This window comes from Phoca vitulina, unplaced genomic scaffold (assembly GCF_004348235.1).
Source record: "Phoca vitulina isolate PV1807 unplaced genomic scaffold, GSC_HSeal_1.0 scaffold10, whole genome shotgun sequence".
In the NCBI taxonomy this organism is placed as follows: Eukaryota; Metazoa; Chordata; class Mammalia; order Carnivora; family Phocidae; genus Phoca; species Phoca vitulina.
This window is the reverse complement of record NW_022589713.1, coordinates 31,078,060-31,150,148: the sequence shown is the minus strand read 5'-3', so window position 1 is coordinate 31,150,148 and position 72,089 is coordinate 31,078,060.

Sequence of the window (72,089 nt, the reverse complement as noted above, 5' to 3'; positions counted from 1 at the left end):
CAATTCCGCCTCCGGCAAAGACATTTGGGAACCACGGCAACAGGCCCCTCCCCCAGAAGATCAGCGAGAACAGCCAGACAAAACCAAGTTTACCCATCAATGAGAACGGCAGAACTCCAGCACTAGGGGAATACTGCACATAGAATTCATGGCTTTTATACCATAATTCTTTAGTCTTTCAAAGTTAATTATTTTTTTTAGCTGTCTTTTTTTTTTTTTGGATTTTTCTTTTTCCCTTTTTCAACCAACATCTTACCAATCCCTTTTTTAAAAAACATTTTTGTTTTTCATTTTTAGAGTCATATTCTATCCCTTCATAGTAGTTACCTATATTTTTGGCATATATATATAAGTTGTTCACTCTTTAAAATTTTGAGATAGTTTCTTCTAACAGATCAAAATATACTCTAAATCTCTAGTGTATGGTTGTTTTCTACTCCCCTGCCTGATCACATTCTCTCCCTTTTTTTTTTTCTTTTTTCTTTTTTTTTAAATCCTCTTTTCTTTTTTCAAACTTATCAATTCCTTTTATAAAATTTTTTATAATTTCCATCTTTACAGTCATATTCCATCCCTTCATCATATCAACCCTTATTTTTGTACATATATAAGTTTTTCTTTCTTTAAAATTTTGGGAGGCACTTTCTTTTAACAGACCAAAATACACCCAAAATCTAGTGTGTGGCACTGATCTATAAACCAGCCTGATCATATTTGATCACGTTCTGTTTTTGTTTTGTTTTGTTTTGTTCTGTTTTTGTTTGTTTTTATCTTTATCTTTTTCTTTTTCTTTTTTCTTTTTTTTTCTTTTTCTTTTTTCTCTCTTTCCCTTTCTTTTCCCACTGCTTCACTCTTTTCTGATTTGTTTAGAGTATATTTTCTGGGGACGTTGTTACCCTGCTAGCATTTTGTTCTCTCATTCATCTATTCTCCTCTGCACAAAATGACAAGATGGAAAAAATCACATCAACAAAAAGAACAAGAGGTAGTACCGACTGCCAGGGACCTACTCAATACGGACATTAGTACGATGTCAGATCTAGAGTTCAGAATCATCACTTTAAAGATACTAGCTGGGCTTGAAAAAAGCATGGAAGTTATTAGAGAAACCCTTTCTGGAGAAGTAAAAGAACTAAAATCTAACCAAGTAGAAATCAAAAAGGCTATTAATGAGGTGCAATCAAATATGGGGGTGCTAACTGCTAGGATAAATGAGGCAGAAGAGACAATCAGTGAGATAGAAGACCAAATGATGGAAAATAAAGAAGCTGAGAAGAAGAGAGATTAACAACTACTGGATCATGAGGGCAGAATTCGAGAGATAAGTGATACCATAAGACAAAACAATATTAGAATAATTGGGATCCCAGAAGAAGAAGAAAGAGAGAGAGGGGCAGAAGGTGTATTGGAACAAATTATAGCAGAGAACGTCCCTAATTTGGGGAAGGAAACAGGCATCAAAATTCAGGAGGCACAGAGAAACCCCTCAAAATCAATAAAAATAGGTCAACACCCCAACATCTAATAATAAAACCTATGAGTCTCAGAGATAAAGAGAAAATCCTGAAAGCAGCTCGGGACAAGAAATATGTAACCTACAATGGTAGAAACATTAGATTAGCAACAGAACTATCCACAGACACCTGGCAGGCCAGAAAGGACTGGCATGATATATTCAGAGCACTAAATGAGAAAAATATGCAGCCAAGAATACTATATCCAGCTAGGCTGTCATTGAAAATAGAAGGAGAGATAAAAAACTTCCAGGATAAACAAAAACTAAAGGAGTTTGCAAACATGAAACCAGCCCTACAAGAAATCTTGAAAGGGGTCCTCTAAGCAAAGAGAGAGCCTAAAAGCAACATAGACCAGAAAGGAACACAGACAATATACAGTAACAGTCACCTTACAGGCAATACAATGGCACTAAATTCATATCTTTCAATAGTTACCCTGAATGTAAATGGGCTAAATGCCCCAATCAAAAGACACAGGCTATCAGATTGGATTAAAAAACAAGACCCATCGATATGCTGTCTGCAAGAGACTCATTTTAGACCCAAAGACACCTCCAGATTAAAGTGAGGGGGTGGAAAACGATTTACCATGCTAATGGACACCAAAAAAAAGCTGGGGTGGCAATCCTTATGTCAGACAAATTAGATTTTAAACCAAAGACTGTAATAACAGATGAGGAAGGACACCTTATAGTGTCCTACTTAAAGGGTCTATCCAACAAGAAGATCTAACAATTGTAAATATCTATGCCCCTAACATGGGAGCAGCCAATTAGATAAGCCAATTAATAACAAAAGCAAAGAAACACATCGACAACAATACAATAATAGTGGGGGACTTTAACACCCCCCTCACTGAAATGGACAGATCATCTAAGCAAAAGATCAACAAGGAAATAAAGACTTTAAATGACACACTGGACCAAATGGACTTCACAGACATATTCAGAACATTCCATCCCAAAGCAACGGAATACACATTCTTCTCTAGTGCCCATGGAACATTCTCCAGAATAGATCACATCCTAGGTCATAAATCAGGTCTCAACCGCTCCAAAAGATTGGGATCATTCCCTGCCTATTTTCAGACCACAATGCTTTGAAACTAGAATTCAATCACAAGAGGAAAGTTGGAAAGAACTCAAATACATGGAGGCTAAAGAGCATCCTACTGAAGAATGAATGGGTCAACCAGGAAATTAAAGAAGAATTAAAAAAATTCATGGAAACCAATGAAAATGAAAACACAACTATTCAAAATCTTTGGGATGCAGCAAAGGCCATCCTAAGAGGAAAGTATATAGCAATACAAGCCTTTCTCAAGAAACAAGAAAGGTCTCAAGTACACAACCTAACCCTACACCTAAAGGAGCTGGAGAAAGAACAGCAAATAAAGCCTAAGCCCAGCAAGAGAAGAGAAATAATAAAGATCAGAACAGAAATCAATGAAATAGAAACTAAAAGAACAGTAGAACAGATCAACGAAACAAGGAGCTGGTTCTTTGAAAGAAATAACAAGATTGATAAACCCCTGGCCAGACTTATCAAAAAGAAAAGAGAAATGACCCAAATCAACAAAATCACGAATGAAAGAGGAGAGATCACAACCAACACCAAAGAAATACAAACAATTATAAGAACATATTATGAGCAACTTTATGCCAGCAAATTAGATAACCTGGAAGAAATGGATGCATTCCTAGAGATGTATCAACTACCAAAACTGATCCAGGAAGAAATAGAAAACCTGAACAGACCTATAACCACTAAGGAAATTGAAGCAGTCATCAAAAATCCCAACAAACAAGAGCCCAGGGCCAGATGGCTTCCCAGGGGAATTCTACCAAACATTTAAAGAAGAATTAATACCTGTTCTTCTGAAACTGTTCCAAAAAATAGAAATGGAAGGAAAACTTCCAAACTCATTTTATGAGGCCAGCATTACCTTGATCCCAAAACCAGACAAAGACCCCATCAAAAAGGAGAATTATAGACCAATATCCCTGATGAACATGGATGCAAAAATTCTCACCAAAATACTAGCCAACAGGATCCAACAGTACATTAAAAGGATTATCCACCATGACCAAGTGGGATTTATCCCTGGGCTGCAAGGTTGGTTCAACATCCGCAAATCAATCAACGTGATACTATACATTAACAAAAGAAAGAACAAGAATCATATGATCGTCTCAATAGATGCAGAAAAAGCTTTTGACAAAGTACAGCATCCTTTCTTGATCAAAACTCTTCAGAGTATAGGCATAGACGGTACATACCTCAATATCATAAAAGCCATCTATGAAAAACCTACAGCAAATATCATTCTCAATGGGGAAAAACTGAGAGCTTTCCCCCTAAGGTCAGGAACGTGGCAGGGATGTCCACTATCACCACTGCTATTCAACATAGTATTGGAAGTCCTAGCCACAGCAATCAGACAACGAAAAGAAATAAAAGGCATCCAAATCGGCAAAGAAGAAGTCAAACTCTCACTCTTTGCAGATGATATGATACTTTATGTGGAAAACCCAAAAGACTCCACCCCAAAACTGCTAGAACTCATACAGGAATTCAGTAAAGTGGCAGGATATAAAAATCAATGCACAGAAGTCAGTGGCATTCCTATATACCAACAACAAGACAGAAGAAAGAGAAATTAAGGAGTCGATCCCATTTACAATTGCACCCAAAACCATAAGATACCTAGGAATAAATCTAACCAAAGAGGCAAAGGATCTGTACTCAGAAAACTATAAAATACTCATGAAAGAGATTGAGGAAGACACAAAGAAACGGAAAAACGTTCCATGCTCATGGATTGGAAGAACAAATATTGTGAAGATGTCAATGCTACCTAGAGCAATCTACACATTCAATGCAATCCCCATCAAAATACCATCCACTTTTTTCGAAGAAATGGAACAAATAATCCTGAAATTTGTATGGAACCAGAAAAGACCCCGCATAGCCAGAGGAATGTTGAAAAAGAAAAGCAAAGCTGGCGGCATCACAATTCCGGACTTCCAGCTCTACTACAAAGCTGTCATCATCAAGACAGTATGGTACTGGCACAAAAACAGGCACATAGATCAATGGAACAGAATAGAGAGCCCAGAAATGGACCCTCAACTATATGGTCAACTAATCTTCAACAAAGCAGGAAAGAATGTCCAATGGAAAAAAGACAGTCTCTTCAACAAATGGTGTTGGGAAAATTGGACAGCCACATGCAGAAGAATGAAACTGGACCATTTCCTTACACCACACACAAAAATAGACTCCAAATGGTTGAAAGACCTCAATGTGAGACAGGAGTCCATCAAAATCCTAAAGGAGAACACAGGCAGCAACCTCTTCGACCTCAGCCGCAGCAACTTCTTCCTAGAAACATCGCCAAAGGCAAGGGAAGCAAGGGCAAAAATGAACTATTGGGTCTTCATCAAGATAAAAAGCTTTTGCAAAGCAAAGGAAACAGTCTACAAAACCAAAAGACAACTGACAGAATGGGAGAAGATATTTGCAAATGACATATCAGATAAAGGGCTAGTATCCAAAATCTATAAAGAACTCATCAAACTCAACTCCAAAAGAACAAAGAATCCAATCAAGAAATGGGCAGAAGACATGAACAGTCATTTTTCCAAAGAAGACATCCAAATGGCCAACAGACACATGAAAAAGTGCTCAATATCGCTCGGCATCAGGGAAATCCAAATCAAAACCTCAATGAGATACCACCTCACACCAGTCAGAATGGCTAAAATTAACAAGTCAGGAAATGACAGATGTTGGCGGGGATGCGGAGAAAGGGGAACCCTCCTACACTGTTGGTGGGAATGCAAGCTGGTGCAGCCACTCTGGAAAACAGTATGGAGGTTCCTCAAAAAGTTGAAAATAGAGCTACCATATGATCTAGCAATTGCACTACTGGGTATTTACACCAGATACAAAAGTAGGGATCCGAAAGGGTACGTGCACCCCGATGTTTATAGCAGCAATGTCCACAATAGCCAAACTGTGGAAAGAGCCAAGATGTCCATCAACAGATGAATGGATAAAGAAGAAGTGGTATATATATACAATGGAATATTATGCAGCCATCAAAAGGAATGACATCTTGCCATTTGCAACAACGTGGATGGAACTGGAGGGTATTACGCTGAGTGAAATAAGTCAAACAGAGAAAGACATGTATCATATGACCTCATTGATATGAGGAATTCCTAATCTCAGGAAACAAACTGAGGGTTGCTGGAGTGGGGGGTGCGGTGGGAGGGATGGGGTGACTGGCTGATGGACACTGGGGAGGGTATGTGCTCTGGTAAGCGCTGTGAATTGTGCAAGACTGTTGAATCTCAGATCTGTACCTCTGAAACAAATAATGCAATATATGTTAAGAAAAAAAAAAAGAAGATAGCAGGAGGGGAAGAATGAAGGGGGGGAATTCAGAGGGGTAGAAGAACCATGAGAGACGATGGACTCTGAAAAACAAACTGAGGGTTCTAGAGGGGAGGGGGGTGGGAGGATGGGTTAGCCTGGTGACGGGTATTGAGGAGGGCACGTTCTGCATGGAGCACTGGGTGTTATGCACAAACAATGAATCATGGAACACTATATCTAAAACTAATGATGTAATGTATGGGGATTAACATAACAATAAAAAAATTAAAAAAAAAATAAAAATAAAAATGGACAGAGGAACTAAAGATACATTTTTCCAAAAAGACTTCCAAATGGTCAATAGGTACATGAAAAGATGCTCAGTATGGTTAATCTTCAGGGAAATGAAAATCAAAACAGCAATGAGATATCATCTCACACCTATTTGAATGATTATCATCAAGAAAATAAGAGATAAGTGTCATTGAGGTGTGGATATAATGGAACCCTTGTACATTGTTGGTGGGAATGTAAATTGATTCAGCCACTAGGAAAACAGTATGGAGGTTCCTCAAAAATTTAAAAGTAGAACTACCATATTTCTAATAATCACACTTCTTGGTATCTATCAATTGGAAAAGAAAACAAGATATTGAAGAGGTATCTGCACCCCAATGTTTATTGCACTATTATTCACAATAGCCAAGATATGGAATAACCTAAGTGTCCATCAAACAATGACATACACACACACACACACACACACACACACACACAAACACACACCACAGTGGAATATTACGCAGCCATGACAAGAAGGAAATCTTGCCATTAGAGACAACATGGTGGACCATAAGGGCATTCTTCTAAGTGAGATAAGTCAGACAGAGTAGGACAAATGCTGTATGATATGTTATATGTGAATCTAAAAAAGCTGAACTTGTTAAAAACTGAGAGTAGGATGGTATTTACCAGAGGGTGAGGAGTGGGGAAATTAGATGTTTAAGGGTACAAACTTGGAAATAGTAGATAAATAAGTCTTGGTAACCTAATGCACAGCATAATGATTATAAACAACAATAGCATATTATAGGCTTCAAAGTTGCTAAAAGACTAGACCTTAAGTGTCCCCACCATAAAAGAAATGATAATTATGTAACATGATAGAGGTGTTAGTTAATGCTATGGTGGTAATCATACTGTAATATATAAATGTATCAAATCAACATGCTGTGCACCTTAAACTTACACAATTTTATATGTCAACTATATCTCAATAAAAATAAAATGTAAAAAATAATGATTTAATTGCCATTAGCTGAGATGAACAGGACTATCAATAGAAGTGAATTTTTAGTGGGAAAGATTCATTTGGGCCATGGTGAGCTTGAAATGTGCATTGGACAACTGCATGAAGATATTAATTAAGCAGTTAGATATATAAATATGAGGTAGAGAGGTAGAGCTCAGCAAGAAATCTACTCTGGGGGGTAAAAGCAAGGAAATTGTGTTTAAAGACATAGCTAAAATCATCAAGAGATTGATGAGGAGAAACGAGGTCTTAGGACACATGAAATTGCATGCACATAAAGTATATGGACAGTAGGAATTCTAATACTTAAGTGTCTAGCATTTAAAAAGGGAAAATGGTGTGGCAAGTATGGGGGAATTAACGACATGAGAGGAAAGTTAGAAGAAGAACAGAAGCCAAGGGAGAAATTAAAAAGTTGATTTACTTCTAATAATTCAGGGAAAGGGCTGATTGTTCTTTGGCCACAGTCCAAGAAATGAAAAATAATCTCCAGAGCTGGTTTTAAATCCATCTCAATTGGTCAGTGAGGACTTGTATGGCAACAACTGTCTTTGGTAACCATACATTTAAGTCAGTTAATCAGCAACAGCCTCATTCCAATAACCAATCTTTCAATGTTGAAGTTTAACCTATCTCCAAATACTCCCACTTCTGAAAGTCTGTCAGTCTTTGCACTCTATAGCTCCCCAGACTCTACTGATTGTTTTTTTCTTTTTTTAAAGATTTTATTTATTTGAGAGAGAGCGAGAGAGATAGCCAGAGAGAAAGGATGAGAGGAGGGGAGGGGCAGAGGCAGAAGCAGAAGCAGACTCCCCACTAAACAGGGAGGCTGATGGGGAGCTTGATCGCAGGACCCTAGGATCATGACCTGAACCAAAGGCAGATGCTTAACTGACTGAGCCATCCAGGCACCCCTCTACTGATTGTTAAGAAGACTGTGCTTTTCAAATACAGTTCTCCCTTTCTTAACACACAACACATTCACATTCAGCTCTCTGTTTCAGTTAAAGAGCAGGTCTCTTCCTCTGATAATGTTTCAAAAAGGAGAGAGTGATCAGAAGTGTTCAATATGACTGAGAAGTTAAAGGAAATAAGAACTACCATAGATCACTGGATTTATCAACATGGCGATTATTGGTAACTTTGCAAAGTCCTTTCAGTACAGTGCTGAGTGAATCAGACTGCAGTAGCTTGAGTAGGGAGTGGGATTTGATGAAAATGGAGACAGTGAAGAGACAACATTTTTTTAATAAACTTTTTATTTATTCAATCATTCATTCATTCATTCATTCATTTAAAGTAGGTTCCAGGGGCGCCTGGGTGGCTCAGTCGTTAAGCATCTGCCTTCAGCTCAGGTCATGATCCCAGGGTCCTGGGATCGAGCCCCGCATCGGGCTCCCTGCTCGGCGGGAAGCCTGCTTCTCCTTCCTCCACTCCCCCTGTTTGTGTTCCCTCTCTCGCTGTCTCTCTCTCTGTCAAATAAATAAAATCTTTAAAAAGTAAATAAATAAATAAATAAAGTAGGTTCCACACCCAGCATGGAGCCCAACTGGGGGCTTGAACTCATGACCCTGAGATCAAGACCTGGATGCTTAACCAATAAAACCTTTTATTTTAGAATGGTTTTAGATTACAGCCAAATCACAAGATAGCACAGAGTTCCCGCATACTCCACACCTAATTTCTCCAACTGTTAACATTCTACATTGGAGAACACTGTTTTCAGCTATTTCACTTTAAACAAAGAGACAATGAGTAGCTATGCTTACATAGCTAAAGGGAAAACTGAGGTTAAAGGGTTTTGCTGTTTGAATCAATCACTGGTTCCTTTCACTGGTTTTGTTTATCTGTCTGTAATGGTTGTAGAGACTATTTAAAAATAAAATCTTAAAAACAAACAAACAAAAAACAAAAATAAGATGGGACAGACCTGATGTATAAATGATCAGAATAATCCTGAAGACAGAGAGAGGATGATGAATGTTTTGAGATGTGACTTCTTAGTTTATAACTGACATTATTGATGATTTTAGACAAAACAGCTAAGCTATTTGGTGTAATGCGTGTCAGGATATTCTAGGGAAGCTCTAGTGTGCCTTTCCTATTCTATAAAATGGACATTGGCCTTATAGCTGGAGTTAATATTACCAGCTCATGTCCACTAGGACTATGATAGTAGTAGTCTCTCAGTCTATAGTAGGCTATACATAGAAATCACTTCAAACCTTTTATCCCATATCTAAATGCTATATATTGACTGATAAGCTCCTGTGGCTCCCCACCAAAAGGTGACAGGACTTAAGGTGGGGGACTTCACATCTTTCTCTAATGATTTCACTTCAGCTCATCTTACTATATAACACATTAGGAAGGGACAAGAGTGAAACTCAATATTCACTGTGAACCTGATTGTGACTAGAACATTTTGGCTCCTTCCAATGATGGGGAATACATCATTTGGTAATATTTGTGATGGCAAATATATGAAATGAATTAATGTGTTAAAGAATGCAATTTAAATCAATATAATGTTTTAAGAAATTTCCTCAAAGAGATTTAGAGTCAAAAGTAAAGATTTTAAGAGAAGAAGTACCTGGGAGGAGAAATGAAAATGCGCCAAAGTACATCAGAAAAAGTTCAAACAAATCTAGGAGGGCAGTTCATGGTCTGAGCTTTTGAGAGCAGTTGCCAAGGACGAAGGCATACTGCAAAGCAAAAGAACTTCTTCTTGCTTCTTGCCTTACTCCATTTCTTTCACATCAGGGAGCTGGGAGCATTCTCTCCTTCAAACTGATGCATAATTTCATTTTCTTTCCCTAAAACCAAAGCTTGTATACAACACAGCCAGGTCTCCCCAAATATAAGAACCATAGTGTTAGAAAAGGCACTCTTAGGTAGAACAGGAACCTCACATTGTTGTAATAAACAGCTTGTCAGGTACATGAAATCAGGGCCAAGCAACCCGGCAATGTCCTTATTTTCTGCTTCACTGCTCTTCTTTGATCGAACCCTTTTCCATGTGTCTTGCCTCTTCTTTCACTCACCTTCTACCTGTATTACAGAATGCTGATGAGGTCTGACTTAGGTCAGTTCCAGCCCCTCATTTTCAGGTAATTTGCTTGGGCACTAAATGCTGGCTGAAATTGCAAGAAAATTTGTAGGCTTCACATCACCCCCATAGATGGGGAAAAAGATGCTACCCATGGGTGTAGAGTAGTTCTGCAAACCCTCTCAGTTGGAAAGAGTGTACCTGGAATATCCAGAGGTTAGGAATGTAATGTGAGAATGACAGAGAGTCAAGTTAGATGTCACGGCTTTTGTATTTCACTAACAGAACAAGCTAAATTTAGAGAATAGCACATATACCGCAGAAAAAGGCTTGTGTCAACAAATGGCTTTGAAGAAAAAACAAAAATAGGCATGAGTGTTGCACAGAATCCTGCCAAGTCTGCTTCATGTGATTCCACTTTAGGAGCACGAATCATTTTATCTGGAAGGGGAAAAAAATCTCAGGACACACATAACATGGAAATATTATTCATTGTTATTCATGTAATTCCAAACACTTTAAGGACACCTGCACACTGGGGACATCTTTTCAGATTGCATTTTAGTTCTTTTGCATGCTATCCTCTCTACTGTCTCAGAGCATAGTTCCATCACTAACCTGTCCCACTGGGGCAGTGTAGGGCTTAGTGAACACATACATCTGTGCTAGGTACACAACTATAGATCCTAAATCAGCAATGAAACATTAGGCACATAAGTTATTTTCTCCTCCTTTTTGTTGAAAAGGAAGTCCCACAGAAATTATAATTTGTTGAGGGCGACACAAGGAAGGAATGATTGGAAAGAGTCTCAAAATTTCTTTTTCTTTAAAATGGGAATGATAGCTGCTTCACTAGCTTCAAAAAATGTCACAGAGGAGGGACATATGTGATAATCTCTGTGAAATATACAGCATTATGCAAAAATAAGGAGGTGTTACATGCAGAGATCTGAGTGGTTTTGAAAGGGGAAATGTCTGCACTAAGAAGAAGCATAAAACCTATCATTTATCCAGCTTCTCTGCTCCAGACCCCACCCCAAGCTGCTCTGGCCTAGACAGCATTGCCTCTATGAAGGTTAAAACCCCTTCTTAGAGCCTTCCCACAACCAGTGATTGGTCAATGTAGGATATAAAGGCCTGACCCTCACCCCCCAGGGTGTAGGAAAAGTGAATAGCTATCCCAGTCATTTTTATCCATGGGATTGGTTAAAAATTAAGTTGAGATCGTACCATAGCCTAAGTTTTCATTTTGCCCCATCCTTCTTCCTTCCCTTCTGTTCCAGCAGTACTGTTCTCAAGAGCATATCCTAATAAATTTGCCATACACAAACCTCTATTCAAAGTGCACTGCCTGGGGAACCTGACCTGTGACACCATCTTTTTCCAAAGGAGTATGTTTTATAAACATCGCATTGGTCAAAGTACACTTTTGTTGTGTGAATGAAACTAGATTTTACTCTCCCACCATTGCAATTGGTTTCTATAAAGGAACTATGCACTCAAGGATGGTGAACAAATAGGTAAGTAGGCAAGCACCCTCTGATAAATGTAGTTTGCAGAATGTGGCTTCCTCCAGAAGGTGTCAGTGGGACCTCTTGTGTCCTTCTCCCTCCCAAGTCTAAGGTCACCAGGTCTGTGAAGTGCACTGAAGTCGGGATTACCAGGCTGGTCACAGGCTCAGAGTGCAACCCCAAATCCATTGTACTTTAATGCTGTAAAAGTAGCCAGATGAAACAGAGCTTATTGTCCCCTCTCCCTATAATGGCCATTTTAAGAAAGAAGAAACTAAAGTTTAAAAGAATTAATCAAATAATACAAGGGCCTCCCCTTTTATTAAATTAGCAGAGGTGGAACATGACTAAAGTTCTGTCTAAAATTATTGGTGCGTATTTCAGTAAACAGTCATGTGAAGACCCTTGTGTTTGGGGGCAATAGCTTGATATAGATGCAAGAAAGTGACCCCTCATGGTACAATGTGAGTGACCTCATACACCTATTGAGCGAGGACAACTGGCTTTGAAAAAAAGATTCTGGAGGAAACAGGTATATCCTGGACTATTCCAAAAAAAGAAAAGAATTGATATCTTAGAAATAAATAAATAAAAAGTTCTACCACTATCCCACCCCAGTGACATCCTAAGCACCAGAGTCGAAAAAGAACTGAAGGAGAAACAGAAAAACTTATTCAGGAATAAAGAAAAGCAGCCCCTGTATCTTGCTGAAGTGAAGGTGAAAGACCTCAGAAATAGCAAAATGAATGGTGTCCCCAGAACTGTATTTCTTTGCAAGCTGAGCATGGGGTAGAAAGAGCTAGCTTTCTAGCTGCTACCAATTGCTCTCACAATGCCTTACCCACATTTATCCATGCATCTTCAGTGAGCTGTGCCACATCAATATGCAGTCAAAAGCCCAGGACAAGGTTGGCTATGATAACAAATTGTTCTGCATAATGACGTTCCATGTCCATGCCCCCACTGACAGGACATCATATCACTGCTTTGTTAATCTGATTGCAAAGATTTTGTCAGGCTCTGCCAGGTGTGGAGAGCTGCTTCCTGAGCCCTGAGCCCTGATTAATCATATCCTGGGCTGTCAGGTCTAGATCCTGAGCAGAGGGGAGACATGAATCTCTCATTACAGGTTACAAACCCAAATTCCCAGCCTATTGTTGTTAACAGCAACACTGGCCCAGAGGCTCCAGATCTTTCAGTGTTTCAAGGAAATCCATATTGTCTGTAACCCATGGGTTGGATGCCACATTTTGGCCAAACAATCTGCATGTGGCATCTAACCCACAGGCTACCTTTACCTTATAATGAACATAGTGCTCAACTGTTTATCAAGTGCTTTATTATTGTTTATATTACTAGAGTCTTGGAAGGTAAGATAAATATCATTCCTATGTTACATGTGAGGAAAATGCAATTTACTGGAGTGAATGGGTTTGCTTATAATTATATACCCAGGAAGTAGAAAGACGAAATGCTGATCTGAGCACTAGATTCACGGTCTTTTCAGCAACCTTCCTTCTATATTAAATACTCTGTTTCTCTATTAATGACTTCTTTCCCCAGTAACTGCTTATGCTCTCTTGACCCCAGTCCCACTGACTCACTGCTCTGCTCAAATTAGGGGCTTCAGTCAGTTACATGGTGCTAGACTTATTGTTTGGCTTAAACTCCTGCTTCATTCTTGAAATCTTCTGGGTTTTGTCCTCTGGCCCTGTTCACTACTGCTCAAGCCTAGCCTAGTTGATGCCCAACTAAGAGTAATACAGTGTTGGGGCGCCTGAGTGGCTCAGTTGGTTAAGCACCGGACTCTTGGTTTCAGCTCAGGTCATGATCTTGGGGTCCTAGGATTGAGGCCTCGTGGGGCTTGGCACTCAGCACAGAGTCTGCTTGTCCCTTTCCCTCTGCTCCTCCCACTGCATGCTCTCTCTCTCTCATAAAAAATAAAATCTTTTTTAAAAAAAGTAATATGGTGTGACACATTAAGTCAATGCCAGTGGAAGAAAGAAAAGTGAAATTTGAATGTGGATTGGAGAACTTGCTATCAGACAATTAAGGTGGGACTAGAGGAGCAAAATTTATATATACTTTGACTCTTTACACGTTTGTTTGTTTTCCTTTCCAGTTCTGATAAGCAGCCAAATACTCATAAAAGTAAAAGCTGGTCAGCTGGTCTACCATCTCTTAGGTGAGAAACGCTGAGCACTGCTATCAGAGAACGAAAGAATTTAAATGCCTACTGTGCACCTCACGTCTGTGGAAGAATCTTTATAGATGTTTTCATGGGGTGCCTAAAGCAATAGGAAGTACTGTCATTAGAAATTATATAGAGAAACCAGAAATGATATAGAAGTGATTCATAATAATTTGTCAGTCATCTATGCTTTGAAAACTGGAAGCTAAAAACTTAAAACATAGGTGTCAAAGCTTAGCCATAATAAGAGGTAGATGTTTCCAATCAGCTGTGGTAATAACAAAAGTATGTGCCATTTTCCTGAGCTCCTACATTGTGCCAGCCTCTATTAAGAACCATGAAGACGATATCAACAACACTTAAAACAGCCCTCCAAGTCAGGTTTTAGAATTTCAGCCTATTATATTTGATGGAATTGTGATCTAGAAAGATCACACAATTAGAATATAGTGAATCCAGGATTTAAGCAAGGCCAACTAAGAAGGACCACATATAGCAAAGAGGCTCCAAGGAGGGTAACACTTACTATTTAAGCCACATCTTAAAAATAAAGAATAAAAAAAATGGACTATGCAAACAGCTCATACACAGCCCAAAGCAAACACACAGGTTTGAGATAAGTACAGATGTTTAAAGTAAATGGAAATAAAGTAAGGGTTGTGTTCCTGCTGAGGCACGCCCATGAAGCCAATGTACGGCTGCATTGAGCACCATAGTCTCCCTTTGCTCCATGTTTTTATTTTTTTTTTATTTTATTTATTTTTTTTTTTTTAAAGATTTTATTTATTTATCTGAGAGAGAGAATGGGAGACAGAGAGCATGAGAGGGGAAGGGTCAGAGGGAGAAGCAGACCCCCCGCTGAGCAGGGAGCCCGATGTGGGACTCGATCCCGGGACTCCAGAATCATGACCTGAGCCGAAGGCAGTTGCTTAACCAACTGAGCCACCCAGGCGCCCCTGCTCCATGTTTTTAAATGTTCTCTATTCTTTCAGGCGAGGGATTAATTTACTTTAGTTTTATTTCTCATTTTTTTCTTTTCCCTAAAGCATTCCTTTTAAAAAACAACAAGCTTATTTTAGCCAAACATAGTAGGGATTTGTCCCCATTCTACCCAGAAGAAGTAATGAACCCAATCAAGCAGAGTGGAGACAGGATCAGTCCCAGAAGGAAAGCTGGTGGCCTATAGGAAGATAGACACTGAAAAGACAGAATGAGAGACAGCAATGAGTAGCTGAGAACTTCCCTTCTACAATTTCATTCTCTCTCTCTTCTTACAAAATTCCAAAGTTTCACTCATACACATACTCAAGAAATATCCACCTAATCTCCCAAATTGCTTGGATTCAGGAGCTCAGAGGACAGGGCAGAACTGTGTCAACCTTCCCCTACCATGTTTTGAAAAGGTCCCATTTTATGTTTTGTTTTTGTTTTTGTTTTATGTATCCAAAAAATGTGCAGAGAAAGAGCAAGCCTTAAATAAATTGTAATGTATTCCTAAAAGACAATTCTGGACTTACCCTATCTGAAATCAAGGCAGTCTACAACTTTGAAAATCAAATGGAACACATATACCCACAGGAACCTCAGAGCAACAAAAACACAGAGCTTGAACTCCAGGCTCCCTACTCCTCAGAAATTAACAGTTTCAAGCAGGAGGGGGGTCAGCATTTTTGTCAGGCTGGCTGTGTGTTATACCAATGGGTATAGAAAGAACATGTGGCTTTACTTCAGCAGTTTTCTTGGCTAGAGAATTATTGCTTCCTTCACTTTGTAAATTTGCTGAGTCCTCAGGAAGGGCAGCTAAAAAAAAAAAAACATCAATGCCAGGTGGTTCTAGAAGAAATGCTTCCAAGGATTCTGATGTCATTTTAAGATGCAGGGGATGTAATATCATCACTGTTTACTGACAGAAATGAAACATCCTAATATCTGCTCTTCTCCTTGAGATGACCATGAGAGGTTCAAGACAGATATTGACACACCTCCCCATTAGTAGTAACTTTTGTCATGAGAAGAACTTCCTTCAGTGGCTTTCCCAAATGACTCACACAGAACAGACAACTCTATTGTGAAGTCCAGGTTAATAAAATGAGAAATATAATGTAGGGTCCTCTAGTCTTGAGAGGCTCCTTAATTCATCTATTCCTTATTGGACAAATATTTGAGGGGGACAATTAATTGTATTAATTATATTTCTCATCTTATTAATAAGCACTGTGCTACATATTGGGATTCAAGTGATAATAATAATATGAATAATGGCAACTCACATTTATTAAATGCTTAACAGCATTCAGTATGCCAGGAACTGTGCCTGAAATTCACATACATTTTCTCATTAAGTTGTCTACAAAAAAATCCCTGAGATGCAAATATAATTATTATCTTATTGCACAGATTAAAAACCTAAAGCTTAGAATAGGCAAGTAAAGGTCCCAAAGGTAGAAACTGATGATATCAGGATTCAAATCCATGATCTCATCTGGAGGTTTTCAAGAGATGTGGCACATCAGTGAAGATTCTGAATATTGCATTTTGTTAAAGAGGGAGACTTGATTGGGCAGTCATTGTTAACCTGAATATACTAGTAAAGGTTATCACACACTAACTCAATTTTTCTTTAGTTTTATTATAAATAAAGGGAGTTGGGTTCACTTGCTCACCAAGAATTTTCAGTTGGATCACTGGTTATAGAAAAGATAAATTATAGGTTCAAAGAATATCTGATATGGAGCAGACTTAGAGATCTTCATGTCATTAGTACTGAAATTATTATTTTTAGTACAGAACAAATATATTTATTTAAATTTAGTATAGCATGGAAATGTGTTTATTTCAAATAAAAATTTGACTGTAACCACATATTGGAAAAAAAACTTACAATGAAATAATTTTCAGACATTCAAACGGGAACGAAGTATGGATACATGTTACAACATGTGAAAACATTAGGCTAAGTGAAAGAAGCCAGTCACAAAAGACCAACTATTATATGATTCCATTCATATGAAATTTCCATAAAAGAAAAATCTATAGAGTCACAAAGTAGATTTGTGTTTGCCTAAAACTGGGGTGACAAGTGGGATGTTAAGAGTAATAGGTACAGGACACAGGGTTTCTTTTTAGATGATGAAAATATTCTAAAATTGACTGTAGAAATAGTTGCACATAACTGTGAATATGCTAAAAACCATGGAATGGTATGCTTTAAATAAATGGGTTACTTGTATATGAACTATATCTCAATAAAGCTATTTAAAAAACAAGCAGGAGTAGAAGCATGGAGCCCCACCCCCGTCTTCTTCTTCAATGAGACTCCTGAGTCAATTCTATAGAGCTTTAAGTTAAAAAAAAAAAAAAAAAGAAAGAAAAACAAAAAGACTCACAATGCTATTTTAAGCCATTTTATGAAGGACAAAACAGGAGCCACTTCTAAAAATTTGTGAAGTAGGGGCGCCTGGGTGGCTCAGTCGTTAAGCGTCTGCCTTCGACTCAGGTCATGATCCCGGGGGTCCTGGGATCGAGCCCCACATCGGGCTCCCTGCTCAGCAGGAAGCCTGCTTCTCCCTCTCCCACTCCCCCTGCTTGTGTTCCCTCTCTCGCTGTATCTCTCACTGTCAAATAAATAAAATCTTTAAAAAAAAAAAAAAAATTTGTGAAGTAGAGCAGGATGGAAACTTTATTTCTCTTCCTTATTCACTCTAGACCCAAGAAGATTATTGATGGGTTAGTCATGTCAAAGAAGCAATTTACATTAAACTATGTTGCTAACATTTGGAGCTTTCATACTGATGATGGAAGGGATTATAGTTCAGAGCCGATATGGAGTACCCTCTTTATCCACTATTTCCTCCAGTCATTTGAACGGGAAAACAGGCTTGGAATTGTTCCACCTAGGAGGTAACCCTTTTCTAGAAAGACCTAAAACAGGTCAATTTAACTCAAAGGCCTGAGGAAAAGTGTTTTCTCTCCTCTTTTTCTTGGGTTGGTGTTTCATGGAATTTTTTTCTTTGCCTTTAAAGTGGTATGATATCATGTTATCTCCCTTTCACTTCTCAAAGATTTTGAAGATGGGGCTATGTCAATCTTTTTCAGTAGCCTGTCTCAATGTTATGTGTAAGGCCAGTAAGACAGTCTTTATAATGGTTAGTCAAAAATCATCCCTAATGTGCTTAAGCCAAGTTACTCTCTTTTTGTCATCCCCAGAAATTAAGAGAAATGCATCTTGCCTGCTCTAAGAGATCTTTATTTTCTATACTTCATGTTAGAATGAAAGTGAAAAATAAAATCTTGCTAATGGGCCATGAAGCTTCTAAGCTCCAATTTTATTCTGATGAAGCATCAGTAAAAATAAAAACTCTTGGTACACTGAAAAATAAAACTACCACATAACCTAATGTCAGAATCTTGGCTGCATCACCATTAATTTAACACTAATTAACCACTGGGGTGTTGGAAAGGTTGCTTCATGTCAAATCAAGGTTTTATCTCTTGATACAATTACTGTTTTATAAAGGAGAGTGATAATGAGATACTTTTTGCTTTCACTACTGTCCATACCCGAGCCAAGTCTGCATCAATAAGAATATTAGGTAGTTGCTCCTCATCTCTGGGGGTGCTGATTTTGGAAAGAGAAAAACCCACTTTCAGGTTTAGGAAGCTATTGAACCTCCAGGGAGATGGTATGTCCAATCTTTCCAGCTGGAAGGAGGTTACACTCTCTTAGGCAGCTGATTGCCACAAAACCAGATGAGCTCTTGGATCCTATTCAGAACATTCTGTCCATTGCCCACATTCTGCAAAGTGTATTCAAGCCTTCTGCCCATTTTTAAATTGGGCTTTTTGGGGACAGTGATGTCTGCAAATGGTGGTATAAGACTTTTAGTGGCCATTCCCTCTCAAACTCATCAATTTGAACAATTATCTGTGCATCAAAATACCATTACAAAGGCTAAGAATTCCAGATGAGAAAAAAGACATATAGAGGAGGGTAGGGAAAATGGATTTACATTATCCTTATCACACTTCCACAAAGCCTGAGCAGCCCTACATGCAGAGACACTCTCTCTATGGGAGAAAGAGTGAAGTGAGTACCTAACTTCATTATGGACCCCATCCCCCAAGAATGCTCCAGCATCAGGCACACTCCTGTGGTTCTAGGTAGCTCCCAGTGGACTTAGGCCTCTGACTTACCCAGCCAACTGCTGGCTCCATTGGTCCCAGATGGCTTCCATGGCCGCAGATGACTTCTGTGACACGAGGTTCTTAAGTGGGTCACCATGAATTCAGGCCCTCGGCCTACCTTGGCACCATCCTTGGGTGGTTCCTGGGGCAGCAAACTCAAAATCAGCCCCTGTGAACCCAGGCTCCCAGCCAGGCCCACTATCATGGACGTAGGCTTTTGACTTACTCCAGCAGGTTGTTATCAGTTTAAAATAGGCTGTTATATCTATAGGATGTTTTATGTAAGAGTCATGGTTACCACAAAACAAAAACCTAAAATAGATACAGAAAAAATAAAGAGAAGGGAATCAAACAATACCACCATAGAAAATGATCAATGCACAAAGAAAGACAGCAAAAGAGGAAGAAAGGAGCAATGGCACTACAAAACAACCAGAAAATAATTAATAAGATGGCATTAGTAAGTCCTTACCTATCAATAATTATTATTTTTTATTTTATTTTATTTTTTATTTTTTATTTTTTTTAATTTTATTGTGTTATGTTAGTCACCATACAATACATCATTGGTTTTTGATGTGGTGATCCACGATCCATTGTTTTCGTATAACACCCAGTGCTCCATGCAGTACGTGCCCTCCTTAATACCCATTACCGGGCTAACCAATCCCCCCTCCCCCCTCCCCTCTAAAACCCTGTTTATTTCTCAGAGTCCATAGTCTCTCATGGTTCTTCTCTCCCTCCAATTCCCCCCCTCCATTTTTCCCTTCCTTCTCCTAATGTCCTCCATGCTATTCCTTATGTTCCACAAATAAGTGAAACCATATAATTGACTTTCTCTGCTTGACTTATTTCACTTAGCATGATTATGCTATCAATAATTATCTTAGATGTAAATGGAATAAATTCTCCTATCAAAAGGCATAGAGTGAGTGAATGGATTAAACAACAAGACCCAATCATATGCTGTCTACAAAAGACTCACTTCAACTGTAAGGACACACACAAACTGAAAGTGAAGGGATGACAAAAAATACTCTGCACAAATGGAAACTAAAAGAAAGCAGGGGTAGTTATGCTCAGACAGAAGACAAAAACTGTAACAAGAGAAAAATGAGGTCATTATATAATGATAATTGGTTTAATTCATCAAGAAGATATAACATTTGTAAATAAACATGCACTGATTATTGGAACACCTAAAAAATATAAACAAATACTCAAAGATCTGAAGGGAAAGATAGATAACAACACAATACAAGTAGGAGAGCTTTGAATGTATCAATCTTAGAAATGCAGAGATTATCCAGCCAAAAAAATTAATAAACAAACACTGAACTTGAAGTATACTTTATGAGAAATGGACCCAATAGACAAATATAGAACATTTCATCCCCAAAGCATCTGAAAACAATTTTTCTCAAGTGAACGTGAAACATCTTCCAGGATAGATCATATATTAGGTAATAAAATTAACCTTAGCAAATGTAAAGAGACTGAAATCATACCAACTATTTTTTCTGACCACAGTGGTATGAACTAGGAATTAATAACAGGAGAAAAAAACAGAAAATTCACAAATATGTGGAGATTAAACAATATGTTACTGAATAACCAATGGGTTAAAAAAGAAATGAAAATTTAAAAAAAAATCTTGGGACAAATAAAAATGAAAACAAAACATACCAAAACTTACAGGATGCAGCAAAAGCAGGTCAAAGAGGGAATTTTATAGTGATAAACTCCCACATTAAGAAAAAAATGAAAATGCCAAATAATCAACTGAACTTTACACCTGGAGTAACTAACTAATACCAAAGTTAGCAGAAGGAAGGAAATAACAAAGAACAAAAATAAATGAAACAGAGACCAGAAAAGCAATAGAAAAATTCAGTGAAACTAAGAGCTGGTTTTATGGAAAGATAAATGATAAATCTTTAGCTAGACTAAGAAAAAGAGAGAAGGCTCAAAATCAGAAATGAAAGAGGAGACGCTACAATTGACACCACACAAAAACAGGATCATAAGAGACAACTATTAACAATTATGAACCAAGAAATTGGATAACATAAAGAAATGGATAAATTCCTAAAAACATACCACCTACTAAGACTGAATTATGAAAAAATAAAAAATTTGATCAGCCTAGCTACTAACAAGGGGATTGAATCAGTAATCAAAAACTTCCCATAAAAAAAATCCCAGAATTCACTGGTGAATTTTGCCCAATATTTAAAGAAGCATTAATAGCAATCCTTCTGAAACTAAAGTTTGAAGAAGGGAAATTGAAAAAATTGAAGAAGGAATACTCCCAAACTCATTTTATGAGACCAACATTATCCTGATGCCAAAACCAGACTAGGACACTACGAGAAAACTGAAGACCAATATCTGTGATGATTATAGATGCAAAAAATTCTCAACAAAATACTAGCAAACCAAATTCAATAGCACATTAAAAGAATCACAAACCATGATCAAGTGTGATTTATCCCTGCGATGCAAGGATGGTTCCACATATGCAAATCATTAAATGTGATTAAATTTAACACCACATTAATAGATTGAAAGAGAAAAATCATATGATCTTTCAACAGATGCAGAAAAAGGCATTTGACAAAATTCAACATAGTTTTATTATAAAAACTCTTAACAATTTGGATGTAGAAGAAACACATTTAAACATATAAAGTCCATGCATAACAAATTTATAGCTAACATCATACTCAATGGTGAAAGTTTGAAAGTCTTTCCTGTAATACCAGCAACAAGAGAAGGATGTCACTTTTGCTACTCTTACTCAACGTAGTACTGTAAGTTCTGGCTGGAATAGGCAAGATAAAGAAATAAAAGGCATCCAAATTGGAAAGGAAAAAGTAAAATGTTCTGTTTTCAGATGATATTTTCTTTTATTATAGAAAATCCTCCACCAAAAAAAAAAAAAAATGTTAGTAGTAATAAATGAATTCAACAAAATTACAGGATTTAAAATCAATATATAGGGCGCCTGGGTGGCTCAGTTGGTTAAGCGACTGCCTTCGGCTCAGGTCATGATCCTGGAGTCCCGGGATCGAGTCCCACGTCGGGCTCCCTGCTCAGCAGGGAGTCTGCTTCTCCCTCTGACCCTCCCCCCCTCATATGCTCTCTCTCTCTCATTCTCTCTCTCAAATAAATAAATAAAATCTTTAAAAAAAAAATCAATATATAAAAATCAGTTCTAGACACTAACAAATGATCTGAGAAAAATAAAGAAAAAAGACCATCTCACTTATGATAACATCACAAATAATAATATACTTAGGAATAAACTAACCAAAGAGGTAAAAGATACGTATACTGAAAAGAACAAGACATTGATGAAAGGAATTGAAGAAGACACAAATAATTGGAAAGATATCTCATGTTTCTAGATCAGAATAATTGCATATTATTAAAATGTCCATACCATCCAAAGTGATCTACAGATTCAGTGCAATCCCTATTAAAATTCCAATGGCATTTTTCACAGAAAGAGAAAAAAAATCCTAAAATTTGTATGGAACCACAAAAAACCTGAATAGCCAAAATAATCATAAGAAAGAAGAACAAAGTTAAAGGCATCACAGTTCCTTATTTCAAACTTACTGCAAAGTTATAGTGATCAAAACAGTATGGCACTGGCATAAAAACTGCCATAGATCAATGGAATGAAATTCAGAGTCCAGAAGTAAACCCACAGATATAGGAATAACAAATATTTGACAAGGGTGCCAAGAATACTCAATGGGGAGAGGATAGTCTCTTCAAATAAATGGTGTTGAGAAAACTGGATATTTACATGCAAAAAAAATGAAATTAAACCTCTATCTTATACCATTCAGACAACTCAAAATTAAACTTAAATGTAAGAACCCAAACTATAACAGTATTAGATGAAAACCTAGGTAAAAAAAGCTCCTTGATATTGGTATCAGCAATTATTTTTTAAAAAGAGTGTATTTATTTATTTGAGATAGAAAGAGCCAGCATAAGCAGGGGGCAGGGAGCACGATGTGGGGCTCGGTCCCAGGACCCCAGGACCATGACCCAAGCCGAAGGCAGAAACTTAACCAACTGAGCCACCCAGGCACCCCGGTATTGGCAATTATTATTTGGATATGACCAAAAGCATAAGCAACAAAAGTAAAAATAAACAAGTAGGACTACATCAAATTAAAAAGCTTCAGCAAAGCACAATAAACAATCAGCAAAATGAAAAGGCAACCCATGGAATATAGGAAATACTGGCATAACATATATCTGATAAATAGTTGATATCCAACATATATAAGGAACTCACACAACTCAACAGCAAAAAAAAAAAAAAAATCTGATTAAAAAAAGGTCAGAAGACTTGAATAGACATTTTCCCGAAGACATCTAAATGGTCACTACGTACATGGAATATATCCAAAGTAAATGAAATCACTATCTTGAAAAGATATCTGAACTCCCATGTTCATTGCCACATTATTCACAAGAGTGAAGACATGGAAACCACCTACATGTCCATTGAAGGATGAATGGACAAAGAAAACATGGCATGAAACACACAGAGGAATATTATTCAGCTATTTAAAAAAAGAAGGAAATCCTGCCTTTTGTAACAATATGGATGGACCTTAAGGGCATTATGCTAAGTGAAATAGTTCAGAGGGAGACAAACACACACACACACACACACACACACGTAATTCCCACATATATGTGAAATCTAAAAAAGCTGAACTCATAGAAAAAGAGAGAATAGTGGTTGTCAAAGGACAGAGGATGGGGAAATAGGGAGATGTTGGTCAGAGGGTACAAACTTCCTGGTATAAGATGAATAAGTTCTGGAGATCTAACGTACAGCATAGTGACTATAATTAACAATAAGTAATCATATACTTGAATGTTGTTAAGAAAGATCTTACATGCTATTACCACAAAAGCAATTGTAATTATGTGAATGGATGGAAGTGTTAACTAACTTTATTGTGGTAATTGTTCTGCAATATGTACATGTGTCTAATTATCACATTTTACACCTTAAAGTTACATATCATATGTATCATATCAATAGTATCTCCTATCATACATATCAATAGTATCTCAAGAAAGCTGAAAAAATAAATATATGAATAAGATGGGTTTTTTTCTTATTAATTTATAGAAGTTCTTAAATATCTAGGTGCTTGGTACTTGCATGATCTATACTTTTTCATTATTTTACTTTCAACCTTTCCATGTGTTTGTTTTATGTGTCCCTTTTTTAAAGCATGAAGCTTGACTTTTCTTCCTACCTTAATGTCTAACCTACCAGCAATTCCTGTAAATTCCCCTTCATAAATATTCCTCAAGTCAGTCCTATTGTCTCCATACTCACTGCTAGAATACTTGCCCAATTTACTGCCTTGCGTCACTTGGACCACTATGTATGAATAGATCTTTCTTATCCAAATATACTCTCCTTCAATCCAGTATCCATTTCCAAGCACATCTGAGATTTTCAAAATGTAAATCTGATCATGTCACTCTTGAATTTAAGAACTCTTTAATTATTGCCTTCTAATATAATCTCCAAATCCCAGCATGGATTACAAGGCCCTTCAGGATCTTAACTTGATAATCTCTCCCATCCTTACCCTATATTATTCTTTTCATGATCTCTATGCTTTAGCCATACGTTTGTTCTGTTCCTCAAATATGCTATGCTTCTTCTTACCTGTGAGCTTTCATATATGCTGTTTTCTGCATCTCTGATATTTTTGTCTAACATATGTTCATCCATTGCACCCCAATTTAAAATTCATTTATTTAATGAAACCTCAAATGCTCCCATCCATAAACACACATATTTCAGATAAAGTTAGCTATAACAGGCTCCAAAAATTTGCTAATAAGTTCTGCTTTTAATACTCTTACTTTGGTGCTTTATAAAATGTATTATATATTACTTATAAAAATATATAAATAATAACAAATAAATAATGCATAGCCACATTTTCAATATTAAAATGTAAACTAATCACAAATATACAGAGTAAAAAGTGCAAAAATTTTTCACATAATTGCTCTATTTGTCCTTCCCCAAATCTCATTTCTTATCCTAGAGATAAGATATTGGTTTGGTGTATAGCTATGGACCTTCACTTATATGCATTTAAATATAGAAAGTTTCGTTGTTTTTTATTTCATTTTCATAAAAAAATGTATTGTACCTATTATTTGATGATTTTTTCCACTGCATAATATGTATTGGAAACCCTATTTTTAAATTAAATGTATCATCATTTATCTGTTCACCTACTGAAAAACATTTGAGTGATTTCTAAATGTGAATTATTAGAAACAATGCTTCAGTAAGATCCTCTATACAAATGTCATTTTACAAAAGTGCTCATATTTTTATAAAATATATATCTTAGAAACAGTATTGCCAGGCTATAAGACATGAACTTTCTGTTGCTGTTTTCCTCTCTTTTCAAAATATTCTTAGGTATTCTTATACTTTTCCTCTTCCGTTGAACTTCAGAATCAATTTGTCAGTTCTATTAAGAAACTGTGCACATAAAAGAATTCTTTAAAAATGATATGCTAGAAGAATGACATTGAAAGGCATTTAGAATATATATTATTCCATTTTAAAAAGTAGATAATAAAACTTTTTAAAGTGTGATCCCACTGGGAGAGAAATAAATCTATTTATCTAGACAGTCCAAAAAAGAAATATACTAAAACATTACTAGTCATTATCACGGGTTGATAGGAAGACTGATTTTTATTTCCTTATATTTTTAACTGACTCGTACATTTTACATAATGAAATTGTGACTTACACAATATAAAAAGTTATTTCTTCTCAAAACATAAAATGAAACTCTGTTAACATGCGTATCTCTAGAAGAAGAAATGTATCTGAAAAACTCTTCAACTGAAGCAAAGAAATTAGTTTAAGTACAGTCTATTTGCTTCCAGAAAGAGTGGATGTGGGTTGCCTAATTTTATCATCTAATTTTCATGTAAATAAAATCCTTTCCTCATTGCCTGAAGGTATTATGTTTGGGTGGCAGTAAACAAGAAAAAATGAAGTGGGAATTCAATAAAAAATTTTTATTTCAAGAAAACCCTAATATTGTAGTACACATAAATGTGCTGGCTGGTCTCACTTTAAATTTATGACCACAAACCTCAAGTAGGCCCTCAGGGCTGCCTAGCAATCCTCCTCCATTTCCCCACCCAGTTTGCTCTCCCTTCTTTGGAAGGGAGCTCAGAGAGCATTGCCTCTGAGCCTACACAGCTTCCTCTGCAACATGATCTTCTGACATAACACTTTATTTAGCCTGCTGCATCCCCACTAGCCTACTTGCTATTCCATAAACCCACCAAGCATGTGGTACCTCAAGACTTTGGGACACCCTAAATCTTCCAGCTACTTTTTTCCAGCATGATCTCCTAACCTTATTTAGGTTTCTTCTCAAATGTGACCTCCCCAGAAAGGTCTTCCCTGACATTCATATATAAAAATAGCAAACTCCCCTCCCAGCCCCCCCAAAATAAATAAAATAAAAATAAAAATAGCAAACTCCCTAAACATTGCCTAGTCTCATTTCCTAAGGTGATTTTATGATCTCCATTACATTTATTAATAGTAATTTTATATTATACATTTACTTACTTATTTTCTGTACCTCACGAGAGTGTGATGTCCATTAAGAGAGGAATTTTGGTTTGTGGCTATATTCCTAATGTCTAGATCAGTGCCTGGCAGGTAGTTGCCACTCAATAAACATTTGTTGGATAAGTGAATGAAATAGATCATGCTTTAATGTGCCACCTACTTTCTTAATCAGCAGCCTTAAACTCACTAACCTCATTGCTATGGCATGCCTTTAAGCTTAGACATTTTACTCAAGAATTAGAAAGCCATGTTAACAAGGTGTCTAGAATCATAATAACATTTTTAATATAAAGATCATCATAAGGATTGAGAAAATATATTAAATGTGTAAGAAATAAATGACTTCTCAGGAGCCTACCCTGCTCAGTGCTTTTGGCTAGCAATATAAAGCCACTGGTCTTTTCAGGGGAATGTCTTTCCCCAAGGCTCCTAATCCATTGGCAGGCTGTGGTTATAATTTTGTTTGAACAAAATCCCAGGACTTGGGATGTTGAATTCTATTCCCAGCTCTGCTAACTGTGACTTTAGCCATGTGGCTCTGCCTTCTCTGGGTTTCAGAATGCTCACCTGTAAAACTAAGGCAATTATACTGACATTGCTTCCCAGGGATGTTAGGAGGAACAGTTAATGATAATAATCATTAAAGAATTATTTCCATCTTCATTGGCTATTAATTAAGTTCCACTGTGTGCAGAACTCTATTAACTCTTTAAGAAGCAGAGTGGGTGTGTAAACATAAAATATATCAGACATCATTTTCTGCCTAAAGAAATACCTGTTAGAAAATAGAAGAAGAAAATAATAGTATTATGCTGAAAAAAATAACTGCTCTCTTTATGGGCATAGTTTCCTGTCATGTTTCCTCTTTAACCCAAACTTCACTCTCTCAGCTGTGAAATGATACAAGGAGATTTCACAGAATTTCAGAGCCTTGGAGGACCCCAGCAAGTCTCCGCCTTTATCTACACATCTTCACTTTAGAGATAAGGTAATTGACAACTAGAAAGATTTAAGAGTTTTCCAAACTCACCAGGCTGGGTCTCTAATCTCCTGATCCCCACCCAATTCATTGTGCTCATTGATACACTAGGCTGCTCTTTATTGTCCCAAAGAATAGCATGGCGGCCAGATACTGCTGCAGGCATCATGAATGGCCAGCTCTCTTTTGATGAGAAGCCCGGTAATTTAAGGCTATTGGCATATAGGTAGTTTTGGCCCTAAGGATGAATTCTAATAGAAAATGATGAATAAAAATTAACATTTTTTGAACTCCTTACTGTTTTCTATTGAAAAATTCTACTCAGCTCTTTATATCTACTATTTTAGTTCACCTTCATGATAACCATACAAGAGAGGTATAATCATACTTATTTAACAAAGAATAATGTTTTCATACTTATTCAATAACTGAATTTCCAGAAATTTATATAACTTGCTTAAAATAATACATTCATTAAATAATAGAGTTAAGATTTGAATCCAGATTTATCGAGTTCCCAAATTCTTTTATTACCATTACACAGTACAGAGGAAAATTTGTTTTTCAATGGAAAATTGTGTACTATCTCTAGCAAGGGCTGGCATACTTTTCCTTAAAGGACCTAACAGTAGACATTTTAGTTAGGTTTTGGACCATTATGTTGCATCTATTCAACTGTGCCATTTAGCATGATAAGCAATCCATAAACAAACAGACATGGTTGTATTCCAATAAAACTTTATTTACAAAAACAAGTGGCTTGTCCTCAGCTATAGTTTGCCAACTCTTAGTCTAGAGCTTACTTTTGAGTTACAGGATTCTGACTGTGGGAGCTATCTTAAAACTAGCACAGTTACTTACAGGTAACTGACAGCAATGCCAAACAATTCATGTCAATTGACATGCAAATTTTGTTTCTCAGAGGTTCAGTTGACTTCACCCACTATGGAAGAAGTCAGTTTTCCTTCCATTGTTATATTCATTTCAATAAGCCTCATTTACACATATGCCTGTTCTTTTGATTCTCCTTTGAACTGGTTTGACACATGCTGGTCCCCTTATTTTATTAATGAATTAAATAAAATCTTTAACACGTGTTCAATTATACCTGAGAGTCATTATATTACCTTTTTTGAAAGTGATCCTTTAACAACAGTATAGTAAAAAACATTAGCATACTCCCTCTACTACATCCTATCTTGTAAAAATGTATCCATCTTTAAACTGACTGCATCTTTCTTTTCCTTCTTCTTCTTAGCTTGAGGAGAAATGAGAACACAATGTTTCTGGGCCCCTGCAGAGACACGGAGAGACTAGACTCTCTGCGCCTGACACCCTCCACTGGCTGCAAGCTGCTATTATTTTCTTTTCTCCTACGCAACATGAAGGTTGCTTCATATCAATCATGTCAGTGCAAGTCATAACAGAGAACATCAACTCAATTTACTTGTCTTTTACAATCCAAAGTTGATAGGAAGAAAGAAAGCTGCCAATGTGATAAAGTGGTCTCCTCCACAGATATGACAGAGGTATTCTCCATTTTATGCTTAGCTGGTGCCCTGAAGACAAAGCACATTGATTCCGGAAATAAACATATTTCTTCACACTTACCATCCACCTCTCCCTCTCTCAGCTCCTTCCTGAAATGGACTGTTTGGTAATGGATTCACCATAGCTAGCAAATGACAGCTATTCATTAGCACATCTTAGAATCTCAGAGTTGGGAAGAAACCTTATGGATCATCTCATCCATGACAACAACTCAAACAATAATAGTAATATCACAACAATAATAAGAGCTAAAATTTCTTCATCATTTGTGCCAGGTAATTTCTTAAATGTTTTCTCTGTAAAATTCCTAGGATAGAACACCTGTTATCTTGACATATTATTAATAATCCCCTCTTTCATCTCAAAAGTAACTCAATTTGGAAGATAAATTATAAGATTACCCATTTATGATTACTATCTTATTTGATCTTTACACAACTTTATGAAGTAAGTATGATGATGATAAATACACAAAAGTAATTATGCCTGAGGCACCTGAGTGGCTCAGTCAGTTAAGTGTCTGACTCGTGACTTCAGCTCAGATCATGATCTCATGGGTCATGAGATCAAACCCTGCATGGGGCTCTGCACTCAGTGGGCATCTGCTTGAGATTCTCATCCTCTGCCCTTCCCCTACTCGTGTTCTCTCTCTCTCTCTCTAAGATAAATAAATAAATCTTTAAAAAAAAAGTAATATGCCTAAGTGCATGAAACTAGTGAGTAAAACTGTGATTTGAACCTTGGAAATCTGAGCATTCATTAACTACTATGTTATTTTTCCACTTATATACCCATCACATCTGGAACAGTACAGCCAACTGGTTGTCCATGGAGAGTGAAACCACAATCTGTGATAGGAACCAATTCTATCTTTAGATAATGCTGTTGAAGTTCACTTGCTTATTAGGCTGAAATCTATTCTCTCATAGTTTCAGAAATCTGGACAAAAAAAATAACAGAACCAAATAATAAAAGATCTTCTTATTCCATGTGAAAAACATATTGTATTTGAACCTGAAAGCAAGAAGAGAGGCAAGAAAGTTGCATTTTCTTTTTTTAAAAGAATGTTAAGGTCAGAGGCATTGATTGTGAATTATAGGAGGAAAAGGCAAGTTTCACTAATCCTGAGGACAATCATTAGCATTTTTTGCTCTTTCACAGCAATCTAGAGCTTTAAATTTGCTTTTACACTTAGAACCCAAGTTCATAGAAAAGGTGGGTGAGCAGCTATTTATAGAATGATGGATGTTAAGGGTTGTTGAGATTTTTATGTTCAACACACAGGCACAACTTAGTAGAGTACTAGATAGATAGCAATTGTCTCCTGAACTTGACCAGGAAGCAGAAGCTCTCGTATCATTAAGATAATGAAAACACACACACGAAATGTGTTTTCTCTCTCTTTTCAGAGGCTTATGTGGGACACCTGTCAAATTCATCATATTAGACATTATGTTTTGAAGATAGTTTTGTTTTAGAGAGGTTTAGCCAACTGCAGAAAACCATGAAGTTGAGATTCAACCAATAGAAGATATACAAACATATGAACATGTATAAGAAATGGGAAAATTCATTGGCCAATAGGGGAAATTCTTCAAGATATCTGGAATAGCTGTAGCTTTTTGTGATGAAGCTAAAGGAAATATGTGTGAGGACAGCCAAGTCCTCACTTTGAAAAACATTTCCCAGATGCATTTTCCTTTTTCTTCCTGGTGTTTGTGATCAGATTATCCAGCTCTAAAGTAGCCAAAACATCCACTTGAGTATATTTATTTTTAAGAGCATTACATTAAATTTACTGTTTTTCATTTAAGAATAGGAGAATTTTGATTGCCAACTTTAGAACCCTCTTAAAAATAACAGCTTTGGAGTTCAGTGTAGCACGGAAGCTTTTAAACTTCACGTTCCATCTGCCTGTGGCAACATCTGACCTCTCTCCTCAAGCCTGCCTTTTAAATTTCTCCTTTATTCCCCTCGTAGCCTTGGAAACAAATCAACAATTACTTTTAAACAGGAATCTTTACAGTTTAAATATCACAGGCTCTTATTTGGTTATGAAAACATTTTACCTTTAATTAAGCTTCTTTCAAAAATCCATGTTTTCAATCAAAGAGAAAATGTGCTGTGAAGTTATGATTCACCGTTGGAAAAGGTGTTTGTTTTAGAATGTTTCCTATGGATTTTGTGGAACTTGGAACAATAACTTGCTCCATTTTAGGGGAGTTGCCTTTAGTCCGTTCAGCTTCTCTAATGTAATACCATAGACTGTTGTTTGGCTTACAAACAACAGATATTTATGTTGCACAGTTCAGGAAGTCCAAGATCAAGTTGCTGGCAGATTTGGTGTCTGATGAGGACCTGCTCCTGGTTCACAGATGGCCATATTCTCACTGTGTCCTCCCACAGTGAAAGGGAGAACTCTGAGTACTGACCCCATTCATGAAGGCTCTACTATCACAAAAGGGTTAGGGCTTCAATGTATGAATTTGAGAAGGACACAAAGATCCAATCTATTGCAGGAGCTATTTGCTTCTATACATTCTAAATATCAGTGCCACCACTTTGCACAATCTAAGGAGCACCATTCTCATTGGATTTTATGTACTCCAGGGAACACAATGTAATGTGGCCTCCTGGACTTAGCAACTCCATGTAAAAATTTTGATGATCAAAATTGCCAAGGAGGAACATGTGATAAAATTATTAAAGGGATCAAATGCAAGGAAGTGTGCATCTCAAGTTAGAAGACAATGATTAAGTTCATGTTTTCTAAGTGGAAATCAAATTTTCTGGGGTTTTTTTGGATCCTGAAATTGAGTCATTTTGGCAAAAAATATTTTAATAGTGTAAAACTGAATAAAAATCTTGCTGTTAAAGAACTAAAGTGCTTCTGATACCTAAGGAAAAACATACCTTTGTTTATAAACTTAATAAATTATGGCACTAGCCTCTCCATTGTCTAGAATTTAATTATTTTCTTGCTCACCCATCTACTTGTCCTAGTGGAACTGAGTTCATATTCAATATAGACTACTTCATGATTTCAGTTTATTGCCAAATAAGTTAACTTTTCTTTTTAATTTCTCAGAGGTTCCATGATTACAGAGGTCATAAAATGACCATCATTTATAGCCTAGTGACTAGTGTTGTCTGTTAGAAACACTGGCAGACATATCTGAAGTTTGGATGGGATGACTGCTCTAAAGCAGGTGTTTACCAGAACAGGGTAATAAGTGGTATTGCAATTAGGGATGTCAAGAGTATATTTAAAACCCAGTGCATGGCTAGTGCCAATTAAAATACACCGACCCAACCAAAAGCCCGTAACAAATTGATCTCACAATGTTCAAATAAATAAATGTGACAGAACTTGCCCATGAAATAGATGTCTGTTTTAGCCCAGGAGCATGCTCACAACCACCTCAGGGCTGGTAGGTATTGAGAGAAATGTTATTAAGGAACAAAACTCCAGATGGTCCCAGGGACAGAGTTTGTTCTGTTATAATAAACACAATGAAAGCCTGACAAGCTCTATGAATGACAGGTAAAAATAACAAGCAATAAATGAGATGCTAACACTGATGCCTCATGGAAAGAGGCTGAGGACTCTGGAGCAAATATGGCATAAAAGAAGGAAAGTAGTTTCCTGGAGAATGAGGAATAAAAATATCCCCAATGAAGGCGAAGGGAGAAAGAGGAGACAGGCTATTTCCATGTATGTCACTTGTGCACTCTGCTGTCCCCAAGATCAGCATATACACTTAATATTATGTTAACTTAATTATGGAACACTTCAAGCACATACAAAACAGTCAGAATGATAAAATGGACTCTCCTGTGCCACCAATGAGCTGTTCTCAATTCACGGTCAAACTCGTTTTATTCTGCTTCCCACCCACGTTCCACATCCCCTATTTTTTAAATCAAATATCAAACATCATGTAATTTTATCTGAAAAATTGTTGTTTGTAAATTATGACGCTTTTTTTCTAACATAGCCGCATTATTATAGCATCTAAAAATGTAACAATAGTTTTTTAGTTCATCAAATATGCAGACAATTCAAATTTTCAGTTGCATCATAAATGTCAAAAACTTATTTTATGTTCACACATATCGTGTGTTTGAACGAAGATTTAAATGATGTCCACACAATGCAACTTTTCGATATTTTTAAGTCTCTTTTTTCTCTTAGATTCTCTCTCTAGGTCCTCTCTTTCTCTCTCTCTCACTCTTTCTTTTCTTGGGATTTATCTACTCAGGAAATGTGGTCCTATAGAATAGCCATGGTTTAGATTTTGCTGACTGCATCCTCATGTTTTTTATCATGGTCCTCTGTGCTCTGTCTGCATGTCCTATAATTTGGTAGCTGGACTTAGAATCTTAATCAAATTTAGTATTACTTTGGTTTTGGCATTGTTACCTCAGAGATAATATTGAGTCCTTTCATTAGGAGCATAAATGGCTACTTGCTTCTCATTTGTGATATTAGCAGCTATTGATCCTCCGGACAGAGATCCATTAAGTCCTTAAAGGTTGCAAAATGACATATAAAGTGCATATACATCGAAATATACAAATGGAATGGCATATCACCGCAAAATTACAACATCCTATTTCTATTATTTCTTTTTCATTTATTAGCTGGGATACTTCTTTAAAGAGATACTTACCCTCTATGTGTTTACCTCATGTTACAGTTCATATTAAAAGAGAAGAATAAATCCATGATTATTTTCCTTTAAGTCTTAAAAATAGTGAGATGATTATCATTTTCTGTTGGTGATTGATCTTTTTTGAATGATTTTCAAATCATGGATTAAATGTACTTGAAGTTCTAAATCTTACTTGTTGTAAGTTAGATTGATTTATAAATTATCTTAATTTTGGCCATGAGAGACTTTTCAAATTTGTCTTTTGAATTCTTTTGACCCAACTCTAGGACCCATAGATAAGTTCTTTGATATCAGATCTGTAAAGTTGTTACAGACTTACTCATACACACTTATTGCCCCAGATCTGAAATCAGCAATTTCTCCAAATGCCCTGGTTCCTTATGATATGACTATAATATGGGAATTAAGTATACTCATTGCTTCTGACTTGTTGTTTTTAGTTCCCTTCATTGGATAAATCAAGACATACTTTTGTGATATAAGTAATGAAATCATGAAGATAATTTAAAGTCAAAGTCAGGATTACAAGATTTTTACCTAACTTCTTCTATCTTACATTTTCATCTACACTCTTTAAGGTTGAAAAATTCTAGTTGTCAAGAAAAGTGGAGATGCTAATATCAAAATATCATGTGATTACCCATTAATTTTATCCCACATTACACAGAGTGTAACAAAATTATAATACTATTACCACTAAAAATATGATTACTACAAATTGTATAATTTTTTGCTTTGCACTTCTTGCAATTCAATGTAACATATTAGATTTATCAAATTAATGTGTTTCAAATGACTGGCACTACTCTTTTTCTATGTCGTCAAGGACATGCCTTGGTTTAGCTCATTTAATGAATCATTTTAAATTTTAGAAGTTTAAAAAATATTTAATGTTTCATTTTCACATTATTTACACAGTTCCATGAAATAAGTCACATTTTTAAAAGCAAAAACTCTATACCTGTTCTACTTTATTCCCTTCCTCTCTTACAGGTTAATTAATTAATTAGTTATTTGATAGATTAGCCTTCCATCATTTTTTAGGAAGAGCAAATATCTATACACTACCACCCTTTACATAGAGGGTAGCATATCATATTTTAATATTTGGTTTCTTTTAGAAAAGTATGCATTTTGGTTCCTATATTTACTTTAATATTAATACTATTTTATGATACACTTTCAAGAATTATTTTCTATTGGTATTTTACTAAGAAGATATACTTTCAAGAATTATTTTCAATTAGTACTTTACTAAGAAGAAAATTGAAAGTAGCTAATAAAATTTTCTTCCCTTACTTCAACTTGTACATGCTTCAGCCATAGCATATAATTTGAAGTAATATCACTTTATCTTCAGGTAATTAACTGGTATTATATATTTCGATGTGCTCTTCTTATATTCCTCATATGTTTTCATTTTTTGGAAATATTTTATTTTTAAGTAATCTCTACACTCAATGTGAGGATTGAACTCACAACCCCAAAATGAAGAGTCATATGCTCCACTGACTGAGCTAGCCAGGCACCACTGTCCTCTTATTTTTTTAAATAATCAAACTGTATCTTTTGTCAAAGTATATACCTATGATATACAATAATTTCTCCCTTTTAACCATAATTTATTCTTAGTTCCAAATACAATGTTTTTATATACTTAGTCTTTTTATCTCTATCTTCCCAATTATTTTGGCAATCTAAAATTCATTCTTCAGCAGATGCCTTAGAAAAGTCTCATGGAAATAAAATTCCATGGGATTTTGATAACTTTAGTTCTACTTTTATTTTGAAAATGAGTTTGTAAAGATATAATATACTTGATTCATATATTCTTTCCTTGAATATGTTTCCTTGGGTAAGCATTGTCATCTGAAATAAAAGATTGTTATTAAAAAGTTCTGATGATATGATCATTCCCTTGTAAGTGATTTGCGCTTTTTATTTGGATGTCTAAAGAGTATTTTTAAGGTTTATTGTATTTTAATAGACTAAGTCTCAGTGTTGATCATTCTAGTAACTTTTCAATTTCTTTAATTTCTATTATTAGTATGTGGGTCCTTTGATTTTTCTTCTTTGGGAATTCCTATTATACATATATTGGATCTTCTTTGTGTATCTTCTACATTTGCCATTTCTCCCTCTTAAACTTTTATTTATCTTGAGGAATTATCTGTTGTTTTAATTATCATTTATGCTATTCTTAGCTTAATATTAATTTCTGAAATATTTTTCCTTTATTTTAATCCTGTCTTGATTTCTATAATTTCACTTCTGATTTTTTCATAATTGTAATTTGTGTTATTCTTTCATAGTCTCTATTATTTTACTTAGTCTATTTTAGCTCATTTTGAAATAGTGGGTTATAGTTTCATCTGTTTGGCATGCTATTTTTATTTTTTGGTCTCTAGGTATATTATGTGATTCTTCCCCACACCACCACCATCTTTTTCCTTATAATATCTTTGTATGGGATTCAAACACAATATTTTCCTATTCCTAATTTTGATGTAATTTTAATTTTCCTAAACTTTAAGGAGGAAGGTTGGATCAAGAGATCTTTTTAGCTTCAAAGTGTACATTACCAGCTTCCCTTGCTTTTGTAAAGTGGTCAAAAATATGGTTCATACTTGCAAAGATCTCCAGGCACTGATTCTCTTGTCCATTTCTATCTGCTCCTTCCCTTTCCTTCATCCTGTCCTGTTTAATATAGATCCAAATCTCAGTATTCTCTCCTTAGTGTTCAGCTTTGTTGGAAAAGGTAGTCTTGGCTTGTTGGTTTTCAGATTTCATGGGGAAGGCACAGATTGCTTCTCCTCCTTCAGATCTTACCATGAACCACTTCTGGTGTGCAACAGTCTCTTACTTACAACTAGCTCTATTCAAATTACCCCCAGATCTTTGCAGTTTCTGTTATCTGTTTGGGTTCTATTACTCTTAGGTCTTCCAGATGTTCTATTCATTCTTTTTATTTCACAGTTTACAGTTACTGATAGTACTTGTTTAGCTGTTACTAGTTTGTCTCCAACCATTCATATTTGGAGGTTCATTAAGATGTATTTTACCCAAATTTTGTTCTACATGTTTTATGTTTGTTTCTCCACCATTTTTCTAGGGATTTTAACTACACCACCATCATCTATCCAACAGTCCCAGAGACTATACTTTCAAAATAAACTAGAGAATACCTAAACCTGAAAAGTATTTTTTAGATAGTGTCACATGGATCTCATATTAGGTTTTTTAGATTATAACTCACAAGTCATCAAAAAGTATTTGTATATATAAAGGCTTAAAAATAATCCTTTTGTTCTAAAACATGTTTTTCTAAATTAGAGCTATGCTTCCAGATAGGAAGTTAAATCTCATTGGTCCTATTATATAACTGAGACACAAACAATGTAGTTCTTTAGTGTGAGACTGGATTTTCTAATTAGTCTATTATTTCAATAAAATTGAATATTCCTATCCATCAACTTCATATCCCATGACAACATCTCATGGTTTCAAATACTGAGAAAATGTACCATTGCTTGATACATATAAATAAAAGAATGAACAGCTATAATGATTGATATTTACAATACAGTCAAACCTCATTGTCTAAAGAAGTTTATCATTTACCTTATGAAGTAATTCAGATACAAAATATTTTGTCTTAAATTTTTCAGATCACTGTCTGAATAGGCAATGCTAGAAAGAATAACAATCCAGGGGCACCTGGGTGGCTCAGTAGTTAAGCGTCTGCCTTCAGCTCAGGTCATGATCCCAGGGTCCTGGGATCAAGCCCCATGTCAGGCTCCTTGCTCAGCAGGAAGCCTGCTTCTCCCTCTCTCACTCCCCCTGCTTGTGTTCCCTCTCTTGCTGTGTCTCCCTCTGTCAAATAAATAAATAAAATCTTTAAAAAAAAATAGAATAACAATCCATGAAATTAGAGTAGTTAAACTATGTTGCCTTTATCCTAAATAAAGTTATGAGATAGTATAAACAACCATGAAATACAAGGATTCCATCTGATATTTTTCATATAGGTGTCTATTTTTATTTGGTTGTTCTTCTTTAATATTAATTCATTATCTTAATCTTAGTTGCAAAATAACTCTTTGTAATTGCTCACAAACTATAACAGAAGCTGTTTCACTATTCCTACTGACATGAGCAATATCCATTATTTTGTAATACATAATGATAAAATTATAGAGAGTTTAAACATCAGATAGGATCTAAACATCACTAGACAAATGCACCCACAGTGTGAAGAGACAAATGAAACTTATCTTTAGCTACGTGGTGGTGATTAGCACACCTGTTGTTAAAATCTCCTTTCACTAACTGCAAATCTGTGTTCCTTTCCTGGATTTTATGATTTTAATTAAGTTATGAAATGAAATAGTTCCCTGGACAATGATTTGTTGTCAAAAGAAAAACAAAACAAAAAATGCACAGTCATTTTGTTTCTTCTGAGAGGATCACAGGAAATTGGTAAAATATAATTTTTCACGTAATGACTATTTCAGGTCTTTTTACATAATAAAAGAGATATACTGAGGATCAGGAGTCATTGCTTTGCAGAACATTTAATCTTTTTAGGCATCAGGGTCTTTATTTGTAAAATAAAGAAATTATAGTATAAGTATTTGACAGATTTCAATACCTAGTTATGAGTCAAGTTATCACAAAACAAGAATGGAAAAATCTTTTTGTTCCATAAATACCTTATAACTAAAATTACTTCATGGAGGTACTTGCCCTAGCAAAAATCAAAATTATATTTTATAAAGTTTTAGGAATTAAGGGAATGTAAAGGGTGAGAAATATTGATACAAGTTAAAAAAAAATAGTCTACTGAAATAAAACAGAAGGCCCAGAAAGAGAACCAAGTAGACACAAAGACTGAAGTATAATTGAAATGCATTTTCAGAGAAGTCAATGAAGAATGGACTAATCAATAAATGTAACAATTGGTTAACCGTATGGAAAATAAAATGAATAAAACTGAGCCTTACCTGATATCATAAAGAAAAATCAATTTCAAGTAGACTCAAGGCTTATATGTGTAAAAAAAGCTTTAATAAAATTTAAAAGCAAAACTAGTGTTCTTAAAGATGACACAATCACAAAAAACATGGACTATTGGAGTAAAAACTGGTAAGTTTTACTATATATCAAAATATATAATATTTTATAGATTAAAGAGTGTACAGACAAGGCACACCCTGGAAAAAGTACATAAAACACTTAAAATGATAAAGGGTAATTTTCTAGAACAGGTAAAGAGCTACTTTGTAACAATACATAAAAGAAGGAAAGAAAAATTTACATAAGAACAAATTAATGAGTTTTCTGTCAATATAGAAAAAAGCTCAACCTTAATCAGAAAAATCAAAATTAAAATAATGTGTTATCACTTCTCAACAATCGGATTGGCAAAATATGCAAGGCAATTTAAAAGATGCAGTAAAAAGGGCATATACACAAAATATCAAGACATATTATAAAGATATGATAATTAAGAGGGTATGGCATGGGTTCAAGGATACACGAACTAACCAATAAAACAGAACAGAGAGCATATAAATAGGCCCATGGATATAGGGTGACCTGATTTTTGACAACAGTAACACTGTAATTCTGTGAATAGTCACTTGAAAATATGTATTTTGACTCTTTTCTCACATCATCAACAAAAAAATCAGCTCTGGATGGATCAAATATTAATCATGACATGTAAAACAATAAACTCTTTGGAGAAAAACAGGAGAAAATCTTTATTCCCTGATTATGGGTAAAGATTTCTTAACAAGGTCCCCAAAATGCTATGTGTATATATTTAAAAAAAAAAAAAGGTAAATGGCTACATTTTAATAATTTATATTTACCATGGTGCCTGGGTGCTCAGTCGGTTAAGCAGCTGACTCTTGATTTTGACTCAGGTCATAATCTCAGGGTCCCAGGATTGAGACCTGCACTGGGCTCCACGCTCTGCAGAGAGTCTGCTTCAAGATTCTCTCTCTTCTCTGCCCCACCCCTTGCTCTCACTCTCTCTCTCTCTCTCTAAAATAAATAAATAAACATTTAAAAAAAAGAATTTATATTTATCTAGACACTGTACTAGCTAGACCCAAGACCCGGCCTTAACTGCCTATCTGCTTATACTCACTTAACCTGTGTCTTACATTTTTCCCTAAATTATTCTTTCTAGCTTTCCTCCTAACTCAGGCAAATGAAACCCAAAGCAATGCCCCAGGTGATGGCAACTGCCCTGACGAGACCTCCAGCCAGCCTAAACCAACCCAGACCACTTGAACTAAACCTGCCTTGTGCCTCCACAGATCTCTGGAATGACCTACAATCATCCTTACCTCATTTTAGTACTAAAATCTTCACCCAAGGAGGAGCCTCAGCCTCATTTACATAACATACTATATGTGTCTAGACATGTTTCCTTAAGGCACATGCACGACCTTAGGCCCGCCTCTACATACCATGACAGGGATTCCCTATCTAAATACTCATCCTAACCTTAAACAAAAGGAGCCCACTCACCCTCTCTGTAAAGGGTTGTCCGGGGTGGGGGGGGGGGGGTAGTCACAGCTTTGGAACCTTCCCCATGATCTCCTCATCTGCTGCAAAAAAAGTTTCCTTTGTGCGACAACTCAAACTGGTACAGTTTCTGACTCACCAAGGAGTGAACTGACCTTTTGGTTATAACATGGTTAGTAGAATGAAAAGGCAACACATGAAATGGAAGAAGATATTCACTCTTCTTATACATATTTTTAAAGATTTTATTTATTTATTTGAGAGAGTGAGCATGAGCTGGAGGGAGAAAGAATCTGAAGGAGACTCTGAGATCATGACCTGAGCCAAAACCAAGAGCCCACCAGCTGCTGAACTGACCGAGCCACACAAGCATCCTTCACTCTTCCTATATTTAACAAAAGATACATACTCTGAATAAAAAACTCCTACAAATCAGTAAGAAAAATATGACAACACAGTAGATAATGGGTCAAGGAGTGACCAGACACATCCCAAAAGAGAATCTAAACATTTGAATTGGTGTTAAACTTTCCTAGAAATGCACATTGAAGCCTCAAGGAGAACCACTATATACCTGCCAGAATGGCTAATGTAAAAAAGTCAGAAAATAACAAATATTTCGAGAACAGCAGAATAACCAAAACTCTCATGCTCTGCTGATGAGAATGTAAACTGGCACAGCCACGCTGCAACACTCTTCTGTGGTACCCACTGAAGCTGAAGATACACAAACCCTAAGACTCATCAATTCTCCTTCTAGGTGCATATCCACCCCCAATTTCTACACATGTTCACCAAAGGGCTAGTATTGAACTATTTACTGCAGTACTTCTAGAAATAGCTTCCACCTGGAAATAATCCAACTGCCCATCAACAGTAGAATGGACATATAAATATTAGTATATTCACAAAGTAGAATACTACACAACAATGATAACGAATATCTATAACAATTTATAATGTCATGGTTTAATCTCAAAGTATAATGTTCAACCAAAAAAGCCAGATGCAAAGGAATGCATAGCATGTTCCATTAAAAAAATAATTAAGACATGTAAAATGTTTGTATGCTGTTAGAAAGCATACTTGTGATTAACCTTTAAGAGATAATAACTAGAAAGGAGAACAATGTTAACTCCCTGAGTGATGATATTTTGTTCTTGATCTGGGAGCTCACTACATGAGTAGGTGCAACTTACGAACATTTACTAAGATGGACACTTATGATATGTTTACTTCTTTGTATATGTATGTGCTCAGCAAACACATATTTAAGCAAAAATTGGCAGAACTAAAAAGAGAAATAGTCAAATTCAAAATCACAGTTGGAAATCTACCACACCTCTCTCAATAATTAATAGACAAAACTATGTTCTAAAGAAACAAAACCTCTGTGTGAATGTAGAAGCTTTGAACAACTTAATTAGGAAATGTAACTTAACTGATGAATATAAAGCACAGCAAGAAAGAATTACAGAATACACCTGTTATTTTTCAAGTGCATATCAAACATTAAACAAAAATGGACATAGGCTGAGTCAAAAAGCCAGACTCAACAAAAATATTAATATTTAGATGGGAAAGTGGGATAAAAGTAAAGATCTTACAAATAATAAAATGATATTAGTAAGGGATTACCCACAACTTATGCCAACAAAGTTGAAAAAGTATATTAAATGTTCAAATTCCAAGTGGAACATAACTTTTTAAAACCAGCATAAAAATAAGTAGAAAGTTTGTATCGACCTAGATCTCTTAAATAATATAAATCTGTAATGAGTACTACCATACATATTCAAAAAATCTCTAGAGGGTTAGAGAGTTTCAGGGCTGATTTCTTCTACATGTATAATAAAGAAATAACACAGATTTTATATAACATCTTCCAGAGAACAGAAAAACAATAAATAATTCCCAACTCATTTTATGATGATGGCAGATCTTTGATACCAAAAGCAAGTAACAGGGCGCCTGGGTGGCTCAGTCGTTAAGCGTCTGCCTTTGGCTCAGGTCATGATCCCAGGGTCCTGGGATCGAGTCCCACATCGGGCTCCCTGCTCGGCAAGAAGCCTGCTTCTCCCTCTCCCATCCCCCCTGCTTGTGTTCCTGCTCTCACTATCTCTCTCTCTGTCAAATAAATAAATAAAATCTTTAAAAAACAAAGAAAAAACAAAAACAAAAAACAAAAGCAAGTAACAGTATTGACCAGAATACATCATAAGTAGAGGTGCAGAACCACCTGATTTATGACCGAAGTGATACTATAATACATTGGGTTAAATAGGGTCTTTTCAGTAATTAGGGCTAGATCAATGGGAGCACTTGATCCCCAACCTTACAGTAAACAAAACAATCAATTCCAGATTGATAATAGCTATCAATAAGACATGTAAACCGGTAATACATTCAGAAGCACTTTTTCTTTTTTTTAATTATGCAATGTTAATCACCATACATCATTAGTTTTTGATGTAGTGTTCCATGATTCATTGTTTGTGCATAACACCCAGTGCTCCATTCAGTACGTGCCCTCTTTAATACCCATCACCAGGCTAACCCATCCCCTTCCCCCCTCCCCTCTAGAACGTTTGTTTCTCAGAGTCCATAGTATCTCATGGTTCGTCTCCCCCACCGATTCCCCCCTTCATTTCTCCCTTCCTACCATCTTCTTTTTTTTTAACATACAGTGTATTATTTGTTTCAGAGGTACAGGTCTGTAATTCAACAGTCTTACACAATTCACAGCGCTCACCATAGCACATACCCTCCCCAGTGTCCATCACCCAGCCACCCCATCCCTCCCACCCCCCACCACTCCAGCAACCCTCAGTTTGTTTCCTGAGATTCAGAAGCACTTTTTTTTTAAGATTTTATTTATTTATTTGAGAGAGAGAGAGAGTGCGTATACACAGGAGAAGCAGACTCTGCCATGCGTGGAACCCAACTAGGGGCAATCTTAGGACTCCAAGATCATGACCTGAGCTGAAGTCAGATGCTTTACCGACTGAGCCACCCAGGTGCCCCAGAAGCAAACACTTTTTAAACTGGACCTTGAAGCCTTGTCTTTAGAGGAAAAACTGAGTCTGACTACATTAAAGTAGTAATATTATCTATCAACTTATCATTATAGACTGAAAAATCAAGGCACGTTAGAGATAATATTTGTTACACATTTGTTCAAAAAATGATTCATATTTATAATATACAAGTAACTACTACAAATCAGTAAGGAAGGACAAGCAATCCAATTTTAAAAAGGGCAGAATATTTGAATAGTCACTTCACAAAATATAGAGATATCTGTAACATATAGAAAGTGTTCAACTTTATTAGTCATCATAGGAATGGCAACTAAAAGAACAATAAGATACCTTTATATATCTACCAGAATGGAAAAATGGAAAAGTCAGACAAAGCTGTTGACAAGAATGTGGAGCAACTGAGACTCTCATACACTAAGGGTGAGATTAGAAACCGATATAACCACTTTGATAATATCTGTAAAAGATGAACAAACTCACTCAATATGACTCATCAATTCTGACACCAGATTTGGACCCATTAAAAATGCATACATCCGTTCAGCAAAGGTCATCTACCACTATTTCTATCATAGCACAATTCATAATATGCTAAAGCAACACAAATGTACATCTATCATAGAATAAATGAATTATGCAATAAACTTGTAGGAGTTTAACGCTGTAGACAAGTTATTTCAGGCAACAGGAAAAACAGTTCATTTGAGTTAACAGTAAATGCTGTCGAGGCTGACTTATGTGGAATGAATATGGAGGCTGGCAGGGTCTGAACTAACCTGCCAATGAATTTGAACTTTAAAATGAAAGCAGTTTGTCTGATAGCCCCATTTCAGCGGTGCTTATTTAGAGGCTGGGAGAGAAAGGGTTTGGGAAATATAGCAGCTCACAGAAACAACATCTACCACTTATTGGGTGTGGAGGCTTCTGTTTTGGGGGAGTTGGCTGCACAAGTATGTTCAATTTGTGGTAATTGAGCTGTACACTTATGATCTCTACCCTGTTCTGTATGTGTGTTACATTGAAATAAAGAGTATTAAACAAAACATATTAAAAACCAGATGGTGTCTATGAGAGTGGCAAAAAATTATAAAACCAAATAACAGTAAATGTTTGCAAGGATAAGGGTTTGTGGTTGTATCATTCTACCCAATAGATTTTTTCCTGAATATATACTCCAGAAATCTTCCATGCTGGCTACAAAGGGATATGCATGAGCTTGTTCATAATAGCTTTGTTTGCAGTAGGAAGTGTTAGCAACTTACTTGTCTGTAAACAGGGGAATGGATAAAGTAAATTACAGTGGATGTACAAGAAGGATTACCAGATAGCACTTAGAAATAATTAACACACAATAAAATATAGAGTTCTTAGAAGTATGTTAAGTGAAAGAGAAAGAAAGCAAAGGGCAGCTATTTAACAAAATTGTCCCTCAAAAATATCCATATCATAATCTCTGCAATCTGTAAATATGTTATGTTACATAGCAAAAGAAACTTTGCAAAGATGATTAAGTTAAGAACTTTGACATTGGGATATTATCCCAATTATCTGAGTAGGCAAAATACAATCTTCAAGTCCTTAAAAGCGGAACAAGAAAGTAGAAGCAGAAGTCACAGTGTTACTATATGAGAAGTCCACTCACCATTGTTGACTTTGAAGATAGAGGAAGAGGGTCATGAGCCAAGGGATGTAGACAGTGGCTAGAACCTGGAAAAGGCAAGGAACAAAATCTTTTCTTGTTTCTACTGCCTCCAGAACCAAATACAGCCCTGAAAACACCTTTATTTTAGCTCAGTGGGACCTGTATCAGACTTCTAACCTACAAAAATATAGGATAATAAATTTGTGCTATTTTAACACACTGTTTGTGAGGCTCTGTTACAACAATAGAAAATTAATATATATGTCAAAGATCATGAGGATATAGACAGGATGGGAAAAAACAGAACACTAAACAAAAGATGAAACCTGCACAGATGTTTAGTAAATATGATTTTTTAAAGGATTACATTACTAATCTAATTATTTAAAAGATTAGAATCTTTTAAAGACCCTCACCTAAAAATTCAGAAATTCATTTTTCTTAATGTTATATAGAAAAGGGTTCTTTTTCAAAGCATGAAACTAAAAGGAAATACATTAATCATATTTTCTACCTTTTGAATAGAAATCATATTTCATAAAACAAATGTCAAGAAATATTCATACTGCCATTGAAGGGAACACCAAAGCTCTTGCACAATGTGGGAATTCCTGGAAGTCAGGCAAGGTACAGCTGAGTGGCAATCATTTCTACTTTATATGTGACCAGAGGGGTTCTCATTCTCACTCCCGCTCCCCCATTATATGGGAAAACCTAAAATGTGGTTCTACATTATTATTCTCCCTTCCAGTGATCAGGGGTTACTCTCTCATCTACTTGCCCTGATCTATGATTTTTTTTTACCTGCCATCATTTCTTAGAAAACAACATGAAAAGTAAAAATAAATTTATTTTAATCAGCTATTGCTTTGAGCTAGAACTTTGCTTCTGTTTTTTTCATTTAAGCCTTTCAAAATTCTAATAGGCTTTAAAAAAAAAATCTTCACTTTATTGATGCCAAAAAAGTAACATACTCAAATCATACAGTTATTAAATAATGGAGCCTAGATTTGAAGTTATGTTTGTTCTGATTCTAGAGATGGCTCTAAAGCTCTTTTCATTATATAAAATTACATTGACTTTAATTTGCATAGGCAACATTTCTTTTTCTACCAAGGCAGTGAGTGAAATAGCTATTGATTATCAAGAGTGCTTTGCAAACATATAACAATGATACACACATACTCTGAATTACTTAGAACAAAAATAGGGCTGAAATAAAAATGTTAAGATCAAATAAAAAAATCCCAACCTCTTGTTCATTATATCCCTCAAATTCTTAGAAAAAATATTAATTGATAAAGACTGTTTCAGTGTTTTAGAGTAAAACTAAATAAAAAGTTGATTGCCCCATGATATAATTAAACTCTTTCTCATGCTCTCTAATGGAACAGAGAAGCTAGTTTAAATTGAGATTCCATTTTTGAACTTAAAACTCATAGAAACATAATTTAATAACTGAACCTAGCACCCTTTTAAATATGATTCTCCTCTATACTAAGGGACATTTCTATTGATTCACTCTGTTCAATAACATGGATTCCCCCATTTATAGAACCTTGGTCTCAATGAAGCAAAATCAGACACACAAAATCAATAAGACCCTCTATATGTTATGCAAATTAGTGTAAAACAAAGTTCCATATCATCTCATCATGGTCTCTTAGAAATCTATGCCCAGGCTAAGCTATTTTTTCTACCTAGCTGTTATAGTCCATAAATGGTTTTAGTTTGCTCAGAGAGCTTCCAACCAATGTTAGAAGAATTATTTATTCCAGTAATAAATCTCCCTGTGTTCTGATAGTCATCTCAGGGGTAGTTTGGGTGACTAGTTGTGTATTAACACTTAGGTGGTCACTCATAGTAGCACTGGGAATGTTTCCTGATGTCATTAACATTTGGTCTTTCTATCAAACTCTTCTAACAAATATCTGTTTTAAAACTAAACTGCCAAAACAGAGCCTCTTCTTTTTTTAAAATTTTTTATTTAAATTCAATTTAATTAACATATACTGTATTATTAGTTTCAGAGGTAGAATTTAGTGATTCATTAGTTGCATACAACACTCAGTGTTCATTACTTCAAGTGCTCTCCTTAATGCCCATCACACAGTTCATTCCCCCACCCATCTCCTCTCCAGCAACCCTCAGTTTGTTTCCTATAGTTAAGAGTCTCTTATGGTTTTCCTCCCTCTCTGTTTTCATCTTATTTTAATTTTCCTTCCCTTCCCCTATGTTCATCTGTTTTGTTTCTTGAATTCCACATATGAGTGAAATAATATGGTATTTTTCTTTCTGTGACTGACTTATTTTGCTTAGCATAATGCCCTCTAGTTCCATCCACATTGTTGTAAATGGCAAGATTTCATTCTTTTTGATGGCTGAGTAATATTCCATTGTAGGCATCAGGGAAATATAAATCAAAACCACAATGAAATAGCTAAAATTAACAACTCAGGAAATAACAGACATTGGCGAGGATGCAGAAAAAAGGGAACCCTCTTACACTGTTGGTGGGAATGCAAACTGGTGAAGCCACTCTGGAAAACAGTATGGAAGCTCCTCAAAAAGCTCAAAATAGAGCTACCCTACGACCCAGCAATTGCACTACTAGGGATTTACTCCAAAGAAAACAAACATAGTGATTCGAAGGGGCACATGCATCCCAATGTTTATAGTAGCAATGTCCACAATAGCCAAAATATGGAAAGAAACCAGATGTCCATAGACAGATGAATGGATAGAGCATCTTGTCTTGAAAATTGCTCCTCTGGCAAGTCCCATTATGACTTATAGTAATACTTTCTGGAGATCACCATTCATTTATCTCCTAGTAAAAGCAGTTCACTTGTGTAGCATCTATTAACATCATCCTTGTTTCTGCAAAGTTATCAAAGCATGAAAGTAGACTGTTAATAATGCCATTGCTGCTTTTCTTTGTTCTCTTAAATCTTTATTTTTAATTTTTCTAATTAATTGAGAACTGAACGTATACAAAAAATATATAATGATGACTAAGCTGTGGTAACTGTCTTCAAGGAACTCTTAACCACTAAGAGGTGAAAGAAAAACATCCAAGTATTTCATTGCAGTGTGGCAAGGGTTATGATGGAGATGATACAAAATGCTATGAGCATACAAGGCAAAGTACAGAAAAAAAATTACTCTTTGGGAAGGAAGAAGTGGAAAGTCACTGGGGAATGCTTTCATAGAGAAGAAAGTCTTGTAATGAATATATATCCCTGGGCTACACAGACTATACCTAACTAACTGTGGGAAATATTCTAGGGCCAAAAGAGATTAAATCCAGAGAAACAGCCTTCTAATCAAAGTTTGTCCTAATTAGGTTTGTGCCTATGAGTGCTATATGTTATACCTTACATTCCTCTAAACATCATCTCATACTGCTCATAATTTAATTTCCACAACTGTGATTTAGGTAGGGTAAAAATCACTTTACTTTATATATGAAGACTCTGAGGCCCAAAGAGACTAATGACTTGCCCAGAATAAACAGCTACTTAGTGGTATCTCTAATTTTGGGTATTGTTTAAAAAAAAAAAAAAAAAAGCAACAAAGAGAAAGTATGAAAGAACAGGACGTAATCATGTTTTCAGTGTAAAGAGCCTGGGAAACAAATTAAGAAAATGTATCAGATTTTTTGGTCCTAAGTATTGAAAACAAATGGGCTAATTTAATCAGAGAGACAATTTCCAGAAAGGCTATTGGGTGGGAAGCTCACAAATTCCTAGGAAGAATTTACATAAGATCTCAGCGAGAACAGAATTCAAAGAAGCCACAAAGACTAATTGGGAGATATAATGGGGAGTTTCCTCAGGGTGCCACAAGGACTGAGCTCCAACTATTTGCAACCTTGGGTTAGCCCTCTCAAGAGTTCCATTTTCAGATGTCTTTATTCTCCCTGGCTGGCCTCACTTGGTTCATGTGCCAGAGGACTGCAAATTCTGCAGGGACCACCTCATGTAGTCCCGAAAAAAAAATAAGTCATTACTAAAAGAAGGGGAAGTAATGCTGGACAAACAAACAAACACTCGCCCCTATCCCCAAAGAAACCTCCAGCCAGAGGACTGTATAGTTCTGGCACATGGCTTCAACAACTGGTCCTGCAGTTGATGTCCATCTCTCTTCTAATTTCAACATTATTCCATCTTCTTATTTTGCAGTCTACAGGTGACATGAAAAATGTAATTACCACCCAACATCTGGGATAGGATAGTAGTCAAAAGCCCCTCCACCAAAAAAAAGGAATGATACTGTAAGCAGGAATATACTAGTAAATACTTGACCTTTAATTTAGTCAACTGCTCACAAGGCTGTAGTGAATTTTTTTTTTTTACTTTCTTTCTTTGCAACATATTTTAATATTTAGTTATCCTTTAGCCAGTCTCTTAGTTGGTCAGGTGTTTTTGCACATAGGTCTGACCCAAATATTCATCAAGCCCCAGGGACAGTGCTTGTGATACTACCTACATGAGGTTGTAGTAGTCTCCCAATAATTATATCCATGGGGATTCAAAATACAAAGAGGAGCATAAAGAATATCTGGGTTCCAACTATATAACTATATCCTCTTACCCTCTGTATCTGGAAGCAATTGTGTTTTCTCTTGACAGTAAAGTTCAGTCACCACCCTCAATGCCTTAACCTCCTTTTGTACACAATGATCAAATGGTAGCCTCAGCTTCCAATCCAATGGTCACAAGAATGTACCTCCTGGTAGAACCATTCAACCTTCCCTACTAAGACCTCTGACCCAGCAGACACCAAATTCATGAGGACAGGATTAAATATTTAAATTGTGGGTCATTTTGTATAAGTTTGAAAGCATCATCCCATCTCTAATCAATGATTACTAGATCTATATATTTTGGCTGGGGGAAATATAGCAACAATTTTGTGTGTGTGTGTGTGTGTGTGTTTCAGGCATATATGATCTTCCTTGCTTGACAGAATAACATCTCCCAGCTGGCACTGGAATTAAGTTTTCATAGAGACATTTCATAAAGCCAGCTATTTGTGGCTGATGATGTACATGAGTACTGAAACTCATGGAAATCTTCTGTCTATTGTTCATCCTTCAATTTGGTAAGTATTTTCTGGAAGACACTGATTTCATCATTATAATGCATTAAGTGCAAAGTCCAGAAAGATGGGAGACAAAAAAAAACAAACAAAACCCTAAACAGAAAAGTAGAAAAGCTATTATTCTAATAAGAAAAAAAAATCTATACTGCCCTTCCTATGACAAAAGAGGTTCAGTTTAACCAACCTGCCACAGGGAAGTTGGCTGGTCCCTTTCAGGTATTTGTACCATTCTACAACTTCAGGGTTGACCGCTGCTGCTGGCAATTTAGGAACTTAATATTTGCAATCACCAGGCCAGCCGTGATAAGCAGAAATTTGTTTTTGGATCATTGCACTTTTTTATTACTGCCACACTGAATAAAGAATTCATGAGGGCACTAAGCAAGTAGTGGGGTGACTGCAGAAACTGACTCATATCAAGATAGATGCCTTCCTGTCATTGGTTTACTAGTCTCTACTAGACATTGGAGATATTTGGTTAAGCATTCACATGGGGCACAGATACTTCTCAGGCCTGTAATTCATTCTGAAAGGTCCACTGGCATAACTTTTCCCAAAAATAGTCCTTGTCACCAGTTCATCAATTTTTCTCTTTCCAGACCCCTGACCTTCCAGCCAGTTTAATAGAAATGTTTATAAATCCTGACTTCAGCTATCCCACCTTCTAGAGCAAATGATTAGAATGTAATCATCTAGATAAAAGTCCAGAGGTTCTTTTTAGAAATTCTAAAAAGAATTTTTATAGTATTAAAGAACATGGGTTCTGGAATCTATCTTAAAATAGGTTCAAGTCCCAGTTGTGCCAGGCATCAGGTAGATGATATTGGGCAAGTTACTTTTCCTTATCTGGACCATGGGAAAAATAACAGTGCCAATGCTATGAGAGATATTTTGGTGATTATATACATTAATACTTGGATAAGAGACCTGAGAAAAGGTTTGGGAAATGGTATGCCCCCATTAAATCTTAGATATTATTAGATATTATTATAGTCCATATATTTATTTAAGAAACATTTAATGAACAACTTCTATATGCCAGCACTTTACTGAACTGATGTACAAAGTAAATGTGAACAAAGCCAATGAGAGACAAGCCTAAGATCAGAGCACTTCACCTCCTTACTATGTATTATAAAAACTATGTCTTCTTGATAACTATAACTGTTTTGACCTAGATTATTCCACTGTGCATTTCTCCTAGGCTGCCCAGCAGTGGAAAGCCCACTCAATAGCAGCATTTAAAGTCTATATAAGAGCAGGCCCTAAAACATGTTGAGAATATTCTGGTCCTCCTCCTCCCCAATCTATTCTTTAGACAAAGCTTTAGATAAAGTTTTCTGGGCCCAGTTGCAGTCCATAGTGGATGGACAGAGATAAAATTAACATTTCTTTCTCTGGAATTAAAACAAAATGTCTTCCTATTGATTATGCCAAGACCTATTTATGGCTCTCAAAGATCATTTGGGATAGGCTAATGCTGGATCCAGGTTGGCATTACCCAAGTCAGCAAACAAGTATATAACAGTTTTTAGTTCCTATTGGAGCCTTGAATGCAGAATTTGGCCAATTTTTCCTATTGATAAATCCACTTGTGGGTAATTTGTTCTACTGGTATAACAACCTCAATATCTAATCCCATACATAACACCTAGATTTTTAAGTCTTTCTCTTGAAATAACTATACTTTTTATGCATTAAAAATTATGTCCCCACAATTCATATGTTGAAGCCCTAACTAATAGTCCTTAAGAATGTGACTATATTTGGAGATTGGGCCTTTAAAGAAATGATTAAGTTAAAATGAGACCATTTGAGTAGGCCTTATTTAATCTGAATGGTACCCTCATAAGAGGAGAAAATTAATAACAACCATAATGAACAAATAACAAACATAGAGGCCTACCAAAAAGTTAAAAATAGAACTACCTTATAATCCATGAATACACTACTAGGTGTTTTCCCAGAGAACCAAAAATACTAATTCAAAGGGATGCATACACCCTGATATTTATAGCAGCATTGTCTACAATAGCCCAGTTATGGAAACAGCCCAAGTGTCCATCAATTGATGAATGGATAGAGAAAATGTGGTAAATATTTGCAATGGAATATTACTTAGCCATAAAAAAGAATGAAATCTTGCCATTTGCAATGATGTGGATGGATCTAGGAAGTATTATGCTAAGCAAAAAAGCAAGAGAAAGACAAATACCATATGATTTCATCCATATGTGAAATTTAAGAAACAAATAAATGAGCAAAGAAAAAAAAAAGAGAAAGAGGGTCAAACCAAGAAACAGACTCTTAACTATAGAGAACAATCTGATGGTTACCAGGAGGGAGGTGGGGGTTGAGTTAAATAGGTGATGGGGGATTAAGGAGTACACTTGTGATGAGCACCAGGTGATGTATGAAGTGTTGTGTCACTATATTATACACCTACAACTAATATTACACTGTATATTGACTAGCTGGAATTTAAATAAGAACTTTTAAAAAAAGAGAAGGAAATTTGGACATGGAAAGACACCAAGAATATACACAAAGGAAACAACATGTGAAGACACAGAGAAAGTAGCCATCTGTAAGCCAAGGAGAGAGGCCTCAAAAGGAACCCAACCTACCAAAAAATCTAATCTTGGACTCGCAGCCTCCAGAATTTTGAGAAATACATTTCTGTTGTTTAAGCCACTCAGCCTGCCGTATTTTGTTATGGAAGTCTGAGCAGACTGATATAGTTTTACAGAGACTTCCTATATACCCTCCACTCCGGCTTCACTTAATGCTAATATCTTACATAAACCTGTCCAATTCTCACAACCATAACTAGATTTTTGAGGACGTATATAAGAAATTCCTAATTTTTTTACTTGAATTCCTTCCCTTTTTTCACTCTGATTTTAAATATTATCACAGGGCATGGTGAATTCAGGCTTTAGTTAAAGAATAGACAGGCAATGGAAGTAGAGAAAGGAGACAATTTTAGCTTTCTCCTAAAAGGAAATACTTCTCAGAATTAGAAAATCAAGTTGAACTTTTTCAGATTATTCCAAGAATTTACTGAGTTATTCACAAATCTTTTCATTCCAATTATTAGGATTCAACATCTTTCTGATCAGTGTTGTGTCACTTAAGAAGATTATGAGGCTATAAATTTTACTTTTATAACTCAGTGACTATGTTAATCACTGAATCTGTTTTCAGTAATTGCAAATCTATAAATCTGAACATATCCAGAGTATGTGATATTTTCCTTTCCATGAGACAAGAATTTTGGCATTGTTTCTTGTAACTCTCTTGCTTTATATTATCCAATCCTACCAAAAACAAATATCCTACACTGTGATTTTTTTTTCTTAAATCATTCCCATTAAATTGTCTTACAGTAGCATGTACCTGGTGTCCTAGAACTACAGAGAAGATCTCAGATGATGACAGACCATAACATAATTAGCTGATGGTGAACTGGGTACCTTAGAATGCTAATTTACTTCCCTAAGAATGGACAGAAGTCTTAATGTCTTTCATTTTCTCTCTATCCAATAAACATTGCACATGTCTCTGAGGATCTGTTTCTTGCAGCCAACTCTTATACAAGATTTTATCAGTTAGAATGTTTTTCTCTCCAAGAAACCACAATAAATTTTGACTTACACAGGCAGAGGAAAAAAGGGGAAATTTATTGGAAGGATTGTGGGTAGCTCATAGATTAAAGATAATTTGTATAAAGAGGGCCTGGAAGGACAGGAACAAGGCCCTCTCCAAAATTCCTTAACTCCTTTCCATTCTTTCACCACTTTGTTCAAGACTCAAATTTCCAGGAGAAAAATCTCATTATCCTAGATTTGCTCTAAGACAGTGCTCAAGCCCTAGGTGAAGTAGGGTGGGCTGGAATCAAGGGGAGATAACATCTATTAATTACGGTGTATAGAGAAAGAGTTTTCCACCAAAAGAAAGGGTAGAAGAAATGTGCTGGAGAAGTAAAAGACAGCAGCTGTCCAGAAAATGCTCAATAGAGAATCCAGAAGAAAGTGAATCGTAAGTCTGAGGTAAAGGTATTTTAAGAGTTCCAGATTTTTGTGGTAAAATGCTAACATTGCTTGATTTACCCTTTTCCATATTCCTACCAAATTACTCATAAAAATCTCCAAATAAATTAAAATTTTAAACAGGGTGAGACATGAGAAATATTAGTCAATAACCCTCCAGATCACAGATGGAATTGCTTTTCATTAAGCAAAGTTAGAATAAGGCCCTTCAACAGGATAGAAGAACAATACACAGGATAACACTATGGAAAAATCCTACCAACCAATATCAACCACGTGCTCATAACAGATTTTCCATATAGGAGTGGCTTTTAATGAGACCAGGGCACTATCATTTCTAACTTGTTGCCTTAAACCACTCCATTAGTATCTGTTTTGCCTTCAAGACTTCAGAAGGTATCTTTTGACTCAGTATTTCTATTTTATGTTTATTCAAAGGAAATAATCATTGATGTAAATGTTTTTATAGAAAAATATTCAACTACAGAAGGAAATGGTTGGTGAAATGCCACACTAAAGAGATTTTTAAAGGCCATTCCTGGACACTGTAAAGTTTAAAAGAAAAATCAAACACAAAGACAAAATTCCATAAATATTAGTGAAATAATAATGTAATACCTACCATAGAATAAACAAACAAATTGGCAATAATGCAGCATAAAGAAGACCATGAAATAACATATTCAGGGTGATGCAATAAAACAAACTGAAGAACAATTTTAGATCCAGAAAAGTAGTCATTTAATAATGAAAGCCAAATAATGTTGTATTCAGTTATACAAAGTTTCAGAAATTTCATTATATAATCATGCTCTTTGAAAGTATCATTGGAAGTATCCCAGAAAAGAGAGAAACAAATATAAGAGGGTACCCTGAAATATGAGAACATGTGAGAAAATATATCAATAATGTTTACTATTGTCTAAACAAACAAGACCAAAAATGTATACCAACAATAATACAGATCTAACATTCTAAATGACAGTAATACAATGTTAGCCATGGCATAGAAGGTAAGTAGGTGTAAAGACCAGAAGGAAAAGTGACTTGCTACAGTAACTCTTTACTTTTAGGTAAAAATACAAATTTATCAAATTGATAGGTAATAATAAAAGAAAATATGAGCTACAATTACTTAGGGAAAGTATAAAAAAAGTAGATGAAATAGACTCAAACTTTCAAAAGAGTTACAAAATATTGTTCCAACTAATGAGAGGAAAGGAGGAAAAATATCAGTGGAAATTATAAAATATTATGGCAGAAATGAATTCTGATAAAATGCTATACTGAGACTTCTGATTCTGGCCAACATGGAATAAATGGGATCAGATTTACTCTCATCACTTAAACATCAAAAAAGAAAGACAAAATATAGGAAATAATAATTTTTAGATATCAGACAGCAAGCACTACAAGATTGTGATCCCTGAAAGAAGAGAAACAAACAAGGTGGGCACATGATTATACCAGATTACTGCCTGAAGGGCAGTTTCCAGGCCACAGCAGAGTGAAGAAAAACTCAAACTGAGGAGACAGAGACTGGAGTTTGGGAGGCCAAGTTAGCTAGAACTTACAGAGCAAAGTACTGGAGAAAAAGGAGTTGCACACAAAGAGAGATAGAAATATAGATAAAAAGATGATCTCTTTCTCTATCAATCAATATCTATATCTAGAGAGAGAGAGAGAGTGCTGAGACTCTGAAGAAGGACTCTTAGAGTATTTAGCTGAATGTAGATCTGTGCAGTGGAGGGGGGAAACTACCCAACACTGGAAAAAGAGGAGTAGGAAGACATAGGAGTAAATATAACAATTCCTAGAGCTCACACTGGGTTGGGAATAATTTGTATTCCTACCCGCCAGAGTTGAAAGACCTTATAATACATGGAAGCATAGTGTAGAAATTGTAGATTATCATCTTAGTACCTGAAATTAATTTAGCCTTACACTAAGGCTGATTAGAATCTGTTAGACCAAAGTTTAAAAGTGAGGCTTAAAAAGATCCAGCTAATTCCAAATAATTTTACCCCACACCAGAACAAAATCCAATACTATCTAAAGGAATATATCAAAATCAGGGTGCCTGGGTGGCTCAGTCATTAAGCGTCTGCCTTCAACTCAGGTCATGATCCCAGGGTCCTGGGATTGCGCCCCACATTGGGCTCCCTGCTCAGCAGGGAGCCTCCTTCTCCTGCTCCCACTCCCCCTGCTTGTGTTCCGTCTTTCACTGTCTCTCTCATTCTCTGTCAAATAAATAAATAAAATCTTTCTTAAAAAAAGGAATATATCAAAATCTAAGAACCAATAATGAAAAAGTCACAACATCTGGCATTCAACAAGAAATTATCAGGCATGCAGAGTGCCTAGGTGGCTCAGTTGGTTGTGTTTCACTCTTGATTTTGGCTCAAGTCATGATCTCAGGGTCGTGAAATCAAGCCCCACCTCAGGCTCTGTGCTCAGTGCAGAGTCTGCTTGAGATTCTCTCTCTCTCTCTCCCCCTCTGCCCTTCCCATTATGCATGCTCTTCCTCTCTAAAATAAATAAATAAAACCTTTTTTTAAAAAAAAGAAATTACCAGGTATGCAAAAAGGAACAGAAATATAACAATTAATAAGGACAAAAATAAACAATAAAATCAGAATGACGAATGAGGTATAATGGAACTAGAAGACAAAGATTATAAAACATGTCCCATATGTTCAAGAAAATAGAAGAAAACACGGCCATAATAAAGAAAGAAAAGGTAAAAAAAAGATACCAATAAAAATTCTGTAGGTGAAAAGAAAATATGCCTTGTGAAATGAAAAATACAACAAATGGAATTAAGAAGTGATTAGATACTGCACAACAAAAGATTAGTGATTAGTGACCTTTTACTGATACCATTTGAAATTACCCAAAATGAAGAAGAGATAGGGGTGCCTGGGTGGCTCAGTTGGTTAAGCAGCTGCCTTTGGCTCAGGTCATGATCCTGGGGTCCAGAGATCGAGCCCCACGGTAGGCTCCCTGCTCAGTGAGGAGCCTGTTTCTCCCTTTCCCTCTGCTGTTCCCCCTGCTTGTGCTCTTTCTCTCTCTTTTTAATAAATAAAATAAAATCTTTAAAAAAAAAAAAAAGGTAAAATGTCAAAATAATAAACATAACAATACTCTGTGGTCAATATGGAATGGGATGACATGTATTTAATTGGAGTGTCAGAAAGAGAAGAGAGATGACAGAATAGAAATAATCTGAAAGAATATTTGCAAAATTTTTCCAAGTTTGATGGGATCTGTGTACCCACTGATCTACAGAACTTGATAAACTTCATTGGAAGAACCTTTAAAAAAAACCACATCAAAAATATCATAAGTGTTCAAAGTCTGTAATAAAGGGAAATAAATATCTTAAAAGCAGACAAAGAAAAAAAGACTTGTTATATATACAGAAGAACAAAAATAAGAATAAAAACAGACTATCAAAGTCATGCATGCCAGACAAACACCAGTTGAGAGAATTCATCACTGACAGACTGGTATCATAAGAAATTTTAAAGAAAGATGGTGGTGGAGTAGGAGGACTCTAGGCTCACCTCATCTCACAAATACAACTAGATAACTATCAAATCATCCTAAATACTCCAGAAATCAACCCAAGACTGACAGAACAAACTCCACAACTAAAGAGAGAAGAGGCCACACTGAGGAAGGTAGGAAGTGTGGAGATGTAGATTAGGAGAGAACAGATCCTGACTGCTGTGGAGGGAAGGGAACTGTGGTTAGAGAAGGGCATGAGAGAGGAGCACACAGGGGAATGTATAAGGAGAATGTTTCCCCACAGCTATTGGCTTGGAAAACAAGAGGGGCTGAATTTTGTGAGTTCTTGCAACAAGCAGGGCTTAAAGTCTAAAGTTTCGAAGTTCAGTGAACGTGGCTGGAACAGAGCCCAGATGGTACTATGCTGCTCTTGGATAGAAGGCAGGCAAACAACCTGGGGGCAGACAGCATGGAAACAGCAATCTGAAGAGCACCTGGGTCACACACGGGGGAGGTTATTCACTCTTCTCAGAGCCTGTCCCTGAGAGGCAGCATGAGTCTCTCCAGGAACAAAGAAGCTGGCTGGTGCCATTTCCCTCCTCCACCCCTCAGCATAAACAGAGGGCCATGTGGGAAGTAGCACAGCACTGACACTAGCTTCCTAACTTGCTTACACTAAGCCCCCCCACCCCCACCATGCCCCATGGACTGCTCTTATCAGTCAACCTTACCTCAGTCCCAGTGTGGCAGGACCCTTCCCCAGCAGTCCAGCATAAACCCCTGCCCACACCACATCTCCTGACCAGAGAGTTTTGCAGGGCCTCATTTCTGGGCAAGGTAGTGACAGATCTCATTTCACAAGCAGACCAGAGCACACCTAGTTAGAACTCACCACATTCAGGTCAGGAACCAAACACTGCCCACAACAGACAAGGAGAGCCCCTGCAGATGACTGGCCTGAAGGACAGAGCAGCCAGAACACAGTAGCAGAATGCATACAGCACACACTGGAGACATTCCCTAAGTTCCAGGCCCTGGGTACTACATGACCTCTTCTTCTTAAGGACTTTACTTTCAGGTGCAGGAGATATAATTGGCTTTTCTAACACAGAGAAGCAGTCAGAGGCTTAGACAAAATGAGAAGACACAGTAATTTATCCTAAATGAAAGAATAAGATAAGGTCATGGCCAGAGATCTAAGCAAAACAGATATAAGTAACATGCCTGATGGAGAATTTAAAGCAATGATCATATGGATACTCCCTAGACTTGAGTAAATAATGGAAGACATCAGTGAGACCTTTACCACAAATGAAGGAGTTAAAAAAGAATCAATCAGAAATGAGTACAATAAATGAGATTAGGAACAGGCTTGATGCAATGAACAACAGGCTAGAAGAAGCAGAGTAATTAATTAATGACCTAGAAGACAAAGTAATGGAAAGCAATGAAGCTGAATAAAAGAGAGAAAGAATTATGCAAAATGAGAATAGACTTAGGGAACTCAGTGACTCCACCAACAGCAATAACATTCATATTACAGAAGTCTCAGAAGAAGAGGAAAGAGAAAAGGGGCAGAAAATTTATTTGAAAAAAAATAGCTGAAAACTTCCCTAATCTGAGAAAGGAAACAGACTTCCAAATCCAGGAGGCACAGAGAACTCTCATCAAAATCAACAAAAGCTGGCCAAAACCAATACATATTGTGATTAAATTTGTAAATTATAGCAATAAAGAAAAAAATTCTAAAAGCATCAAGACAAAAGAAGTCATAACCTTACAAGGGAAATCCCAAAAGGCTAGGAAGAGATTTTTCAACAGAAACTGCAAGCCAGAAGAACGTGGCATGATACTTTCAAAGTGCTGAAATAGAAAAATCTGCCGGCAAGAATATTCTATCCAGCAAGGCTATCATTCAGAATAGAAGGAGAGAAAAAGAGCTTCCCAAACAAAAACTAAAGGAGTTCATGATCACTAAACCAACCCTGAAAGAAATATTAAAGGGAATCTTTTGAATGGAGAGACCAAAAGTGACAGTATAAAGGTAGGAAACACAAAAGCATTAAAATTAGTATTTCTGTGAAAAATCAGTCAAGTAACTCACACACACAAAAAAGGATATAAAATACAATAACATATACCTAAATGTGCAGAGGAGAGAAGAAAAGAATAGGTTCAAACTTAAATGACCATCAAGTTAATACAGACTGCTATATGCAGAAGAGGTTATATATAAACCTAATGGTAACCATATATAAAAATCACTAATAAATATGCAAAGAATAAAGAGAAATAGATCCAAATATATCATTAAAGAAAACCAGCAAAATGTGAAAGACAGAAAGACAAGAAAGGATCAGAAAATCTCTAGAAACAACCACAAAACAAGTAATAAAATGGCAAAAAATACATATGTATAAATAACTACTTTGAATGTATTAAATAGACTAAACACTCCACCCAAAAGGCATAAGCTGTCAGGTTGGATAGAAAACAAGACCCATCTATATGCTGACTACAAAAGACTCATTTTAGACCTAAAGACACCTATAGATTGAAAGTGAAATGATGGAGAAACATTTATCATGCAAATGGATGTCTAAAGAAAGCCAGAGTAGTGATACTTCTATAGAACAAACTAGACTTTAAAACAAAGATGGTAACAAGAGACAAACAAGGACACTGTACAGTCACAAAGAGGATTATCCAACAAGAAGATACAATAATTGTAAATATTTATGCACTCAACATGGGAGCACCCAAACACATAAAACAATAACAAACATAAAGGATCTAATCAATAATAATACAGTAATACTAGGGGACTTTAACACCCTACTTACATTGATGGACAGATCATCTAAACAGAAAATCAACAAGGAAACAATGGCTTTGAATGAAACACTGGACCACATGGACTTAACAGAAATATCCAGAATATTCCATCCTAAAATATTAGAGTACACATTCTTTTCAAATGCACATGGAACATTCTCCAGAATAGATCACATATTAGACCACAAATAGACCTCAACACATTCAAGAATATCGAAGTCATACCATGCACCTTTTCTGACCACAATGCTATGAAACTAGAAGTCAACCACAAGAAAATTCTGGAAAGACCTCAAATACATGGGAGTTAAACAACATGCTATAGAACAATGAATGAGTCAACCAGGAAATCAAAGAAGAAATTTTAAAAAATACACGGAAACCAATGAAAATGAAAACATGTTGTCCAAAACCTTTGGGATGCAGCAAAAGTGGCCCGAAGCAAGTAGTATATAGCAATACAGGCCTACCCCAAGTAGCAAGAAAAACCTCAAATACACAAGCTACCTTACACCTAAAGGAGCTAGAGAAAGAACAACAAATGAAGCCTAAAGCCATCAAAGGGAAGGGAATAATAAAGATTAGATCAGAAATAAATGATATAGAAACTAAAACAAAACAAAACAAACAAACAAACAAACAAAAAAACCCCAAAGAACAGATCAATGAAGCCAGGAGCTCATTCTTTGAAAAAATTAATAAAATAGCCAGACTTATCAAAAAGAAAAGAGAAAGTACCCAAAAAAATAAAATCATAAATGAGAGAGGAGAAATAAAACCATTACCAAAGAAATACAAACAATTATAAGAGAATATTATAAAAACTATATGCCAACAAATTGGACAAACCTAGAAGAAATGGATAAATTCCTAGAAACATATAAATTAACAAAACTTAAACAGGAAGAGATTAAAAAATTGAACAGATTTATAACCAGCAAAAAAAATTGAATCAGTAATCTTAAAACTCCCAACAAACAAAAGTCAAGGACCAGGTGGCTTCACAGGTGAAATCTACCAAACATTTAAAGAAGAGTTAATACCTATTCTTCTCAATCTATTCCAACAAATAGAAAAGGAAGGAAAACTTCCAAATTCATTGCTAGCATTACCCTGATACCAAAACCAGATAAAGACACCACAAAAAAAGAGAACTGCTTAGAACAGCTAATATCATCCTCAATGGGGAAAAACTGAGAGCTTTTCCATGATGGTTAGGAACAAGATAAGGATGTCTACTCTCACCACATTTATTAAACATAGTACTGAAAGTCCTAGCCACAGCAATCAGACAACAAAAAGAAATAAAATCAGGGATGCCTGGGTGGCTCAGTCAGTCAAGCAGCTGCCTTTGGCTCAGGTCATGACTCCAGGGTCCTGGGATCGAGTCCTGCATCGGGTTCCCTGCTCAGCAGGAACTTCTCTCCCTCTGCCTGCTTCTCCCTCTTCTTCTCCCTCTCCCTCTGCCTGCTTCTCCCTCTGCTTGTGCTCTCTCTCTGTCAAATAAATAAATGAAATCTTAAAAAAAAAAAAAAGAAAAGAAATAAAGTCAGCAAGAAGGGCAAAACTTTCACTATTTGCAGATGGCATATTATATATAAAAAAACCTGAAAGAGTCCACTAAAAAACTGCTAGAACTAATAAGTGCATTTAATAAGTCACAGGATGCAAAATCATCTTACAGAAATGTGTTGCATTTCTATATACCAATAATGAAGCAGTAGAAAGAGAAATTAAGGAATCAATCCCATTTACAATTGCACCAAAAACACTAAGATACCTAGGAATAAACCTAACCAAAGGAGTAAAAAAATCTATACTCTGAATACTATAAAACACTGATGAAAGAAATTGAAGACAACACAGAGAAATGGAAAGACATTCCATGCTCATGGATTGGAAGAATAAATATCATTAAAACATCTATACCACCTAAAGCAATCTACAGATTTAATGCAATCCCTATCAAAATACCAACAGCATTTTTCACTGAGCTAGAACAATCGTAAAATTTAGATGGAGCCACAACAGACCCTGAATAGTCGAAGCAATCTTGGAAATGAAAAACAAAGCCGAAGGCATCACAGTTCCAGACTTCAAGTTATATTACAAAGGTATAGTAATCAAAACAGTATGGAACTGGCATAAAAACAGACACATAGATCAATGGAACAGTGTAGAAAACTCAGAAATTAACCTGCAATTATATGGTGAATTAATCTCTGACAAAGCAGTAAAGAATATCCAATGTGAAAAACACAGTCTCTTCAATAAATGGTGCTGGGAGAAGTAGACAGCAACATGCAAAAGAATGAAATGGAACCATTTTCTTACACCATGCACAAAAAAAAACTTCAAAATGGATTAAAGACCTAAATGTGAGCCCTGACACCATAAAAATCCTACAGAGAACACAAGCAGTAACTTCTTTGACATCGGCCACAGTAACTTCTTTCTAGCTATGTCTCCTGAGGCAAGGGAAACAAAAGCAAACATAAACTATTGGACTACATCAAAATGAAAAGCTTCTGCACAAAAAAGGAAACCATTAACAAAATTAAAGGCAATCTACAGAATGGGAGAAGACATTTCCCAATGACATATCTGATGAAGGGTTAGTATCCAAAATATATAAAGAACTTATAAAACTCCCAAAAAACAACAGTCCAATTAAAAAATGGAAAGACATGAATAGACATTTTTCCTAAGAAGACATACAAATGGCCAACAGACACATGAAAAGATGCTCAACATCAATTATCACCAAGGAAATGTAAATCAAAACTACAATGAGTTATCAACTCACACCTATTTGGATGGCTAAAATCAACAACACAAGAAACAACAGGTGTCAGCAAGGATGAGGAGAAAGGAGAACCCTCTTGCACTGTTGGTGGGAATTCAAACTGGTGCAGCCACTCTGGAAAACAGTTTTGGAGGTTCCTTAAAATGTAAAAAATAGAACTACCCTATGATCCAGGAATCACACTACTAGGTATTTACCCGAAGAATATGAAAATACTGATTCAAAGGGATACATGCACTCCAACATAGTATCACTATCTACAATAGCCAAATTATGAAAACAGCCCAAGTGTCCATCAAATGATGAATGGACAAGGAAAGTCTGGTGTATATATACAATGGAATATTACTCAGACATAAAAAAGAATGAAATCTTGCCATTTTGCAAAGACATGTATGGAGCTAGAGAGAATTATGCTGAGTGAAATAAGTCAGTCAGAGAAAGACAAATACCATATGATTTCACTCGTGTGAAATTTAAGAAACAAAAAAACGAGCAAAGGGAAAAAAGAATGGCAAACCAAGAAAAAGACTCATAACACTAGAGAACAAACTGCTGATTACCAGAAAAGAGGTGGGTTTAGGGATGGGTTATATAGCTGATGGGGATTAAAGAGTACGCTTGTTGTACTGAGCACCGTGTGATATATGCAAGTATTGAATCACTATATTGTATACCTGAAACTAATATAATACTGTATGTTACCCAACTAGAATTTAAATAAAAACTAAAAAAATAAATAAAAAATAAAGTCTTTCAAGGAAAATGTATCAAATGGAAATTTGGATCTACACAAATAAAAATTGCAGGAAATCATTAAAGTTTGGAAAGATAGAACTTATATATCTTCTCAGTTTTTTTTTTTTTTTAAAGATTTTATTTATTTATTCATGAGAGACAGAGAGAGAGAGAGACAGAGGCAGAGGGAGAAGCAGGCTCCCCGCAGAGCAGGGAGCCCGATGTGGGACTCGATCCCAGCACCCTGGGATCACGACCTGAGCCGAAGGCAGACGCTTAACCGACTGAGCCACCCAGGCGTCCCTCTTCTCAGTTTTTTTTAAAGTTTTATTTATTTGACAGAGAGAGACACAGTGAGAGAAGGAACACAAGCAGGGGGAGTGGGAGAGGGAGAAGCAGGCCTCCGGCCGAGCATGGAACCCAATGCGGGACTCGATCCCGGGGTCCTGGGATCATGACCTGAGCCAAAGGCAGATGCTTAAGGACTGAGCCACCCAGGTGCCCATTTCTTCTCACTTTTTTTTTTTTTTAAAGATTTTATTTATTTATTTGACAGAGAGAGTTAGTGAGAGCAGGAACACAAGCGGGGGAGTAGGAGAGGGAGAAGCAGGCTTCCCGCCGAGCAGGGAGCCCGATGCGGGGCTCGATCCCAGGACCCTGGGATCATGACCTGAGCCGAAGGCAGACGCTTAACGACTGAGCCACCCAGGCACCCCAATTTCTTCTCACTTTTAATCTCTTCCAAATATAATTGACTGTTTAAAGCAAAAATAGTAAATGATTGTTGGCTTTATAGAATACCTAGAATTAAACTGTTTAACAACAATTACAAAAAAAGATAAGGAAATAGAAATATACTCTTCTATACATAAAGTGAAATAAAATTATTATGAAAGTAGACTGTTTAAAGATATATAGATGAACCCAAGGAAACCCATTAAAAACTAAACAAGGATGGGGCGCCTAGGTGGCTCAGTCAGTTAAGCATCTGCCTTCAGCTCAGGTCATGATCTCAGGGTCCTGGGATCTAGTCCTGTATTGGGCTCCCTGCTCAGCCAGGAGCCTGCTTCTCCCTCAGCCTGCCACTCCCCCTGCTTGTGCACACACACACTGTCTCTCTCTCAAATAAATAAATAAAATCTTTTTAAAAAATTAAAAAAGGATATGTAACTCCTAAACCAATAGTGTAAATAAGTAGAATAAAAGAATATCAAAAAAAGAATGGTGAAACAAACCTATATGGATACACAGATATAAAAAGAGCAACATGTAATATTTAAACCCAGCAATGTCAATAATTGCATTTAATATAAGAGGTTTAAACATTCCAATTAGGGGCGCCTGGGTGGCTCAGTTGGTTACGCATCTGCCTTCGGCTCAGGTCATGATCCCAGGGTCCTATGATTGAGTCCCACATCAGGCTCCCTGCTTGGTAGGAGTCTGCTTCTCCCTCTATCCTTCCCCCCGCCCCCCGCTCATGCTCTCTCTCTCTCTCCCTCTCTCTCTCTCTCTCATGCTCTCTCTCAAATAAGTAAATAAAATCTTTTAAAAAAATAAAATAAAATAAACATTCTAATTAAAAGGCAAAGATTATCAGGATTAAAAACAAAAAGATCTAACTATGCTGTCTATAAGAAGCCTGCTTTGGGGGTGCCTGGGTGTTAAGCCTCTGACTCTTGATTTTTGGCTCAGGTCATGATCTCAGGGTCAAGAAATCCAGCCCCATGTGGGGCTCCATGCTCATTGCAGAGTGTGCTAGAGATTCTCTCTCTCACTTTGTTCCTCCCCATTCTTGTATGCACACATACACACCTCTCTCTCTCTCAAAAAAAAAAAAAAAAAATCCTTAAAAAAAAGACTGCTTTAAATATAGACACAAAAAGTTTAAAAGTAAAATAACAAAAAATACAGACCATGAAAACACAAATCAAAAAAAGATGAAAAAAAAAAGATGAGAGCTGTCAATATTAATATTAACCAAAAGACTTCAGAACAGGCACATTACCAGGATTAAAATGAAAAATTTTATAAGATGAGTGATTAATCAAGAGGATATAACAACCCTTAAATTTGCATGCACCTAATAATAGAGTTTCAAGGTAAATAAAGAGAAAAAAACAAAAACAATAGAAGTGAAAGGAGAAATAGAGAAACTGGAAAACAGAGTTGAACATTTCAATACTCTTCTTAGTAATTCATAGGAAAAAAGTATATAGAAATTCAATAAGGATGTAGAAGAAGTAAACATTTCCATTAAATTTGATCTAATTTTCCTGTATGGAACATCCCCAGCAACAGCAGACTGCACATTCTTTTCATGCACATGGAACTGTCACCCAGATAAACCATACATGTTGAGGGCTATAAAAGAAGTCTTAATCAACTCAAGAGGACTGAAACAATAAAAAACGTATTCTATAACCAAAATAGAATTAAGCTAGGAAAAAAATTGAAAAGATAACTGGAAAATTGCCAAGTATTTTGAAATTAACCTAGAAACTTTTAAATAACCTATGAAACAAAGACAAAATTACAAAGAAAATTAGGCAAAAATTGAACTAAATGAAAATAAAACAAAATGTGAGATTCAGCTAAAGCAGTTTTTAGAAAGAAAATGGTATCATTAAACAATTTTGTTGAGAAGAAGATCTCAAATCAATATAAATTTTTAACTTAAGAATCTAGAAAAAGAAGAATGAAAGAAAAAGTTATCAACCCAGATCCTACAGATATTAAAAAGATTATAAAACACACAAGGAAAATTCCTGGCCCAGGGCTTCTAACACATATTTAAAAAATAAATAATGCCAACTCCGTACCAACTCTTATAGAAAACAGAGGATAAGAAGGCACAATCTAATTCATTTTAAGATCCTAGATACATTCTGCACAAAACCTTCAAAGATATAGTAAGAAAATTACACACAAATATCAATCCTGAACATAGACAAGAAATTCTTTGACAAAATGTTAGACATTGAATCTAGCAATACATAAAAGGGTTAATAGATCACATCCAAATATAGTTTATCCCTTAAATATGATGTAGATTTAACACATAAAAATTAATCCATATAATTCATCATATTAACATATTAGGGAGTAAAGAGAATAAGGAGAGTAATCATCTTAATAGGTGCAGAAAAAGCAGTACACAAAATTCACAAAATTCCTGATAAAAACTGTCAATAAACTAGGAATGAAATGAAACATCATCAACCTAAAAAAAAAAAAAAAAGGCACATACAAGGCCTACAGCTAATATCCTAAATAATGGTGAAAGAAATGTTCTCTAAGATTGAGAACAAAGCAAAGATGTCTAATCTTATCATTCTGATTCAAGATTTTATCAGCAGTCCCAACCTGTGCAATACAGCAAGAAAAGAAAAGAAAAGAAAAGAAAAGAAAAGAAAAGAAAAGAAAAGAAAGAAAGAAAGAAAGAAAGAAAGAAGGAAAGAAAGAAAAGAAAAGAAAAGATAAGATGGTAGGTAGAGAAGAGTATCAGCAAGTCCATTTGGTCTTATACCAGGGCCAAAATCTCCATCTAGTTTTTTTTTTTTTCACTAATCATAAAAACTACATTTCTATATCCATCTGATAATATAGTTTTTGGCTCTGATGTGAGGCAAAAAATTCCAACACAGATACATTATATATTTTATAGGTGTCCAAGGACAACAATATGTGTGTAGATAAACAGATTGGGGTAGGTCCCTCTGGTTGGAGGGAACTGGCCGTGAGGTTAAAGAGAGAAATCGTGAAATTGTTGATTGCCAGTCATGAATTGAGGAGCTATGAGTAGTTCAAATATGCACCCGAGAGCCATAGAAACAACATTCTCTACATCTAGGGAAAAAAAAAAAGTTAAGTGTCAATGTGAGTGAATATATTAAAGAGAAGGAAGATGAAAGAATAACTGTTATGATGTGATTCCTGAGAATATGTTCAATTGGAACGATTGTCAATGGAAAGGAAAAGCAATATATTCACCACTCTAAATGGCAAAGACAAGGATAGTTGAAGATGTCAAATTTGTAGGTCTGGTAGCAAGAAAGCTGAGAAAATTTCCAATTGATGGACCCTTATTCCTCACTAGAGGTGAGGTCATTCGCAGAGGGCAAAGAGGCAGAAATAGCATTAAAAACTTAAAGAGCTTGAAAAAGATTTGAATCAAGTTTTTTGAGGAATTTAAACAGTACATTAAACAGAAAAATGAAGAGTACATACAAAATCTCTCTCTCTCTCACACACACACACACATATGCTACACTTATAGATACAAACCCACTTACAAAAATGAGACAAAATATACACAATACAGTGTTAAAAGAGGTTGTCCCTTGAGTAATGAGAAAATAGGTAATTTGATTTTTAAAATTTTATCTTTATTCTAAAGTGAAACTGTATGACTTTTACTATTAGATTTTTAAGGACTGAGGCAAAATTTCTTAGAGTTATAGGACGGTACTAATTTATTGGTTAGAGACAATAATTTGGCTAAGCCCAGTTATAGGAATAAACAGGCTTATTATATATCAAGGTTGCATGGAAAGAGCATCCTCCCAATTTATCATCCAAAGATTTTGTTAAAAAAAATATCTGAAGCAGAATTTGAAGATTTACAGGATCTAGCAAAACAATGGCATTTCTAAAGATAAATTACGGGTTTTGACCTAAATTTAAAGTAATTTACATTGTTTTTGTAAGGTTTCCCAACTCATATTGCAGTGAACTAGTTAGTTCTATATTCAACCCATACAATTGATGTCAGTATGCTTCCCACTCTTAAGAAGAAACTATTGGAGCCCAAAGGGAATGAGAGATTTTTCCATGAGTGATACTGCAAGGCAATTGCAGAGCTGGGATCAAAATTTGACTCCTCCAGATGTTGAATTTTGTGCTCAGCTGAATGAAGTCCATATGATTTTCTTTGTGCTTCTAACATCCTCCAAAGTCTGCATCTGTTTTATATACTGCTCCATTGAGAAAGGTTCCTAAACAGATGCCATATGTAAGGTTCGTGAGAATAAGAAAGATTTGAAAAGATTGTATTATAATCAATCAAGCTAAAATTAGTTTCCTTCTGTTTCCAATATTCTGCCTGGCCCAAAATGTTCCAAGCACATTGGTTAACTCAGACAGCAACCAGGTGGGGAACACCTATTTCTGTGTTCTAAATACACTTGAAACCACTTAGGTTCAAATAAAGTTTAAAGTTGTGTCAAGATAGTCAAGTTTTCCCAAATTCAGGTAGAGACTAGTATTTCATCCATGTGTATTACAGATGTTATATTATAATGTTAAGAATAATATAAATTAAAGCCATTCTCAGCCCCATTGTTTCCAGTCCCTGTCTCTGTCTAGTTAAATAAACCACCCCAACAGTGATCTATCATAGAGGATCTATTTCCAGTATTTTCTTCTTTTCCACCTCTCCTCAATTACATTTAAAGTATGGTGTTTCCGAGGGGAGGAGCAAGATGGCAGAGGAGTAGGAGACCAAAATTTCGTCTGGTCCCAGGAATTCAGGTAGATAGGGATCAAACCATTCTGAACACCTACGAACTCAACAGGAGATCAAAGAAAAGAATAGCAGGAATTCTGAACAGAAAAGCGACCACTTTCTGGAAATCCCTTTCTTAAAAATCTCTTTTATTTTTCATTTTTAGAGTCATATTCTATCCCTTCATAGGAGTTAAACTTATTTTTGGTATGTATATGTTGTTCTCTCTTTTTAAAATTTTGGGATACAGATTCTTCAAACAGACCAAAATATACCCTAAATCTCTAGTGTATGGCTTTGTTCTAGTCTCCTGCCTGATCACATTCTCTCCTTTTTTTTTTTAATTTCTCTTTCTTTTTTCAACCAATTTCTTATCTTATGAATTTCTTTTATAAAATCTTCTATAATTTTCATCTTTACAGTCATATTCCATCCTTTCATTGTATTTACCCTTATTTTGTACATACATAAGCTTTTCTTTCGTAAAAATCTGGGGAGACAGTTTCTTCTAACAAACCAAAATACGCCCAAAATCTAGTGTGGCACTGATTTATTCACCAGCCTGATCATATTTGATCATATGCTTTTTTTTTTTTTTAATTTTTTCTTTTTCTTTTTCTTTTTTTTTTTCTTTTTTCTTTCTTTCCCTTTCTTTTCCCCCTGTTTCAGGTCTCTTCTGATTTGTTTAGTGTATACTTTTCTGAGGTCGTTGTTACCCTGTTAGCATGTTGTTCTCTCATTCATCTATTTGCCTCTGGACAAAATGACAAGACAGAAAAAATCACCTCAATAAAAAGAACAAGAGGCAGTACCGACTGCCAGGGACCTAATCAATACGGACATTAGTAAGATGTCAGAACTAGAGTTCAGAATGACGATTATAAAGATACTAGCTGGGCTTGAAAAAAACATGGAGGCTATTAGACAAACCCTTCTGGAGAAATAAACGAATTAAAATCTAACCAAGTTGAAATCACAAAGGCTATTAATGAGGTGCAATCAAAAATGGAGGCTCTAACTACTAGGATAAATGAGGAAGAAGAGAGAATCAGTGATACAGAAGACCAAATGATGGAAAATAAAGAAGCTGAGAAAAAGAGAGATAAACAACTACTGGATCACGAGGGCAGAATTCAAAAGATAAATGATACCATAAGATGAAACAATAATAGAATAATTAGGATCCCAGAAGAAGAAGAAAGAGAGAGAGGGGCAGAAGGTAGTATATTGGAGCAAATTATAGCAGAGAACTTCCCTAACTTGGGGAAGGAAACAGGCATCAAAATCCAGGAGGCACAGAGAACCCCCCTCAAAATCAATAAAAATAGGTCAACACTCTGACATCTAATAGTAAAACTTACAAGTCTCAGAGACAAAGAGAAAATCCTGAAAGCAGCTTGGGACAAGAGATATGTAACCTACAATGGTAGAAGCATTAGATTGGAAACAGACCTATTGGCAGAGACCTGGCAGGCCAGAAAGGATTGGCATGATATATCCAGAACACTATGAGAAAAATACGCATCCAAGAATACTATATCCAGCTAGGCTGTCACTGAAAATAGAAGGAAGGATAAAAAGTTTCCAGGACAAACAAAAACTAAAGGAATTTGCAAACACAAAACCAGCCCTACAAAAATATTGAAAGGGGTCCTCTAAGCAAAGAGAGAGCCTAAATGTAACACAGACCAGAAAGGAACACAGACAATATACAGTAACAGTCAACTTACAGGCAATACAATGGCACTAAATTCCTATCTTTCAATAGTTACCCTGAATGTAAATGGGCTAAATGCCCCAATCAAAAGACACAGGCTATCAGATTGGATTAAAAAACAAGCCCCATCGATATGCTGTCTGCAGGAGACTCATTTTAGATCCAAAGACACACCCAGATTGAAAGTGAGGGGGTGGAAAACCATTTACCATGCTAATGGACACCAAAAGAAAACTGGGGTGGCAATCCTTATATCAGACAAATTAGATTTTAAACCAAAGATTGTAATAAGAGATGAGGAAGGACACTATATCCTACTTAAAGGGTCTATCCAACAAGAAGATCTAACAATTGTAAATATCTATGCCCCTGACATGGGAGTGGCCAATTATATAAGCTAGTTAATAACAAAATCAAAAAACACATCAACAACAATACAATAATAGTAGGGGACTTTAACAGCCCCTTCCCTGAAATGGACAGATATTCTAAGCAAAAGATCAACAAGGAAATAAAGACTTTAAATGACACACTGGACCAAATGGACTTCACAGATATATTCAGAACA